This window comes from Apium graveolens, chromosome 1, assembly GCF_009905375.1.
Source record: "Apium graveolens cultivar Ventura chromosome 1, ASM990537v1, whole genome shotgun sequence".
NCBI lineage: Eukaryota > Viridiplantae > Streptophyta > Magnoliopsida > Apiales > Apiaceae > Apium > Apium graveolens.
This window is the reverse complement of record NC_133647.1, coordinates 29,491,370-29,563,458: the sequence shown is the minus strand read 5'-3', so window position 1 is coordinate 29,563,458 and position 72,089 is coordinate 29,491,370. Positions and strand designations below refer to the sequence as shown.

At 37.0% G+C, this 72,089-nt stretch overlaps 1 non-coding gene across 1 annotated transcript; it reads left to right on the top strand.

Annotated features, from left to right (window-relative positions):
• The first annotated feature begins 35,282 nt into the window (after window positions 1-35,282).
• Window positions 35,283-35,389, top strand: LOC141683244 (small nucleolar RNA R71). Its single transcript, XR_012560203.1, has one exon. It is a non-coding gene; the product is annotated as a small nucleolar RNA R71 (small nucleolar RNA).
• Window positions 35,390-72,089: the final 36,700 nt, after the last annotated feature.

The window sequence follows — 72,089 nt, the reverse complement described above, 5'->3', positions numbered from 1 at the left end:
CGCTCACTGATTTGCTTAAGTCACTCGGGTACCCGCGGCTCCACCATTTTTAATAATTTAACCTTTACAAGTTTTAAAGCGATTCTTTCGCGAATGTCTTACCAACTGCCTAACACACTTACCATAAATGTTTCATACATTAATTAACCCTTTTTGGTCTTTAACCTACATTTCAAAGTAAGGCGAGGGAAAAAGTTTCGTTCGCGAAACGCCATTACTCGAAACGGTCGTTTCTCCTAAACCGTGCATCGGAATCGAACGAACTACATATCAAAACGAAGCTCGTAACATGAGCTATCTAAACATGGCAGTGGTCATAATCTAGCAGGGGGTTCTCGGGTCCTAATGCTATGCACAAAAACAGTCCAAAGAAAATCGGACGTTACGACGGCTATGTTTACGCGATTTCCAAATTTTAAACCATACAAAACCAACCACAAACCAACCTCAAATCCAACATACAACCAACATCCATCCTTATCACATCATAACAACCCCAACCAATTCAATTTAATCATTCATACTTATGCCTAAACTTAACTTTAATCATACTTAAGTTCCTTTAAATCAAAACCACAACAATTACCATTCCATTTCACTACCATTCCAAATCCCAAACTCTAAATCATAACAACAAGCTACAATATCAACCCACTAATCAAAATCATCTTATAATATATAGGAATCTAGGGTTTGGAGATGGTATACCTTCCTTGAAGTGGTGGGTGGAGCTAGGAAGCCTTAAGAAGCTTGGAGAAGTCTTAAGAATGCTTGGATCTTCAAGAAAAACAAGAAAAAGTTCAAGTTAAAAACTTGAAAACACTATTCATTGTCTTCTTCTTTGATTAAATGAAGAAGATTGAGAAAGAATTAATGGCTTAAACTCATGATATAGTCCTAACTAAGCATGAAGATGATTAGGGAATTATCTTACCAATTTAGGAAGCTTGGATCTTGGATTTTGAAAAATCTTGCCTTTAAAAAGTAAGAAAGCCGAGAGCAATGAAGAACTAATGCCTTGGTTGCTTTTTGATTTTTTGATGAGAATGATTTTTACTTGGCTTGGTTGACTTGTTTTGTATTTGATTTAGTCAATTACCTTCTTGCCCTTGAAATTGTGTGGTTACAAAGCTACCACACCTCCTTCCTTCCTATGTCATGCTTATGTCATCCTCATGATGTCATCCTCCCTTCCTTGTCCTCTTTCTATTGGTTGGATTACATCATTCCCACTAATCCCTTTGATTAACTTCCTAATCGTTTGCCTAATGACCGCTGATCTGTTATACGGTTCGCTTAACTTTCGTTCTCGTTTATCGTTTGAAGGATCACACCCGGGATCTTATTACTTAGGTTCCCTTAACCTTTCTCAATACATTATATTCCTTTTTATGATCCTCTATTATAATCCTTTAATTTAAATCCTTTTTATCCTGTTACCTTATACTCAATTCTCTCCGTATCTTGTGGATTTCCGGGAAAAACCAAAGTGTTCGGAATTGGATTCTGACGATCTTTACATACACTTATATACTTCATAGAGTACTAATAATATCCCAGAATATCCATAACAGAACCCCTACATAGTGTGGCGTGAAAAGTTTTCTCATTCAGCTAAAACACTATTCACAAGGGTTACAAAAAGTTGAAAATTTTGGGGTTATTACACTTTCAGTTTGATCCCTTGATATGATCAATCGCCATCTGTGACGTCCTATCTTAAGAATGCACGAACAATAACTTTATTTAAAAAGAGTAGTCATCCACCATCACTAAGGTATATCTTTACTTTGATGTGATGTTATCTTTGACTTCTTTTTCTGACATGCCTCACATTTATCGTCTTCTAAATTCCAGATGAGGCGGTCCTCTCACTAACCCTTTTTACAAAAGAGTTCCTTGAGTTGATGTTCAAGGGTGAGAGCTTTTAATGCCATAGATAAACTTTTGTCAGATGAAGCTTTACAGTAGAAACCATTGACTTCACCTTTCTTGAGATTCCAGTCTAGCCAAGAGCTTTTTTTCCTTACTCTTAATAAGAGCAAGCTTCTCAACCTTCCTGCTTCTGATAAGACACTAATCCTTCTTTGAATTTACATTTTGTCTTTTGATCCAGAACCGTCTGATAAGAGGATCTGTGTCTTGATTCTCCAAAAAGAAAGATGCTTCAACTGTTATCTGTGACTTTAATGATTAGTTGTTATCACTGATAGCAATTGTTCAATCCATGATGACATTCCTTTATGCATAACTTGTCCCGTGATTAAAATCTTTGCTATCATCTCCAAAGATTATTGAAGGAATAGCTTTTGTTAATCACATTTGATTGTTAGGCTCTTTCTTTGATCATATGCCTTGAGTATGAATTACCAAGAATACATATGAATCACTTAACCTGTCATGTCCTGCACTCACAAATGGTTAACAACTCTTGGTACCCAACTTATCAGTTTGGGTCCAAATGGATTAGAGATTTTACTGTAAATAGAGATAAAAACAACTGCAACCTTATCATGCTCATTCTTATATTTGACTGACCATTTTCTCCATTTTAATGCCCTTGACAAATTTGTCTCTAGGCTAGGGGAAAAATGGTCCCAACCTTACATAAGGAGGACTAGCAGTCTTTTCCCTATTGAAATCCTAAACATGCTTTTTTATAATTAATGCAAGTACTAAGATATGCATTCATGGCATAGAAATAAACAAGCATTGCATTGAGAATATATGGCATTCATTCAGAAACATTACACATAAGAATTAAGTAAGATAGGCATGATATGGAACAAACAGAATTAACAAATAAATCACTAATTCTATCTAGTCCAATCCTGTTGATGTATCTCATCTAGCTATCTCAAATCCAATTATAAAATGATACATCTTAACAAAAAATTTAGATTATATGAATAAATTATATTATAATAGGATACAGAAGATAAATATAAACAAAGGTCTTAAGTGCTGGAAAACATATATCTCACTAAAGCAATTAATCATGTTTAACAAATATTCAAACACATATTTAAGATCATCTAAAGTAACACGCACACGTTAAACATCAATCCTAGTTACCAGAAAGATATTCTAGTGAACTATTTCAGCATTATCTATGTGTGATGCTATCATGCTTGTGTGAGTTTTAAATATTTAAACACTAAGATCTTATCATGCATTGAATATTGAGAGCAAAATATTACAGTGGTTCAAGAAATTGAAACCTGAGATATGTGAGTCAGACCATCTTCAGAGATTGCTATGAAAGCAAGATATTCATGATCTTCCTTCTCGTCATCTGATCCACCCCAACTCTTTCCCATGCACTATAAGTTTTGACTAGCTGCTTCCCTAAGAAAACATTCCACCTTTGTCACAGCTCTTCAATTGAATCCCTACCCATCCTTGTTTGTCAAGCTTCTTGTTCTATTGTAGCAAAATCCCTGATAGTTACTTGACATCTATTACTTGTCATAACTATAATTAATAAATCTTGTTCATGTCCCAATCTCAGACTTGTAATCAACTCTTGAATTGAATCTGTAAAAGTCTCTCTTTTAGAATAGATAGGCTTGATCCTTGGATTTAGCATAAGTACTCCTTGTGAATCTGATGTGACTAAACTTCCCTGACATGTGAAATACTGCCCTGACGTTTAGTCCCTCAAGTACTTCTACCTGAGCTTCCTCTGATTCAGCTATCAGTAACTCTTATATTCTGTCCCGAGGTTCCAACTTTAATACATGTAACTGAGATGTTTGTATGTCCCCGCTATTTTCTATGACCTCCACAATTCCTGCCTTTCTAATCTCTGTGATTCCCGGATAAATGTAGCATTGGTACAAACCACTGTGTGACTGTACAATCTGGAATCATTAGAGTTGTCTTAAAATCTCCAAGAAAAATTGCACCCGTAAAAATTTCATTCCTTTCCTGTATTTGAAAACCCAGCGGTTTCCTATGGAGTAAATCTTTGAGGAAATTCCACAATTTTCTTCTATAGGTCTTGAAATCAGTTTCATTGGAATAAGAAAACCATTATCTCCAAAATCTGTGTTTGAGAATTTTCCGTCTGAATAACACATGGTCTTCGTTTTTTTCGAAAGATTAAAATTATATTTAAAAGCCTGGAGGAATCTCGGGTCTACCAATACCTACAGTACCCTTAATTTAATATTTAAGAGAAATTTAAATTCCAATTTTTTAAATTTCTTAGAAAATAAATTAATCAAAAATAAATATTTACGAAAAATCTAATTATTAAGAATTTCAAATTTTCTTAAAAATTAAATAAAACGTAAATTATTATCTAAGAAAAAATTAAATTTAAGAATTTTAAATTTTATGAAAAAATAAATAAATCAAAAATAAAAATTTTGAGGCTGCAGAAATTATACAAGTGCTAACTGGCGACCATTAACCTCAACTTGCGACTTGAATAAAATGAGGAACACAAGGACATCATTTTCTGTTTAATTAATTCAACTTGCGACCTTACTTGTGACTATCTGAGTTAGACCCTGTGATTTTGTAGTCGCAAGTTGTACTGATGTATCAAATAACTGCACGCGCGTGACTGTCACCAACTTGCGACCAATATTGCTTTAATTTGTGCGCTTGAGCTTTCCTGCATCAACAGTTTGGCGCGTGAGATGCATTAACCAGAAATGGAGGCTGTTAAACTCGCGCGTGCCACTTCTTTTTTTTGCGCGTGCTCAATTGCTTGGCAGCCAAAGTAGTTAATCAGGCGATTGTACCAGGCTACAACATTTGAATTGGCAGCAAAATGGCAGCTTAAAAATATAGTGACCAAAATCAAGCCAATTTCCAGTTCATTTACCATACAAACCAATCTGGAAGCCAAAACACCTGAATACTAAAAATAAATTTCAATTAAAAACCTTTATTTACTAAAATTTAAGTAGTAAATTAATTTAGTTAAATTTATAAAATAAATTTATTTAAATTAAATTCATAATAAACTTATTTAAAATAAATTTATAAAATAAAATTTCTAAATCGAATTTACCAAATAAATTTATGTAAATGAAAAATTAATAAAATAAATTATTTTTAAGGATCCTGATTTGTGTATCAATCAGTAAGCTCTGATACCAATTGTTAGCTCCCGAAGTATCGTAGAAGGGGGGGGGGTTGAATACGATACTCACTAAATTAAAAAATTCTTTCGAATCTCTTGCGGATATAAAATTTAGTGTCCGGTTAGTAGTTCCGTGTTCTTGAGGTGAATAGTGTTTGGAAATATAAAACGAGGAACATAAGATATTCGGGGAAGTATATATTCATTTATAAATCCGCGAGGGGTATTTCTACACTCCTGTAAATAAATTAACCGGCTACAATCTAAGAACAACAAAGTTTCTAGCTTCTACAAAGATAAAAAAATTAAATCATATACAATATTTTAGCTTTTATATGTCTAAGGATTTATTTACCGGGTAACGATTATAATGCCCCTAAGAATATACAAGAGTTAAACCGGACATTATAACATTACTCCGGTAAGAAGTTAAACAGATATTCAAGGTACCGGAGCTTCTCTATAAATCTTTGCTTCTTATTTTATCAGCTATCTTTTTGTTGGAGAAGAAGATAATCAGATCAACTAAATTGCTGAATGCTCCTGCTGCTGAGGTGTAGACTTTATATCAATTAAAATGTGTGGCTGAAATTGAATCACACAAATTAATTGATTGTATCAATAAAGACGTGGCTGAGGGTGAATAATTGCTAACCTGCGACCAAGAAACTCAACCTGCAACCAAGTAACTAAACCCAGCGACCACGTAACTCAACTTGCGACCAAGTAACTCAACCTGAGACCAAGAAACTCAACCTGCGACCAAGTAACTCAACTTGCGACCAAGAAACTCAACCTGCGACCAAGAAATTAAACCCGCGACCAAGTACTTGGTTTGCCTTGATTTTATTTTTCTTTTTTATTTAAGTTAAAATTTTAACTAAATTAATTTCTAAAATAAACTTGCCTAATTTGGTTCATATCTGTGATGCTGATGGAAATGTGATTGGTTAAGTTTGTCTGATTCTGCTGTTTGATGGGGTCTGATCTGTGTTGTTGTGATGGTACTTGTTGTTATGTACCTCTTTTGCTATTGTCTGATGTATTTGTAACTTAATAGACTTTGTATTGTTTGTTGGTTTGTAATCTTGAATTGTTGTTTAACTTATATTGGATTTGATGGAGTGTATGCACTCCTTATGCTTTGTAATCTTTTAACACAGGTGTAGAACTTTATTCTATTTAATCAGTGAACCACACTGATTGATATGAATACTTTTGTTTCATGTAATATAATCTGCATTCTGTTACTTTTGGTGTTGCACACACTATCATACTCGCAATGCAAGTTTACTCTTAAATTTACTAACCAATCTATGAGGAACAAGCTGAAACTTGTGTTTAGCTACTTATTATATGATATGGAACTCATTGTAATTAATTGTTATTACCTCTTTAAGTATGTTCATTTCTGTATTATGTAGAATTAAGATAAAAAAGCAATTCCTGGAAATCTGACTTGTTGATGTACACTACTGAGTCTAATAACTAAATACAGCTATCCAACTACTTAATGTCTATCTTAGTTCCCAAGAGTTCCTACTATAAATTTTAGAACTGTGGAATACTAGTATTTCTGTATTATCTAACCTTCTGCAGGCATGAAGCAAAACAACAATCCACTTCTACGACATGACATGGAAGTCAAACAGCACTCAAGGAATTCTAAATGACAGACAGGACAATCAACTCTCAAGCCTTCCAGCCCAAGACAATCAGCAAAGCCTTGCATACATGAGATCTCAAGTAAGAAAGGTATGAAATTTCATTTTTTTTCCTTTTCATCACACCAACCCCAAGGAGTCCATTTTTGGTTGCTCTGCACTAAGGTAAAAAGGTAAAATTTCTCAAAACTGTTTGGTTAGTTACTTACATCAGGCTTGCTTAAAAGTCTGTATACTTTAGATAGTGTCACTGCAGTTTAGGAAATCTCGTATAGAATGTATTAGAATTTCTAATATGTAAACATACTTTTATAAAGTCTGTGATTTATAGTTGAACTAGTACAGGGACTTTAAATGGTTAAGTTGCCATTAGAATGTATTAGTGCAAACTCTTGTAACTTGTTATATATTGTTGATAACTGATTAAAAGCACTAGCTTAGAATGTCTAGGTCCTTTGACATGTACTTATGCTAAATGCTTTACTTTGTATTAGGATTGAATTGTGAGAACTACAGTCGATATAACTTGTCAGATATATGAATTTTTCTTACAATTAATCGATCCGTGATATATTCTACAAGATACATTTCACAGCTCATGTATGAATAAGAATAGAGTCCCTCTTTAAAAACATGCATGCAACAAGGCAATATAAAACATGTTTAAGTTAATACTACTTAAACATATTTTTCAAAAAGAAATTCTGTCTTTACATATAAACTATCATAGTTTGCTTAAAACGAGATCAACAGTTACAAACTCAACTATGATAGTATTTCTTTTTAGAAAAGTATAAACACACTATATTTTTGATATATCTGCCAATTACATCTCTTTTGATCTGTGCAAAAGTAAATTGCCATGCCTAATCTAAATCTGCATGAATTATATACATACTATTTCCCATCAACCTCATGCTACTATCAATCCATTTTAATATGTACACTTCTAGCTATCACATATAGTAAAACAAAAGGGGAAACGACAAATTGAAATTAAATGTTTATCTACATTGCTTGACCATTATATAATATTTTCCCATGATAAACTATATATTCTTTTTGGCATGCAATACCATACTCTTTTTGGCATATAACAAACAAAAGGGGAAGAGAATTAGACCACCCCTCATTTTCAAAATTTAGAAATATTGCTATATTTTTTATATAAGGATCTATCTTATGCTTCAATATATTATTTTATGATACATCTAAGAAGATATTTTGCAGGACCTCAAGAAAGAGATTAAATCTCTAAGTAATTTAATGTCTTATGTTCAAAATATTTTTCAAAAATTCATGCATACACCAAGGGGAAGCACACACTGTTAATTTTATGTTTGTTTGACAAATACCAAAAAGGGGAAGATTGAAAAGATATCTTCGATATATTATTTATTTTGGTATTTGTATGATTAAATATAAAATTTAGAACACGTAGATCCTCTCCATTAGGTCATGAATTTAATTCTTTAGAGGTCTCTTGCTATATAAAATATTTAACTCTTCGCTCAAACATATATTCTCACATCAATCAAAAAGAGTTTTTATTCAAAGTTTATTAATATTCATGATTGGAATATTAGTATCCAGTTCTGCAACTCATTTCTGTATACTTACAGTAATTTTCTCCCGCTTCGTAAAATCAGCATTTATCGGAGAAAATTATTCAAAAGTACTCAAACACATTTCCTATCATCCAAATATATTTTATGTATTATGAAATATATTTTAAGTATTTATTCAAGTCAAAACTTTGGTCAAAAGATCCATCTCCTTTATTTCAAGACCAATGATATTTTTACTCGGAAGAAAAGGCTGACTGAACAGTTTTATGTTAGATAAAATACTTTCACATGCTAGAAATACTTCAAATTTGGCATGGATCATTTAAATGTTATTTTCTAAGTATGGTAAAAATTTCATAATATTTAGAGAATTTTTGTCCAGGCACAAAAATCGAGGCAGTTGGTCCCACAGTTGACCACGTTTGACCTAGTTACCATTGATCAGAATTGACCAAAACTTTCAGGACATCATTTTGTATTATTTAAATAATTATCATATTTTTATGGTATTTATTTAGGAGTTTTTTAGGTGGTCATAATTGATGATGTTTATTCCTTAATTAAGTGATTAAACAATGATTAAAAGAAAATGAAAATATATATTTATTCAAATATATCAGCTTAGTTTTTGAACCCATAAAGTTGTTTGTCTCATATGGCAAGTTTCAAAGAAACACACTTTGCTTTCCATGTCATCAGTCCAAGTGACATACATCATCCACCATCCATTTTCCTCAAATCTCCACCATTCAATCCACCCAATTTTTTCTATAAATAAACCCCCAACCCCAACCCATTTTCTTTAAGCTAAAGAGCCACAAAGTTGCTGGGATTTTTTTCAAGAAGTTCTTATCTTCATCTCTTTCAAATTCTACACACACACTTCTTCTCAAAAACCTTCTCTCTCTTCTATATACTTACATATATACAAGGTTTTTGAAATTCAAGCTTAGCTTCACCCAACCAAGCTTTATTCCACCAAGTGAGCTAATCCACTACCACTTCCCGGCCTCCCGAAGGACTTCCCAAGTTTGACCAAAGTGCCAAAATCCGGCCGAACCTCCAGCGAATTTTTCCGGCGAACTTTTTCGACCGTTCTTCAAAAGTGGTAACTTTTAGCTTCTTATTTGAGTTCTTTTTATTTGAGCTTTGTACTTAATTTTTATACTTCATCTTAAGCTCTGATACAAGATCTCTTATAAAAAAAGTTCTCAAGAGCTAAGATTTGAACTCGGAATTCGAATAAGTACTTGATCTTCACATAAATCATCTCAAGAAGAAGATCTATAAACAAAAGTACTTCATCTCCAAAAGGGAGATTATATTTGACACAAGTTCACGAGTTGGCCAATTATTTTTATTATTGGATCTTGGCTAATAATTTTTCATGCACATAAAATATTACGAAGTAAAGTTAAATCCCTTCTAACATCTTTAATGTTCGGGGGGATTATAACTTGATCTATAAACACTTCGTCATTTGTCAAATATCAAAATGGATTAAGTTCAAGAGTTAGCCAATTACTTGCACTTCATTTAATTGGATCCTGGCTAAAATATTTCGTGCACATAAATTATTACGAAGCATAGTTTTAATCCCTTCTAACATCTTTAGTGTTCCGGGGGATTATAACTCGATCTATAAATACTTCGTAATCATCCCTTAAAATTAAGGACGAATCAAATCCACGAGTTAGCCAATTAATTTTACGCTATTTAATTGGATCTTGGCTAACACATATCATGTATATAAACAATTATGAGTCATATCGTATAAGCCCCTTCTAATATCTTCAGTGTTCCGTGGGGTTATACTACGATATCTATAAAATACTCGTAATTATTCATCCAAACTTCGAAAGCACAATCTTAAGCCAATTACTTGCACTTAACTTATTTGGATCTTGGCTAAGACTCATAAATCTTATAAACCGTGCTTGAAATTAAAAGAGTATACTTTGACCTTATAATCGTCAATATACGAGTATACCTTAAAACCTTAAGTTGATATACTTAAAGGTAAATTACAACTCCGAGGTTGTAATTAAAGTATTCTTCGATTTATAAATATATAATCGAAAGAAAAAGAATACTAAAGAAGTCATAAGTCATAAGTGCTTAATATAAAAAGGCTTCTCATATTACTCCACCTATCCATTCAATCTATAAAGGAGTAATCAAAAAAATACTTGGACTACTATTTATTATCTTAAGTCAAGTATTCTTATTTAGTTTTAATATTTTTATTTGAATATTATACTATTTATGGGCTAGTACAGTAACATACTAGTTCAAACCATCTTTTCTATACTTGGTTTGTTTCGTGGATTGTCTTATTAGTTTTGTAGTGAGGTGAAGTAACGTGAGGTGATTCTCGTTCTAAGACCCAAGTCCTAGACGTACTAACGGGGAGTTAGTAGTCTTTGGCTAAGGAAGCCAAGTCCACACAAAGGTTCTACAACAACTTTGAAGAAATAGTGGGGAGTTATTGTCTAAGATAAGTTGTGTAGGTATTACATTTATTTTGAGGTGGTGACCCTTGTGTTACGCACCAAGATAAATACTTATAAGGGTGTAAAGGCTTATCCGCCTACTAAAGGAGCGGGTTTATTATATGGGAAAATCCCGAGTCCGGGAGAGGAGCTCGGGGACTGGAGTAGAGGTGAGCAAATCTATTAGAAGTTGCGCCATCGCGAACCTGGTTAAAATCGCCGTGTGGTATTTTCTTTCCTTGCACTTTATTTTTCCGCACATATAAACTGCATAACCACTCGGTAAAGTTTTAAAAAGGGATAAAATATTTTTAAAACGCCACAATAATTTTTTAAATTGGTAATTAAGCTATTCAAACCCCCTTCTAGCTTAAAATAGCCCTCTTACAGTACCTAACAATTGGTATCAGAGCGGTGCTTTTTAACGTGTTTGTTAAATGATTTGTAGATTTACAGGCACAACAAAAAGTGATCCGGAATGGTGTATATTAATCCCGTTGGATGTGGTGAAGGTCTATCTAGCTCACGACCTCCTCTATTTGACAGCACCAACTTTGTAACATGGAAAACGAGGTTTCACATTTATGCTAGATCTCAAGGAGTCAAAGTTTGGATGGCTATCGAAGACGGTGTTCGCATTCCTACCAAAACTATCGATGACATCATCATCGAAAAGAAGGTTAGTGAATACAACTTAGAGGAAGAAGCCACAATGAATATAGCCGCAAAGGCGGAAATGGTTCTCACAAGTGCACTTGCAGAAAAAGAATATAAAAGAGTAAATAATTGCAAGTCGGCACAAGAAATGTGGAACAAATTAGTGGTGACCTATGAAGGAACCACTGATATAAAAGATTCTCGGATGGATACATTAATCCAAGAATATGAGAACTTTAAACTCCAAAAAGGAGAAAATATCATCGATATGGAAACAAGATTTACTCGTATAATCAATGAGTTATCTCAACTTGGAAAGAATTATACTCAAAATGAAAAGAATAGAAGAGTGCTCAAATCTCTACCTCCTAGTTGGAAGGTTAAAGTCACTACTATAAAAGAGATGCACAACTTAAATGAGTATAAGATTGATAACCTATTCAGAAATCTTCGTGCTTATGAAGAAGATAATATTCCGGAAAAGGTTGCTCCAAAAGTGGAGGATAAAAAGAAAAATATGGCTCTAAACGCCATATTAATTGATGAAGAAGAAAACGACGAGGAGATAAACGAGGAACTCCAAAATCCGATGAGAGTGAAATAGCTCTACTCACGAGATAACTTTGTCGTGTGCTTCAAAGCAAAGCTCAAAGATACGGAAAAGGCTTCCTAAAATCAAATAATTAACAAAGAGTTTTTAACTGTAACGGAAGGCCAAATTACTCTCAAAATTATTCTTCCAACTATAAGAGTAATTATCCGTCAACGAGCTACAATAAAGGCAAAGGTAATCAAAATACAAATACCTATAGTAGTGCCAATATCTCTACAAACCATCCCGTTTACACTCATCCAAAACCCAAAGATCCATCTCCGTAGGAAACACAAGATGTGTGTTTCGAGTTTAAACAACCCGGTCATTATAAAAGAAAATGTCCTAAACTTTCAAAGGGAAGAAGTCTCGTGGCCACAAATGGTTGGGATTTAAGTGAAGATGAAGAAGCTCCGGAAGCTAGTGAAAAAGTGGTCAATCTATGCTTAATGGATCTCGGAGATGAAACTACCTCAACAGAAATCTCTACTACAAATCAAGAGGTAACATCTAACTATGTCTCAATTAAAAGTGAAGCTTAAAAGTGAAGCTCTAAGGTTAAAAGAAAAAAATCATAAACTTATAGCTCAAGTTAAGGATAAAAAAAGAATCCTTAACAACAAGATTGATGCCTTAAATAAAGAGAATGGAAATCTTGAAGAAGTCATTCAAAGATTTACAAAAGGCAATAAGGTGTTGGATCAAATGGTGCATACAAAGACCTCATATAATCATGAAGGTTTGGGATATTATAAGAATTCTCCTCCTAAAGGAAATACTCGGAGATTTGTATCACCAATAAAGACTTCACCCGAATCACCATCTTATAAATGTTCTTATTGCAATAAAATGGGACATACCATTCAATATTTCAAATTCAAGAATGGTGAAATTACGGGGAAGCATGTATGGATTTGCAAGGAATCATACAAGAAAGATGATAAATATGCGCCTTACAGAAATATGGAATATAAAATCCAAGGCAACAAATGTCTCAGCAGCCTACTATCTTTCAAAATAGATACACAAAATGTCACATAAATGGTAATACATTTAGAAGGCAACAACCTCTTAATAGAAATGCTTATGCTACTTACCATGCTAATAATAGATATAATGTTTACCATGCTCCATCAAGATTTCATGATAGCTCTAGGTATTATCAACCTCAAAGTAGGCCTTATGCATCTAGAAACATTTATGTGCCTAATGATAATTATATTATGCCTAGATTCTTTCATGAAAAATCAAATGTTATATATGATGTACTAACCCCAGGACCCTCAAGACAAAGGGGTACCTATAAATTTAACTAATCATGTTTGTAGGTTTGTCTTGCCGCGAAACAAAACTTATGGTACCTTGATAGTGGATGTTCAAGACATATGACCGGTAACAAGTCACACTTGAAAAACAGTAAAAAGGTTACCGCGGGGAGCGTAACATTTGGTTATAGTAGTAAAGGAAACATTGTCGGCATCGGAGATATTGGAAATGGGAAAGTTCAAATTTCCGACGTTCAATTGGTCACCGGGTTAAAGTACAATCTTCTCTCTATTAGTCAATTATGCGATAATGATTACAAGGTAATTTTCTACACTACCCATTGTTCTATATTAGATAAATTTGGAAAGTTGGTTCTTATTTGCCCCAGAAATAAAAATGTTTATACATGTGACGTGAGCAAGCAAGTGAACGTGTGCCTAATCACTATAAATGATGATTCATGGCTATGGCATCGAAGATTAGGACATGCGAACATGAAGTTGATAAATAATATATCAACTAAAGACCATGTCCGAGGTATTCTAAAACTAAACTATCATAAAGATCATACTTGTGAAGCTTGCGAAGTTGGTAAACAAATTCGAGCATCTCACAAAGCAAAGTTTATGGTATCTACCTCGAGACCTCTTGAGCTACTACATATGGATCTTATCGGTCCAGTTCCTATACAAAGTCTTGGAGGTTGTTCATATACGATGGTAGTTGTGGATGATTATTCACGATTTACATGGACTGAATTTCTCAAAGCCAAAAATGATGCTTTTGAATCCTTCTCATCTTTATGTAAAAGGATTCAAAATCAACAAAATAAAATCATAGTCCATATAAAGACTGATCATGGTAAATAATTTGAGAATTCTAGTTTCACCAACTTTTGTGATGAACATGGCATCACACATAATTTTTCCGCTCCATACACTCCTCAATCCAACGTAGTAGTTGAACGGAAAAACAGAAACACTCCAAGAAATGGCTAGGACAATGCTAAATGAATATCGTCGACCTAAATATTTTTGGGCTGAGGGTATGTCAACCGCTTGCCATATTCTTAATCGGATTTTGCTATGACCTATAAAATAAAAGACTCCTTACGAGCTATATTTTGGCAAAACTCCAAAACTAAGCTACTTTCGAGTATTCGGAAGCAAATGCTTCATATTAAATTGAACAGATTACCTTAAAAAGTTTGATCCTAAATCAGACGAAGGTATATTTCTTGGATACTCGAACAATAGTAAAGCTTACCGAGTGTTTAACCTCAAATCACTTGTGATGGAAGAATCTATGAATGTCGCTTTTGATGAAAGTAAACCACCGATAAAATATAAAGATCTTGTTGACCAAGAAAATGTTGAACAAGATGATATTGAAAAGGTTTTCGACAATTCGAAAATATGGATATTGGGACTCCCGTATATAAAAATCCATTAGAATTGGACGAAAAGGAAGATGAACTTCCTAAAGCAATTCCCACTATAAAGAGTCATCCACTAGATAATGTGCTTGGAGACGTAAGGAATGGAGTTCAAACGCGTTCACAAGTTCAAAACATTGTGAATCATCTTAGTTTTCTATCTTAAATAGAACCTAAGGCCACGAAAGAGGCTTTATTAGACGAGGATTGGATCTATGCTATGCAAGATGAATTACTCCAATTTACTCGTAGTAAAGTATGGAAACTTGTCCCAAAGCCTCATGATACTTCCATAATTGGTACAAAATGGGTATTTCGAAATAAATTAGATGATAATGGAACTGTAGTTCGAAATAAAGCAAGATTAGTTGCACAATGGTATACCCAAATAGAAGGTATAGACTTTGATGAAACATATGCACCGGTAGCAAGAATTATATCAATTCGAATGTTATTGGCTTATGCTTGTCATAAAAACTTCAAAGTCTATCAAATGGATGTGAAATCTGCATTCTTAAATGGGATTTTGGAAGAGGAAGTATATGTGAAACAACCTCCCAGATTTGAAAATACAACACATCCCAACTATGTCTATAAATTATATAAAGCTCTATTTGGCTTAAAACAAGCCCCAAGAGCATGGTTTAAAAGGTTGAGAAAGTTCCTACTAGATAATAAATTTAAGATGGGAACGGCCGATAAAACCTTATTTACGAGGCAAGATAAAGATGATATATTGCTCATACAAATATACGTATATGACATCATATTTGGCTCAACCAATGATGCACTATGTAAAAATTCTCTGAAAATATGAGTAAAGAATTTGAAATGAGTATGATGGGAGAATTAAATTTCTTTTTGGGATTACAAATAAGGTAATCTGATGAAGGTATCCATATCTCTCAATCCAAGTATTATAAAGAGATATTAAAAAAATTCGAAATGGATAATGCCAAGCCCATCTCTACTCCTATGTCTACATCCGATAAATTAACGGAGGATCCAAAAGGAATTCCCGTAGACATAAAGAAATATCGGGGAATGATCGGTAGCTTGCTCTATATAACTGCAAGTCGTCCCGATATTCAATATAGTGTTTGTAAGTGTGTTAGGTTTCAGGTAGCACCAAAAGAATCTCATTTATCCGCGGTAAAAAGGATATTGAGATATCTTAAAGGAACCACTGATGTTGGTCTTTCGTATCCAGAAGGAATACCATTTAACTTAGTATGTTTTTTCTGATTCGGACTATGCCGGACATTTAGTCGACAGAAAAAGTACTAGTGGTACTTGTCAGTTTCTCGGTGGATGTTTAGTTTCTTGGTTTTCAAAGATATAAAATTCCGTATCCATCTCAACAACCGAGACTGAGTATATAGTAGCTGCAAAGTGTTGTGCTCAAATACTGTGGATGAAGCAAACACTAGCTGACTATAATATAAAATTTGATGTGATCTCAATCTTATGTGATAATATGAGTGCTATTGATCTTAGCAAAAATCCCGTATTACATTCAAGATCTAAACATATAGATGTGAGACATCATTTTTTACGTGATCATGTCAATACAGGCGATATAAAAATGACTCATATTGATACTGAGATCAATCTCGCTGACATATTCACAAAACCATTAAATTTCGAAAGATTCACTAAACTCCGCTTGGATTTAGGAATGTTGGAATCTGTGAAATAATGGTTTATATAAAGAACTAAAGAAAATGATAAAGTAATCGCAATGATAAGGATATTTTCCCGATCAAGTTATTAAGTTTGTCTAAAACTCAGATTTATCAATAAAGAAATTTATTGATCGGGTTAAGATAACTTAAATAGCCCAGATTAACCGGGAAAATAAACTTAATCGAGTGAATATTTATTATTCCATGAGATTTATAAATATTTACAAGTCACTCTCATATAAATTAATATTATATGTATATATATACCTATTTTGATCTTTCTCATATATTTACTTACAGATAAAATAAATATATGTTATTTTGGAAAAACAGTTTTACAAACATATAAATATATATACTTTCTGAAATATTTTATATATATATATATAGTATTATTATATTTGGATAATTTGAAAAATAGTTTTTACAAAAATATTATATTTTCTAGATTATTTTTGTAACCAACCCAATCACAATTTATCAGGCCCATTATCTGAATTCCATATATATTATATATATATATATTATATATATATATATATATATATATTTCCAGCCCAAACTCTATTCAATCAACCCAGCCCAAAAATGATTTTAGACCAAATTAAATCCTATCATCTCAGCCGTTGGTTTGTAAAATGGGTTGATCTCAGCCATTAAATCAGTGAATATTTATACAGCCTCTACAGCGTTTAACACAAACCCTATTCACCTCATTCCTTTTCGCCTCCTTGACGTCTCTCTCTCAACTAAAAACCCTAGATCATTTCCGATCAAATTCATCATTTTTACTATAATTCTTTTGATAAAAACCACGATACTATGCTCAGATATATATATACTCATCATATCTCTAAAAGATTTGATAAAAATAGTCGATTGGGTTGGTGAAAATAAATCGATTTAGATGATGAAAATTGACGATTTTGATATAAATCGAACGAGAATCATCAAATTGGACAATATATATATAAATGTATTTTTAAAGTTTTTATTGATTGATTTTATGAAACTCTAACATTTTTTTGAGTTTAATGACAGGAAAAGACTGAAATCGGTGTAAAATCAACTCAGAGAAGAAGATACCAAACTGCATGCGGCGTGAATCCGAGAATTGGATGTTGACTCAGTCCGCGATTGAGTCAACCAGGTAAGACCTAATAGCCAGGCCAGGCTTTAGGCTCAGGTAGGAGTTCGACTCACAAATCAGTCCTTTAAGTGTTATTAAAATGTGTTGTTTGGATCCCTGTGAATCTGTGTTCGAATTGATTTATTGATTCATTTCTTTTCGAATTAAGAACATGAACTTTGAATGTAGATTATGACTGATGCTTATAATTTATGTTGATGTTACTTGGTTAAATTGGATTTGATTATTATATATTACTTGTGACATAGTAGAGTTGAATTCGAATATAATTTCTTGCTGTGGTTGAAATGGTAAACTGTAATGTGATTTATGGGTATTATATGGTTGACAGTCAAAATATTGATATTTGATTTTTGAATCAAACTAAGTCTGATATATCTTTATATGGTACTTATGTTCTGACTGGTGATTGATATATATATATATATATATATATATATATATATATATATATATATAACTAAATGTTTCTAATAAGCTATGTGTTTGCAACTCTTGAATTGATCTGCTTGTATTAACAATTTGAGAATTGATAAATTGGTTGTCTGTTTTATATACACTGAAAAGAGAACAAAGTGTGCTACAATTGATTGTTAATCAATCAGAGCTTGATTTAATTGACATGTATCTGTGTAATCTATAAATCTGGAAATCTGATTAAATTTTTTGTTTGAAAATTGAAAACAATAAATCATAATCTGTTGAGTTAATTAGATGAATTATTGATTAAACTGATTAATTCTGTTAAAGAATCTTATACAAAGATTAAGGTGAATTTGAGTTTGTAAGTATGATTCAAAATAAAATTTTATTTGAATTTACAAACCTTTCCAGATTACATATCTTTTGTGTTTTAAATTATGTATGTAAACAACTGTCTTGATGCTTTGTTTAACCTGATCTAAACATATGTTTGAGAAAGTATAACTTGGCACATTCTCTTAGATGGTTAACTTGTGAATACCCAGCTAAATACAATCCATATATAAAGTGATACTGTTTGATAAAGTATATGTAAGAATTCCTATGTCAACTTTATTATCTGTCTAAAATGAGTTCTTGATTAAAATCAGTATCATTTAAGCTTATCTGTATGATTATTTGATAATTGTATTATGAACACTCTAAGCATGCAAATTAAAGACATAAACTGAATGAGTAGAAACTGTATATTACTTGTTTAAGTTAATCAGTCTCTTGAAAATTCTTAATATTTCTTAGAACTTCATTTACTGAATCTATGTGGAAATTTGTATGAAAATCTTATGATACAGTATAAATTAACAAATAGCTATGCATGATAAAATGTCACTATGCTAGGTGCAAGCTGTCTGATAAATGTCAACTATTAGGAATTATGAATCTGGACTTGAACTATCTTAAATCAGTAGAAAGTTGTCATGTGTTTGTAATCTGTTGAGAATTGTACTTAAATCATTTTACTTCTTTTATCTTGATTACTTGGATATATACATATATGCTCTGTGAACATGATTAGAAGTCCATTTCTTGTATTATATTCTTTGTATATGAGTATGACTTGGTGAAACTTAAGAGATGCATGATATGAAATTGACAGAATGCATGACTTGATTTAATCTTTAGAGTAAGATCACATGCATACATAAACCTCACAGAAAGACCTGGCAGAGGAGCCTTGAGCATCCCTGTATCTGGATCACTGCTGTGATCAATGGCCACCTAGATTTCTAGGAACTAAATGCTAAATATGTGTTCTCACTTATCAAGTTCATTAACTTCTATTTGATATAAATGTGATATGAATTTATTAGTGCTTATCATTGGGTAGTATATGTTGAGTATTTAATGCATCTTACATTCTCATTGTTGCATTCTGCACCCTATTCCATTAAACTGCATTTGCCTTAAGAAATAAATGTAACAAAGTTTTATGTACTTTAAAATAAATCTTTTCTGTCAAAATTCACTTCAAACACAGCAACATCACTATGCCATAAGTGCACATAGGCAACCCCCACTATGCAGTTGCATATGACCTAAATGGTGTTGCATAAGGTAATAGGCAATACCAGGAAGGGGTTGCCAATGTGGGTGTGGCCGTAGAGCCCTAAGGCAACGTATTATGCAACACCAGAAAGCGTTGTATATGCTTCTTTTGCAACAGTAAATGCATGCAATGGCAATAACATTTAGTGTTGCATAAAATTGAATCCATATCACCATAGTGTCCTACATGGAAAATGACACGTCATTTTGGGGGTCCCACATTTGCCACATCAGCAGTGGGTGCCACTTTTTCCACGTCAGAAGAGGGTCCCATAATATGTAATGCAACACTGATTTTAGTCATTTGCAACACCATTTTTATTCATATGTAACATCATGTTTAGTCTTATGCAACACCATATAGAGTCAGATGCAACACTTCAAAAAAATAAATTGACATAATTGTTCTGCTTTTACATTATTCATGCCAAACAAGGCATCCAACAGTCAATACAACAAGCATCCAACTAAATTTAAAACTTACTATACCGGTTCTAAAGTCTTATCAACAAGCACAGATTAAATCGGATACATACTTTGGTTCTAACTATCAAAGTACCAAATTCTAACTTCAAAAGAATAAATGAGCAATTTCTTTTCTTTTCTTTTCTAAAATAATGTCACCTACTCATTTCAACTCTAACCTCTGCAGAAAACTCATCTTTATTTATCCACAATGCTGTTGTTCACTTCCCATGCTCAATCTTTCCATTTTTTGAGGTAGCTCCACAGATTCCAAGGTACTGGCATGATATAAGATGTTGTCACATACTTGTAAATATGCAGCAATCATTCAGGGATCTTCCGCAAACTATCATTTTATATTCAATGGCTCGAAGAATTTCTCTCTAAGATATTTGTCCAAAAAATAAGCAAGTCACCCACAGACAATCATAAAAATAGGAAGTTGTGATGCAAATAACAAAATTTTCAAGATTTGTATGAAGACATAATCAAACTGCTTTTTGTCACTACCAAGTAAAGCATTTGAAATTGCATGTGCTACGACTTCCTTCACTTCAACCTCATCATCTTTAATAAATCGAACAAAATATAATATAAACCGGAAGTTAATCACCTTTTGATAAATCCAGTTACAGGTATTGTTGCAGTTAATAAAGCATAGGAAATGCATTATGTATGTAGTGTGTGCTGTTATGTACTATTAAAAATGACGACAGTATCAGCAGCTTGAAGCTTAACCCCAACACCTATAGCACGATTAGGAAAATATTTGTAAAAAGAGAAAAATTATGCAAAGTCTCGAAACGAAGCACAAGTGAACGACAAATGTGCATATATTAATGAGAATTAATTACATCCTAAAAGAACAAATAGATCAAAAAAATAAGTATAATTCAGATTTTTTACCTCAACTTTTATTATCTTTTTTTATTTGTCCAACAAAAATATTATGAATTGAACAGTTCTAAAACAATTCACATAATGTGAATTTCTACAATAATTTGTTTATAAATCTCAAAGCACTTCCCAGAGGCAGACTGATAAACAGAGTCCGCTACAGTTCCTCATAGTAGCGACTAACAATAGCTGAAATTAAGCACTTTGTCTAATACAGGCAATACAAGAAGCCTATTGCTCGTGAATTTTGTTTAGGTAAATAAAATGCATCTGGAACAATTAACTCTACATATTAATCAGCAACGTAATGATAATCATGACCAGACAAGAAGCTTTTTGTGAGATGATAAAGAATTTTTAGTATTATTGTAAGTACTTCTTGTGTATAAATACTTTTGGTGCGGGAATTCATAACCAAAATTATTTTAAAAATGTAAAACAAAAGTTTCAAGAACCTCTGCCACTAGTGTTTTTTTGAGGGACTGGGAAAACTTGAGTACTGTTGATGATTATTATGTTTTCGATCAGGGTAAACACCAAAACAAACTACACATACAGTAGTACATAATATATACTTCCTAAAACTATGATATGTAAGCAAACCTTACATCTATTCTAGTTGATCATTCCCTGACCAATTACATATTATTATTTATCAAGGTGTAAGAGGCACCTACAGGTTATATTATAGCATCATACCTTCATACATACTTGAATATGTAATAGTATATGTCACTTGATGCACAATTCAATAAGTCACCTGTCATGTCAAATGTAATATTTTAGAGAATCAATATATACTTAGAATTTAACAGTAAATACCTTCTAAATATATAACATCATAGCAATGTTTTACAACTGTACTCCATATATGGAACTTGGAGCTTGCTTATAGCTGTATTTAACTGTGAGGACATTGACAACCACTTAATAAATCAGAAAAGGAAGATTTAGACAACCAACACTTTTTGATTATAAAGATCAAATGAACATGACAGATCACTTAACAAAAAAACATGACAGATTCATTTGATCAGGTAAAAAGACAGATTAAGTGACCTATAACTATGCAAACCATTATGAATGCTTTTGACCTTGCACGGAAAAACCAAACTATGCATAACACACACTTTATCCGATATGTATGTAGATCTTACCTCTAATGACTCTCACATCTCCTTTTAATCGACTAAAATTACTTATATAATAGGCTATAGTGCCATATTATATATAAGATCACAAAAAATTATAGATATTTCAGTCTGAAAGCAACTTTTGTTCCAATTGCAATTTAAATACATTTAAAACCAATGCCATTTAGTATATTGATATCGTGAAGAAATCACTGAATGAAAATCAACAAGCCACACCATCTGCTCTTGAAATGGTTCCATACTCTTTATAGGTTTCTCTATACAGTAAACCAAGTACTTAATTTTTCCTTCATTTGACGTGGAATTCTGTCATATTCTTTTTATTAAAAAATAGGTAAAGAAAAGCAAGCAGGAAAAACTTGATACATTACATATAAAGATTATATATGGTATAATTGACATTTTTATCTACCTCATAACCTGGTCTCATGACAACAACGGACCTCTCATGCTTGTCAAAGTAGTCAGCTCTGTAAATTTTTCTTGTCTCAACTTTTTGAGCAATGTGTTCCTGCATAGTAGTAAAAGATATTAAAAAACATACTAAACTATCTACCAAGCATACAACTAACAAAAAAAACTTTCAATTTGATCTTGAGTTCACAAACAACTATACTGGGATTGTAAAACTATCAAACTGATAAAAATAAATTTAGTTCCCTAAACACAAAATTAAGAATTTAATATATCCAGAGAATAATCCTAATAGTAAAGTGAAGACTCCCAAAGTAATCAGAAGAAGGTAAGTGTCAACAAATATTGAAAATAAAAATATTTAGGTCACATAATTGTCTGTTCAGCTTAAAAACATAAAAATTGTATACATAACCATCGATTTTTTTCGGGCTTGAAATCCAATTGTCACTTAAAGGCATCCTTCAGTATTTTAGTTGCTTTTCTAGTATTCCAGCTTCTTGCTCTTAGAAACCTCAGTACTGATGCATCTGAAAATAGAGTAGGATACTTATCGGCGGCAGGACCTATCTGCTTTTTAATCTCACTGATCTGAACTGAAAGAGATCTTAATTAATTGGCTGCATTAGGATACTTCTGCTAAGGAACAATTACTGAATGATCTTTCTTCTTGGTTTTAGAAAATTTCTAGTTACATGAATTTAAATACTGTACGCACACAAAACTAACCTCCATAGAGGCTTGAACCCTTGACCTCGAGTAAATCAGTAAACTAGTACCTAAAGGTTCGAGTGTAACTAAGAGTCTTATACATTTTGAGCGAATCGAGCCTTTTTTAACCACATCCTCCATCTTCAGTGAAGTAATTTCATCATCTCCCATCAATCTCAAATACAAAACTAACCTCCAATTAGGGCACCGACGAAACTGTCTTCTCCGACGGAGAAGTAGAGGCGAGATAAGCACTAATGTGAAGATGCTTTGGTTAGGGCTTGTGATGTGAAGATGGAATATGGTTTGAGCTTCATTGTGAATCTGAGAAAGAAATAATTGGAGACTGCTTATCTAGAGAGATAGCAGGCGAGGAAGTGAGGTTTGGGGGAAATTTAAGTTGGTGAAATTTCAATTGGGGAAAATAGTTCGCCCAATTTTTGGCCTCGAGAATTATGCAAAGATCCGTGTCTAATATCTAATTCTTTTAATTCATTTTTTCAACTTTTCTTATTTTAGTTAATATATTAAATTTAAGAAAATTATATAATTAGCGTAATACAAATATGTATAATTGTATTTTATAATATATTTTATATATTATATATATAAAACTTAGAGGTTTAGTGATATAAAATCTATTTTTTTTTAAATTTACACAATTTTAAAATTAGTACGTAACATCATCCGTACGGTTCGATCGTCGACCAAGAATTTCTAAAAAAATTAAATCACCATTCGGGACAAGACTAATTAATGAGAACCCACATTAATCATGGTTGGACTATTATAAAAATCACAAGGTTTAAAATCTGTTTTTTCTAAAAACAATATTACACATCTCTAAAATCATAGGTAACATCATCCGTATCGTTGGATGGTCAAACAGGAATTTTAAAAAACTACAATCACAATTCGGGACAAGACTAATTAAAGGGAACCTGCATTGACCGTGGTTTGACTATTATAACAACACACGATAAAAATCTATTTTTTAAAAAAATTATGCATCTCTAAAATTAGTAGGTAACATCATCCGTACGGTTTGATCGTCCAACAAGAATTTCAGAAAAATAGAATCACGACTCGGGCAAGAGTAGATAATGGGAAGCCGTGTTGACAGTGGTTTGACTATTTTTAAAGCACACAATATAAAATCTAATTTTTCTTAAAAATATTTACACATCTCTAAAATTAGTAGGTAACATCATCCTTATGGTTGGATCGTCGAATAAGAATTTTAAAAAAATAGAATCACCACTTGGGACAAGACTAAGTAACAGGAACCCGTGTTGACCGTAATTTTACTATTATAAAAGCACACGATATAAAATCTAAATTTGTTTTAAAAAATTTACACATCTCTAAAATTAGTAGGTAACATCATCCGTATGGTTGGATCGTCGAACAAGAATTTTAAAAAATAGAATCACCACTCGAGACAAGACTAGGTAACAGGAACCCGTGTTGACCGTAATTTGACTATTATAAGAACACACAATATAAAATCTATTTTTTTTAAAAAATTTATACATCTCTAAAAGTAGTAGGTAATATCATCCGTACGGTTGGATCGTCGAACAAGAATTTTTAAAAAATAGAATCATCACCCAGGACAAGAATAATTAATAGGAACCCGTGTTCACCATGTTTTGACTATTATAAAAGCAAATTATATGAAACCCAATTTTTTTAAAAAAATTTACACATCTCTTAAATTAGTAGGTAACATCATCCGTATGGTTGGATCATTTAAAAATAATTTTAAAAAAATTAGAACCTCAATATAACTAATATTTTTAAAAATAGTACAACAGTTAAGGCAACACTAAATAACCTATTGAAATACTGTAAAGCAAATGCAATGCTTTAAAGTGACATGTCATCTTCCACGTCAACATGTGGGCCCCGCAGGTGGGTCCAACTTTGCCACGTCAGCATTCCACGTCATCAGTGGGCGTCACATGTGGGCCCTACATATGGCATGTCAGCAAAAATTGACCCCATTTTGTGAGACCCACATGCCACGTCAACAACAGTGGGTCCAAAATGCCACCTCAGATTTTTTGTCTATGTCAGCATTTATTAAATTAAAAAAATGTCTAATGCAACGCTATGACCTCTACTGTTGCATGCTGCGCAATACTGACATTTATTAGCAACGGTAGCTTCAATGTAATGCAACGCTTTCTCCACTGTGTTGCAATAAACTGAAAATTTATAGATAATACAACGCTTTTCATGTAACGCTAGCTAAAAAGCGTTGCCTATGTGTACTTATGGGGTAGTGCATCCTTAAATGCACCTGCACTGAAAGTACAGTCTCTTTGTGATAGAGTAAGCTATGATATCAATTTTATGTCTCACAGTTTTCAAAAATATGTACTTGTGTACTATATTATTTTCTAAAGAAGAAACAAAGATAAAGAATTAATACATTCTTTATTATCTGCTTGTACTGGTCCATGCATCTGTGTATATGTATTGCATAACATCACTCTTTGATACACATCATCCTAGGATCCATTTACATTATAGGCTTGAATTTGTGTATAACATAGCCATGCATGCATTAAATGATTTTCACTGTTCATGATCAGTAAATACTTTTAAAAATTTTATTTTTTTAAAAAAGTTCCCTTTTCATCTGTGTTAAAATATTATATATATGCATATCTTATATGCTGCATTCACACACACACACACACACGGCATTTGCATGATTCCACTTCACTTGCAACATGAACCCAAATGCCAATCCCTTTTACCCCAAGCCCAGACCACTGATTGAAAACCCATATCTTCTTAAAGATATGGAGAAAAATCAGTTTCACCATCACAAAACCTCTGCCTTCAAAATTGTTCAAACCTCACATCCTAAACACTATCACAACAGACATTTCCCTTTAAGACAATTCAGAAAGGGATATAAGTACCAGACCATCCCTTTCTATCGAAGCAGAAAGTATCAAAACCCTAAATCCCCTAACCCTAGACCTCCTAAACCTCTGCAAGACAAAGTTTACACCAGAAAGGCCAACCTAAGACAAAATCCAGATAGCACACCCACCATGAACACACCAAAGCCCCCTCCTCCAAAACTATCAAACCCTTTAAACTCCAAAAAGTTCCTTGAACTTATCAAAAATGTCCAACCTGGCACTTGTGTTGATGTGAAGGGTGAAGTAGAGTTCATAATTAGAATGGCTAGGTGGGATGGTCTCATGTATAATTTAGGTAAGCACTACTGCACACATCTTATGGGAGAGTTCTTTATAACATGAATATCATAAAAGGGGTAGATGACATACTACATTTCACTACATCAGTCAACAAAAAGGTCATTTGTGTTGATAACAAAAGCATTAATAGGGCACTGCATTTACCTTTGCATCTGTGTGAGTTGCCTTGTGAGGATATCTTCTCTTTGTTTGTTTTCAACAAATCTGAATTTGAACTAATGCTAGGCACTTTTTGTAAATTTGACATTCCTGATGGTTGTTAGGGCGAAATTACGCACTAATATTCACGCAAGTATACGCGTTCTCAAGTAATATAGAATACTTTCTAGTTCGTTCCCACAGAGACTCAGACTAAATTATTGTCTAATTAAACTCACTCACCAATGTATGATTACTTCTCAATGTTAAGACACTAACACTTAAGATTGTTGATTAAATATTAACTATAATTAACTACTTAATTAATCACTTACTTAACACTTCAAATTATCAATAATAAAACACTCATGAGATCACAACTTCATTATTACTTCCTTAAATAGCCATTGTTATTACCTTTAGCATGTGACAATGATGATATTAATCGAATAACACGAAACTGATAAAAGCCAACTTTCATTGAACTAATACCATTCTACCAAGCATCCACAATTAAGATAGAAGTTGAATAGTCATCAATTATGTTGAGTTCCTATATGTCTACAGAAATTGACAACACAACGATTTAAGCACAAGTTATTCCTTTTGATTACATAGGGCAAATAAAACTGTTAGAGTTACCCACTAATCATGCACAACATACATGAACCTATGCTAGCATGGCAAGTTCTAAATCTCAAGATCCACCGTCGCTTCACAAGAGATTAACACCCTATCTTATATGTTCGCGACGCACATAAGACGAATACGCACAACCAATACTAGATATCATACAATCATCACACACTAAAGTATTAAATAATTAACTAAAGAATTCCATAATAAATCCGTTACAACCCCATGATCACGATTAGCCCATAATAGCACTTATCGTCATCATGGGTTCATATGAAATCATGATAAACAAATACAAGAAAATAATAACTAAACTAATTATATTAAAATAGAGTACGTCACAAGAGTAAATAAGTTCAAAGTAATAAAACTAGCATCCAACGTTACAACGAAACAAGAATCACAAGAAAATATGCTTCCTCTTCGTTGCGGTGTGCTAAATCGGTCTTCTTCCTTATCTCCTTCACTCCTTGCGTAAAAACACAATCTTCTTCAATCCACACTTGTGAAAACGTCTCAAATCTACTTATATAATAGTCCCATAAAACTCAGATTACATAGAAGTGGAAACCAAACAGAAGTAGAAGTCCTGAAATAATATATTTTTTTCCCCGACCCTGCGCCGCCGCTCAGCATAGCTGAGCGGAAAATCTGATTTTGCTCCGTTTCTTCGCCGTAATCTGCCCGTTTCTTTCCTCTCACAATGGCGAACACATGCCAAGGCTTATTCTTGATAATTCCTCCCCCGAAATGCAACTAATACCCTGAAATGCATAAACACTAGAAAAACGCATCAAATACACAAAATACTTGATTTCAAGACACCAATTTAAGCCATTTTAAGACGTTCTAAATGGTATAAAATGCCACTTATCACACCCCCAAACTTAAATCGATGCTTGTCCTCAAGTGTCACAGACTCAAAAACAAATAAAAACATGCATGAATGCAATCTATATGTAAATACAGCGATCCCCCTTTCTACAATTAACCAACCAAATTGCGACATCTTAACAAATGCAGTTAGACAACTAAAGATCAATAAACTCATGCAAACGGACATACAGCCAGAAATATGGTGTGTGCAAATGCTTAACAGATATGCTTCAGAACTAGACCAATTATTATGACTTGACTATCCTCAAGCCAATCACATGATTATACAGAGAATAAAAATTCTAGGCACAAAGTGATATTCAACACTACAAGAATTCCGGAGCTTATTACGGAATCGTGCTTTTTATTCACAACACAAATGCTTAATTGACCGTGCAGTGAGTGAGGTCCACAAAAGACTTATACAATGGTATCCATGTAACGAGCGTTAGGTTAGCAGATCCCAGACTCTAAAAGCCTTAGGTCACTAGGCACAAAGTCCCCTAAGAACTTAATAACTCGAATACCAAAGAGCCCACTCTTGATCAATTATGCATAAACTAAATATTTTTTTTTCTAACTTCTGAGCAAGTGCGTTTCGCTCCATCTTGCTCAACCCTAGACTACTCGCACCATATGCGAGCCGGCTACTAGCCATTTGACGCCTAGCCACAACTAGCAACGAATTCCAAATTTTTTTTTCCTCCAATTTTTTTTTTCTTTTTCATGCCTTTATCACTAAGAACCTATTATCGAATTTTAAGCATAATAAATAGATTGACCTCGAAAATAACCAAATCATAACAACAATCTAGCCCTTACGCATTCTCTAAAATTTAGTGGAATTACAAGTGTTTCTAGCATGCATATCAATCTACACGACTTAATATCACTTTAATGCTATCACTACACTCGCATCAATATCACAATTTAGTCGATAAATTATTGCAAAAGGGATCATGGTAAATGCATGAGCTACATGACATACATAACAAAAAAAAAGCTATATGGCATAAATTATGCTATGAACTAAGCTATCATGAATATGCAGCTATATGACACACACACAATATTCCTTAACTACTACCCCCAAACTTAAAATCTTCACTGTCCTCAGTGAAGGTAGTAGAAAGGAACACAGGGTATACCTACTCGGAGTCATCATCATCATCACCCTCAGTGGGTGGAGTATCAGGAGGCGGGTATGCAGAGTCCTCACCAAACACCGGCCACTGGATATCAGCTCCAAGGCCCCGAAAAGCAGTCCCTAACGCAAGGGTGAGCTCCTGAGCAAATCTGCTCTGCGTCTCGTACATAGCATCCATCCACCGTGTAAGCCTCCTATACTGGGCATCAACCATCCCAGCACCGTCCTGAGCTCTCGAAGAACCAGCCTCATCACGCCCTGGCCTAGCCATAGTAGCACCTCATGCTGGACGCCCTCCTGGAAGATGATAACCCAGCCCATGCTCCTCAGGCTCACCACCGGTCCACTCCTGCATCCCATTCAGCATCCCAGAATTAATCGGAGCTGCCGGCAACTGCAACTGCTCATGAGCCGGCCAGTTCACTCCCACTGCTTGGCATAGCTTTGTAACCGTGGATGCATAAGGGATGTTCATATGCTTCGCTCCCCTCAAAAACTTCAGAATTCCTTGGTAGATAAACTCACCAAGGTCCACATAGTACTTCTCATTCAGAATTCCCCACAACAATTGTGCTCTCTCAACTGTGACCTCGTGCATGCGAAGAAGGCAAAATATTAGCACAAATAAATGCATTCCATGCACGGGCATACCTGTTCATGGCGATCGCCGAAAAGTGACGATACTCATTAGTGCCGGTCCTGAAGGTCCAAACTGTGCCCGGTCGACAGAGAGTCGCACAAATCAAATCCAAGTCAAAATCCTCAGCAGTCTTTTCATTCCAGTTCTCCTCCTCGGGTTTCCTCTCTCGCTGGCCAATCACACGGCGAATCGCCGCAGGGTGATAATCAACTGTCAGCCCTCGGACCACAGAAAACCCATTCTTTTCGGCCTTCGCGTTTGCGTAGAACTCGCGAACAACGCTCATCAGTACCGCCTCGGGTGACTCACAAAAAGCTATCCACCCCTTCTCTGCAATCATGGGCAGCAACTCACCATCCCTCCCTGATGGTAAAAACCCTCTCTCCTTCAGAATCGGCTTCCCCAACAGCCTAGTGTACTCCTCCTCCGCGGCTCTGTCAGTTAACCGAGGCCTTGCAGCAGTTCCCTCGATGAATCAGCAGTAGGAACTGTGCTGCTGCTGTCAATAGTGCGTGCTCTCTTGGGTGCCATTTGATTCGTGAATAAAAGTGTGTAAGAACTGAGTTTTGGTACTTGGGAGAGAGTTTAAGTGTAGGAAGTTTGTGGGAGATATGTAGGATAGGTGTATGTATATATAGGGTGTGGAGTAGGTTAAATTAGATTAGGAGTGGGGTTGAGGGATAAAATCATGGGGTAATGGGAAAAGAATTCGTGGGTTTATGGACTGTGATGGGTTTTTGTTTTTTTTTTTCTCTGAACTGTAAAAAAAATTCTGGTACTCGACCCCTGAGCGGTCGCTCAGCGAAGCTGAGCGGGTGCTCAGCTTGCTGCACGGTCGCTCAGCTGAGCGGGCGCTTAGGGGGTCACTGGAAATTTTTTTTCAGCCCCTGTTTTCTGATTTTTTTTTGTGTTTTTGGATAGGTTATTAACTTCTAAGGGTTCCTATAACAACAATTTATGGGTTGCCTCCCACACAGCGCTTCTTTTTCGTCATTAGCTTGACGTTTCGTACCCTTCTCAAGTAGTCAACAAAATGGCACTAACCACTTCTCGGTTTGCCATGTCCCCATAGTAGTGCTTCAAACGTTAACCGTTAACCTTGAATGCTTGGTCCGGATCATTCTCAAAAATTTCCACCGCTCCATGTGGAAACACAGTTTTGACGATAAAAGGCCCAGACCACCTCGATTTCAACTTCCCTGGAGTTGAATAAGAGAACTTGTTGCCCCGGCACAAATAACTTAGGATGTAGCTTCCTATCGTGCCACCTCTTCACCTTTTCCTTATACATTTTGTTATTCTCGTACGCTTGAAGCTGAAATTCATCAAGTTCATTAAGTTGAAGCATTCTTTTCTTACCAGCTGCATCTAAATCCAGGTTCAACTTTTTCAATGCCCAGTAAGCCTTATGCTCAAGCTCCGCAGGTAGATGACATCCCTTACCGTACACCAACTGAAACGGGGACATACCAAGTGGAGTTTTGTATGCTGTTCTGTAAGCCCAAACAGCTTCATCGAGCTTTAAAGACCAATCCTTCCTTGACGGACAAACAACCTTCTCTAGAATGCACTTTATCTCTCTGTTAGACACTTTCGCTTGACCATTTGTTTGCGGATGATAGGCAGTAGCTACTCGATGATTCACATTATAATGCTGCATCATAGAAGTGAACTTACGGTTGCAGAAATACGATCCTTCATCACTTATGATTACCCGAGGTGTTCTAAACCTTGTGAAAATTTGCTTATGAAGAAAATTTAGCACTGCCTTTGCATCATTTGTCGGTAAAGCTTTAACTTCGACCCATTTTGAGACATAATCGAATGCCAGCAAGATGTACTGATTATTGCAAGACGAGATAAAAGGCCCCATGAAATCGATTCCCCAAACATCAAAGACCTCGACTTCAAGCATCACATTTAATGGCATCTCATCCTTCCTTGTCAAATTTCCCACTCTTTGGCAACGATCACACCTTAAAACAAACTGATGAGCATCCTTGAACAAAGTAGGCCAAAAAAAATCTGCTTGCAGAATACGAGCTGCCGTCTTCTCACCACCATAGTGTCCACCATAAACCGTGGAATGGCAGTCTCGTAATATCCCCTCCGTCTCACAGAACGGGATACATCTCCTGATGATCTGGTCAGCTCCCTGTCTAAACAAATATGGTTCATCCCACATATACCACTTCACCTCATGCAGAAACTTCTTCTTTTGAGCGGATGTCAAATTAGGAGGCATTACATTGCTGACGAGATAGTTTACAATATCTGCAAACCATGGTTCTTCCTCCTGAATTGCAAACAACTGCTCATCCGGAAAAGATTCATTGATTAATGTCCTATCTTGTGAAGTAGAATCGGGATTCTCCAACCTAGAGAGATGGTCAGCTACTTGATTCTCAGTACCTTTTCTATCCTTGATCTCTAACTCAAATTCCTGAAGTAAAAACACCCAACCAATGAGTCTCGGCTTCGAATCTTTCTTGGAAACCAGATAGCGAATAGCCGCATGATCAGTGAATACTGTTACTTTCGTACCAAGTAGATAAGATCGAAATTTCTCGAAACCAAAGACTATAGCCAAAAGCTCCTTCTCAATAGTGGTGTAGTTCAATTGGGCCCCATTTAAAGTCTTACTCGCATAGTAGACCACATGGAAGAGATTTTTCTTGTGCTGTCCCAGAACTGCACCTACCGCATAATCACTGGCATCACACATCATCTCAAATGGTTCTGTCCAATCTGGTGCTGTAATAACTGGTGCAGTGATCAAACTCTTCTTGAGAGTCTCGAATGCTGCCAAACATTCATCATCAAATTTGAAAAGCACATCTTTCTCAAGCAAAATTGAACAAAGCCACAAGGAAGGATCACTTCCCTCTTCCATTTATTGATCAGATGCTTGACAGGTTGGCGGGTCATGAGTATTTTTGTCTTCTGGATGGTTATTCAGGGTATAATTAGATTTGTATTGCACCAGAGGATCAGGAAAAGACTACCTTCACTTGTCCATTTGGCACGTTTGCTTTTCGCAGAGTTTCGTTTGGGTTATGTGGCGCCCCGGCCACTTTTCAGAGATGTATGAGCTCATTCTTTTCATTTGCAACCACAGTGATACCTCCTTTCTTAGGTACACATTGTACGGGGCTCACCCACGAGCTGTCAGAAATAGGATAAATGATGCCTGCATCCAGCCATTTCAGAATTTCTTTCTTCACCACCTCCTTCATGATGGGATTCAGTCTTCGCTGCTGTTCCACAGTTGGCTTACTACCTTCCTCTAGCAGAATTTTATGCATACAATATGAAGGACTTATCCCCTTGATGTTTGCTATGGTCCATCCAATAGCCGATTTGAATTCTCTCAAAATCCTTAAGAGCTTGTCTTCCTCACTACCTGAAAGGTCAGATGAAATAATAACAGGTAATGTAGATGAATCACCTAAAAAAGCATACCTCAAGTGTTCAGGTAATGGCTTGAGCTCCAAGGTAGGTGCTTCCTCTATTGATGGTTTGAGCTTTCCTTCAGCATTCTTAAGGTCAGAAGTACCAAGAGATTCAAACGGCATGTCCAGCTTTTGCTTCCAGGGAGAAGCGTTCAGATATTGTAATTGCTCGTTGCCATCTTCATCATCGCTGTCAAAATCCCCCACTAAGGCCTTTTCCAATGCATCAGACATTAATATGCGATCGAGTTCCGAAGTAATCGCAGAATCAATCACATCTACTTTTAAGCACTCCTCATCTTCTGTAGGGAATTTCATTGCCTTGAATACGTTGAAGGTCACATCCTGCTCTTGTACCCGCATAGTAAGTTCACCTTTTTGCACATCTATCAAGGTACGACTAGTAGCCAAGAAAGGTCTTCCCAAGATTATGGGAATCTTCTTATCTTCCTCAAAATCCAGAATAACAAAATCTGCAGGAAAGAAGAGCTTATCCACCTTGACGAGCACATCCTCCACTATGCCCCTTGGGTAAGTAATGGAACGATCAGCCAATTGTAGAGACATGTATGTGGGTTTTGGATCAGGCAGATCCAACTTTTTAAAGATCGACAACGGCATCAGATTAATGCTTGCTCCCAAATCACAAAGGCACTTGTCAAAAGTCAGATTGCCAATGATGCAAGGAACGGTGAAGCTTCCTAAATCTTTCAGTTTTGGTGGTAACTTTTGCTGCAGAACAGCGCTGCATTCTTCCGTGAGAGCAACGGTTTCAAGGTCATCCAGTTTCACCTTCCTTGAAAGAATAGTCTTCATAAACTTCGCATAACTAGGCATTTGCTCCAAAGCCTCAGCGAAAGGTATATTGATGTGAAGTTTCTTGAACACCTCCAGAAACTTCCCGAACTGTCTATCCAGCTTTTGTTGCTGCAATCTTTTAGGAAAAGGTGGTGGAGGATAGAGCTGTTTCTCCCCTGTATTAGCCTCAGGCAGAGTGTGTTCAACAGTAGTCTTCCTTGGTTCCGCCGCTTTCTCCTTTTGCTTAGATTCTTCATCACTAATTTCAGCTTCTCCTTATTTTGCCTTATCAGCATCAGCAACTTTTCCAGACCTTAAGGTAATAGCCTTGACTTGCTCTTTAGCTTCCTTCCTGCCTGGTACTTCCGTGTCACTGGGAAGAGTGCCAGGTTGACGATTGAGCACTGTATTGGCTAATTGACCGATTTGATTTTCCAAGGTCTTGATAGAAACCGCCTGACTCTTGCATAATAGCTTAAGTTCCTCAAAATCAGCACTAGTAGGTGCAGCCGTACTTCCCTGTTGAGGATATGATTGCCTTGTAGCATACTGCTGTGGTTGCTGAAATCCAGGTGGGTTAAACTGTTTACTCACTCCTTGCTGATATGGTGGCTGAATAGCATTCTGATTATTCCCCCAGCTGAAATTTGGATGATTTCTGTTGTTAGGATGATAGGCCGCTGGCACAGGCTGCTGTTGTCGCTGATAATTATTCACATACTGAACAGATTTGTTGACCAGAGAACACTGATCCGTAGCATGAGAACCTGCACAAAGCTCACAAACCATAGCTATTTGATTAACTCCATATGTAGCCAAAGAATCAACCTTCATTGATAGCGCTTGGAGCTGGGCTGCAATAGCGGTGGCTGCATCAACTTCCAGAATACCTGCTACCTTGCCTGACGTCATCCTCTGAGTTGGATTTGATGCTCATTTGCAGCCATCATCTCTATAAGATTATACGCCTCAGTATAGCTTTTAGCCCATAAGGCGCCTCCAGCTGCTACATCGAGCATGGGCCGAGATTGGGCCCCCAAACCATTATAGAAATTAGTGATCACCATCCAATCCGGCATTCCATGATGTGGACATTTTCTCATTATTTCCTTGTAGCGTTCCCAAGCCTCGCACATAGATTCAGTAGGTTGCTGCGCAAACTGAGTAAGAGCACTCCTCATAGCAGCAGTCTTTGCCATCGGATAAAACTTCACCAGAAACTTTTGCGCAAGATCTTGCCACATAGTGATGGACCCAGCTGGTTCAGAATGTAACCAGTCTTTAGCCTTGTCCCTCAGTGAGAATGGGAAAAGCCTCAACTTGATAGCCTCATCAGTCACGCCATTATACTTAAAAGTGCTGCAGATCTCGACAAAATTCCTTATGTGCATGTTGGGGTCTTCAGTTGCCGCTCCTCCAAAAGAAACAGAATTCTGCACCATCTGAATAGTGCCCGGCTTGATTTCAAAGGTGTTAGCTTGAATAGCCGGATGAAGGATGCTTGACTGAATGTCATCAATTTTAGGCCGAGAAAAATCCATAAGAGCTGGATTAGCTTGAACAATACGATCTCCCATGTTTACTGGTTCTTTCCGCTCAGTTCCTGAATCCGAATCCTCAAAATCTAACTTCTCCATAATATCAAGAACTTCGTCTGTCTCCTCAGCTGTATCTAAAGTCCTCTTGCGAGCACGAGAACGAGTTTGCATAAACGCTTGCTAAAGTACCTGAAACACAACCGGAAACAATAAGTAACTACTACGTCCTAATCACTGAGTCCTAATGACCAATGATGGTAAGTACATAAACTAAACAAATACGCCGAGTCCCCGGCAGCGGCGCCAAAAACTTGTTAGGGCGAAATCACGCACTAATATTCACGCAAGTATACGCGTTCGCAAGTAATATAGAATACTTTCTAGTTCGTTCCCACAGAGACTCAGACTAAATTATTGTCTAATTAAACTCACTCACCAATGTATGATTACTTCTCAATGTTAAGACACTAACACTTAAGATTGTTGATTAAATATTAACTATAATTAACTACTTAATTAATCACTTACTTAACACTTCAAATTATCAATAATAAAACACTCATGAGATCACAACTTCATTATTACTTCCTTCAATAGCCATTGTTATTACCTTTAGCATGTGACAGTGATGATATTAATCGAATAACACGAAACTGATAAAAGCCAACTTTCATTGTACTAATACCATTCTACCAAGCATCCACAATTAAGATAGAAGTTGAATAGTCATCAATTATGTTGAGTTCCTATATGTCTACAGAAATTGACAACACAACGATTTAAGCACAAGTTATTCCTTTTGATTACATAGGGCAAATAAAACTGTTAGAGTTACCCACTAATCATGCACAACATACATGAACCTATGCTAGCATGGCAAGTTCTAAATCTCAAGATCCACCGTCGCTTCATAAGAGATTAACACCCTATCTTATATATTCGCGACGCACATAAGACGAATACGCACAACCAATACTAGATATCATACAATCATCACACACTAAAGTATTAAATAATTAACTAAAGAATTCTATAATAAATCCGTTGCAACCCCATGAACACGATTAGCCCATAATAGCACTTATCGTAATCATGGGTTCATATGAAATCATGATAAACAAACACAAGAAAATAATAACTAAACTAATTATATTAAAATAGAGTACGTCACAAGAGTAAATAAGTTCAAAGTAAGAAAACTAGCATCCAACGTTACAACGAAACAAGAATCACAAGAAAATATGCTTCCTCTTCGTTGCGGTGTGCTAAATCGGTCTTCTTCCTTATCTCCTTCGCTCCTTGCGTAAAAACACAATCTTCTTCAATCCACACTTGTGAAAACGTCTCAAATCTACTTATATAATAGTCCCATAAAACTCAGATTACATAGAAGTGGAAACCAAACAAAAGTAGAAGTCCTGAAATAATATATTTTTTTCCCCGACCCTGCGCGGCCGCTCAGCATAGCTGAGCGGGAAATCTGATTTTGCTCCATTTCTTCGCCGTAATCTGCCCGTTTCTTTCCTCTCACAATGGTGAACACATGCCAAGGCTTATTCTTGATGATTCCTCCCCCGAAATGCAACTAATACCCTGAAATGCATAAACACTAGAAAAACACATCAAATACACAAAATACTTGATTTCAAGACACCAATTTAAGCCATTTTAAGACGTTCTAAGTAGTATAAAATGCCACTTATCAATGGTCTTTGTGATGCTAACTGTGGCATTCATTTCAAACACTTTACTGGCACCTTTCAGCATCTTGCTCTAATTATAAGGGAAAATGTTATGCCAAAACCAAATCAAAGTAAGTACTTTGATTTCTTTGATATGAAAATCATGTATCTTCTCTGCACTAACAAAATCAATTTCAGTATCTCTTATGTTATTCTTCTAAACATGATCAATGCACATCTTGTAGATTATATGCCTTATGGTATGCTAATCTCATCATTCTTTGCACTTTGCAATATTAACATGCCTGAAGCATTTTCTAATCTTGCTGATTCTCAAATCACTAATGAACACATTAGGCCACAAGTGCCCCTAATGCACTGTGAGCCTCAAGAGGCAACTCCCGCGGTTATTCCTCAATTTATAAGAGAGGAATACATTTTTCTGTCTAAATTTGAGTCCATCAAAACCATGTTTCATGAGTTAAAACTTGAACTTAAGAGGGTTAAGGAAGTAAACAATGAGATTAAAGAAAAAGTAGGAGAATTAGAGAGTCTCACTGCCTCTTGCAAATATAGGATTGCATATTTAGAGCATTTGGCTGCATCTACTTTAGGAACTCCTTGCATGACTGATCAAGATGTTGTTAATTCCTTTTAAGTCCCTATGCATGATAACACTGCTATGATTCATGAGTTAGAAGAGTTTAATATGGGTGCTAGAGATCAAATGATTGATAACTTGCCTGATTTAGTTCATATCTATGATGCTGATGGAAATGTGATTGGTTAAGTTTGCCTGATTCTGCTGTTTGATGGGGTCTGATCTGTGTTGTTGTGATGGTACTTGCTGTTATGTACCTCTTTTACTATTTTCTGATGTATTTGTAAATTAAAAGACTTTGTATTGTTTGTTGGTTTGTAATCTTGAATTATTGTTTAACTTTGATTAGATTTGATGGAGTGTATGCACTCCTTATGCTTTGTAATCTTTTAACACAGGTGTAGAACTTTGTTCTTTTTAATCAGTGAACCACACTGATTGATATGACCACTTTTGTTCCATGTAATATAATCTGCATTCTGTTACTTTTGGGGTTGCATACACTATCATAATTGTAATGCAAGTTTACTCTTAAATTCACTAACCAATCTATGCAGGAACAAGCTGAAACTTGTCTTTAGCTACTTATTATATGATATGGAACTCATTGCAATTAACTGTTATTACCTCTTTAAGTATGTTCATTTCTGTATTATGTAGAATTAAGATAAAAAGGCAACTCCTGGAAATCTGACTTGTTGATGTAAACTACTGAGTCTAATAACTAAATGCAGCTATCCAACTACTTAATGTCTATCTTAGTTCCTAAGAGTTCCTACAATAAATTTTAGAACTGTGGAAAACTAGTATTTCTGTATTATCTAACCTTCTACATGCATGAAGCAAAACAATAATCCACTTCTACGGCATGACATGGAAGTCAAACAACACTCAAGGAATTCTAAATAACAGTCTGAATAATCAACTCTCAAGCCTTCCAGCCCAAGACAATCAGCAAAGCCTTGCAGATATGAGATCTCAGGTAAGAAAGGTATGAAATTTCATTTTTTTTCCTTTTCATCACACCAACCCCAAGGAATCCATTTTTGGTTGCTCTGCACTAAGGTAAAACAGGTAAAATTTCTCAAATCTATTTGGTTACCTACTTACGTCAAGCGTGCTTAAAAGTTTGTATACTTTAGATAATGTCACTGCAGTTTAGGAAATCTCGTATAGAATGTATTAGAATTTCTGATATGTAAACATATTTTTATAAAGTCTGTGATTTGTAGTTGAACTAGTACAGGGACTTCAAATGGTTAAGTTGCCATTAATATGTATTAGTGCAAACTCTTGTAACTCGTTATCTTTTGTTGATATCTGATAAAAAGCACCGGCTTAGAATGTATTAGGTCCTTTGACATGTACTTATTGCTAAATGCTTTGCTTTGTATTAGGATTGAATTGTGAGAACTACAGTCGATATAACTTGTCAGATATATGAATTTTTCTTACAATTAATCGATCCGGGATATATTCTACAAGATACATTTCACAGCTCATGTATGAATAAGAACAGAGTCCCTCTTTAAAAACGTGCATGCAACAAGGCAATATAAAACACGTTTAAGTTAATACTACTTAAACATATATTTCAAAAAGAAATTCCGTCTTTACATATAAACTATCATAGTTTTCTTAAAACGAGATCAACAGTTACAAACTCAACTATGATAGTATTTCTTTTTAGAAAAGTATAAACACACTGTATTTTTGATATATCTTCCAATTACATCTCTTTTGATCTGTGCAGAAGTAAATTGCCATGCCTAATCTAAATCTGTATGAATTATATACAAACTATTTCTCATCAACCTCATGCTATTATCAATCCATTTCAATATGTAAACTTCTAGGCATAGTAAAACAAAAGGGGAAACAAAAAATTAAAATTAAATGTTTATCTACATTGCTTGACCATTATATAATATTTTCCCATGATAAACTACATATTCTTTTTGGCATGCAATAACATACTCTTTTTGGCATATACCAAACAAAAGGGGAAGATAATTAGACCACCCCTCATTTTCAAAATTTAGAAATATTGCTATATTTTTTATATAAGGATCTATCTTATGCTTCAATATATTATTTTATGATACATCTAACAAGATATCTCAAGAAAGAGATTAAATCTCTAAGTAATTAAATGTCTTATATGCAAAATATTTTTCAAAAATTCATGCATACACCAAGGGGAAGCACACACTGTTAATTTTATGCTTGTTTGACAAATACCAAAAAGGGGAAGATTGAAAGGATATCTTCAATATATTATTTATTTTGGTATTTGTACTATTAAACATTAAATTAAAAACACGTAGATCCTCTGCATTAGGACATGAATTTAATTGATCCAAATCAAAGTCAAAAAGTCAAACTAGCAAAATCATTTCTCTTAAACATATAAAAGAGATATTCCAGTTTTGCAAAATATCAAAATTATATCTATTATGGAATAAATCTCTAAGGCCATATGATCAAAGAAGAAACATCAAGATATGACAATTCTTAGATCAGTATTGCAACAGGAATATGGCAACAAGCTCGAATAAGGAATATATCAGAAATATTCTTTAGAGGTCTCTTGCTATATAAAATATATAAATCTTCGCTCAAAATTATATTCTCACATCAATCAAAAAGAGTTTTTATTCAAATTTTATTAATATTCATGATTGGAATATTAATATCCAGTTCTACAACTCATTTCTGTCTTACAGTAATTTTCTCCCGTTTCGTAAAATCAGCCTTTATCAGAGAAAATTATTCAAAAGTACTCAAACACATTTCCTATCATCCAAATATATTTTACATATTAGGAAATATATTTTAAGTATTTATAAAATACTTCCTGTCAAAAGATTCATCTCCTTTATTTCAAGACCAATAATATTTTTACTCGAAAGAAAAGGGTGACAGAACAATTTTATTTTAAATAAAATACTTCCAAATGCTAGAATGACTTGAAATTTGGTATGGATCATTTAAATGGTATTTTATAAGTATGGTAAAAATTTCGTAATATTTAGAGAACTTTTGTCCGGGCACAAAAATCGAGGCAGTTGGTCCCACAGTTGACCACGTTTGACCTAGTTACCATTGACCAAAATTGACCAAAACTTGAAGAACATCATTTTATATTATTTAAATAATTATCATATTTTTATGGTATTTATTTAGGAGTTTTTAAGGTGGTCATAATTAATGGTGTTTAATCTTTAATTAAGTGAGTAAACAATGATTAAAAGAAAATGAAAATATATAATTATTCAAATATATTATCTGAGTTTTTGAACCCATAAAGTTGTTTTTCTCATATGGAAAGTTTCAAAGAAACACACTTTGTTTTCCATGTCATCAATCCAAGTGACATACATCATCCACCATCCATTTTCCTCAAATATCCACCATTCAATCCACCCAACTTCTTCTATAAATAAACCCCCAACCCCAACCCATTTTCTTTAAGCTAAAGAGCCATAAAGTTGTTGGGAATTTTTTTAAGAAGTGCTTATCTTCATCTCTTTCAAATTCTATACACACACTTATTCTCAAAAACCTTCTCTCTCTCTCTCTCTCTCTCTCTCTCTCTCTCTCTCTCTCTCTCTCTCTCTCTCTCTTCTATATACTTACATATATACAAGGTTTTTGAAACCCAAGTTTATCTTCACCCAACCAAGCTTTATCCCACCAAGTAAGCTCATCCACTACCACTTCCCGGCCTCCCAAAGGGCTACCCAAGTTCGACCAAAGTGCCAAAATCCAGTCGAACCTCCGGCAAATTTTTCCGGTGAACTTTTCCGACCGTTCTTCAAAAGTGGTAACTTTTAGCTTCTTATTTGAGTTCTTTTCACTTGAGCTTTGTACTTAATTTCTCTACTTCATCTTAAAATCTAATAAAAGATCTCTTATAAACAAAATTCTGAAGAGAACTAAGATTCGAACTCGGAATTCGAATAAGTACTTAATCTTCACATAAATCATCTCAAGAAGAAGATCTATAAACAAAAGTACTTCATCTCCAATAGGGAGATTATATTTGACCCAAGTTCACGAGTTAGACAATTATTTTTATTATTGGATCTTGGCTAACAATTATTCATGCACATAAAATATTACGAAGTAAAGTTAAATCCCTTCTAACATCTTTAGTGTTCCGGGAGATTATAACTCGATCTATAAACACTTCATAATTTGTCAAATATCAAAACGGATTAAGTTCACGAGTTAGCCAATTACTTGCACTTCATTTAATTGGATCTTGACTAACACATTTTGTGCACATAAATTATTACAAAACATAGTTTTAATCCCTTCTAACATCTTTAGTGTTTCGGGGGGATTATAACTCGATCTATAAACACTTCGTAATCATCCGTTAAAATTAAGAACGAATCAAATCCACGAGTTATCCAATTAATTTTACACTATTTAATTGGATCTTGGCTAACACATATCGTGTATATAAATAATTACGAGTCATATCGTATAAGCCCCTTCTAACATCTTCAGTGTTCCGTGGGGTTATACTACGATATCTATAAAATACTCGTAATTATTCGTTCAAACTTCGAAAGCACAATCTTAAGCCAATTACTTGCACTTAACTTATTTGGATCTTGGCTAAAACTCATAAATCTTATAAACCGTGCTTGAAGTTAAAAGAGTATACTTTGACCTTATAATCGTCAATGTACAAGTATACATTAAAACCTTAAGTTGCTATACTTAAAGGTAAATTACAACTCCGACGTTGTAATTAAAGTATTCTTCGATCTATAAATATATAATCAAAAGAAAAAGAATACTAAAGAAGTCATAAGCCATAAGTACTTAATATAAAAAGACTTCTCATATTACTCCACCTATCCATTCAATCTATAAAGGAGAAATCATAAAAATACTTAGACTACTATTTATTATCTTAAGTCAAGTATTCTTATTTAGTTTTAATATTCTTATTTGAATATTATACTATTTATGGGCTAGTACAGTAACATACTAGTTCAAACCATCTTTTCTATACTTGGTTTGTTTCGTGGATTGTCTTATTAGTTTTGTAGTGAAGTGAAGTGACATGAGGTGATTCTCGTTCTAAGACCCAAGTCCTAGACGTACTAATGGGGACTTAGTAGTCTTTGCACCGTGAAGAAGAGGAAAGACCCAGGACCGGATCACTAAGATCCAAGACCGACAAAAGCTAAGGAAGCCAAGTCCACACAAAGGTTCTGCAACAACTTTGAAGAAATAGCGCGGAGTTATTGTCTAAGATAAGTTGTGTAGGTATTACATTTATTTTGAGGTGGTCACCCTTGTGTTACGCACCAAGATAAATACTTGTAAGGGTGTAAAGGCTTCTCCGCCAACTAAAGGAGCGAGTTTATTATAAGGGAAAATCCCGAGCCCGGGAGAGGAGCTCGGGGAGTGGAGTAGGGGTGAGCGAATCTATTAGAGGTTGCGCCATCACGAACCAGGATAAAATCGCCGTGTGGTATTTTCTTTCCTTGCACTTTATTTTTCCGCACATATAAACTGCATAACCGCTCAGTAAAGTTTTAAAAAGGGATAAATTATTTTAAAACACCACAACATTTTTTTAAATTGGTAATTAAGCTATTCAACCCCCCATTCTAGCTTAAAATATCCCTCTTACGGGATCTTACACTTTTTCTTTTTATTTAAGTTTAAATTGTAACTAAATTAGTTTCTAAAATAAACTTAAATATAACTTATATAAATAAACTAATTTAGATTTATAAAATAAACTTATTTAACGTTTATAAAAGAAATCATTTTAAGTTTATTAAATAAATTATATTAAAGTCCATTAAATAAATTTATTTAATTTAACAATTACACTTTGAGCTTCCCCAATCCCTCGAGCACTTTAGTTGTATACCTCACGCACCTCTTCTCGTACTTCATACAATGTCTATATTCAATCATTGCCAATACACTGAAATCTTCTAGCAGAACTTATACACTGAATCTTCATCATTTCTGAAACCCTGAGAGTCTTTAACCTTTATTCTTCACTGAGGTATGATCATATTAATAAACTTCTTTCAGTGATCTATAAACAGACTTCAAGCTTTCTTCTAATCCTTTGATTCTTTGTATTTGCATTATCTTCATTTCTTCTGATTTTTCGTGTAGACGTAGTATTATTAACCTCTCATGTTCTAGTGTTGTTCTCATGTTGAGTTATCACGTAACTGTTCATACAGCTACACAGTCCCACCAACAACAAGCATGCATTTAATAGTTAATAATAAGTCATTTATATTTTACTAAAGACCTTAATTGTGTTACTTGTAATTGTCCATAATTAGTGGATAAAATATATTATTAAATGTGCAAAACATTATATATTTACCCGTGTAGACATTTGATGATTAGCTGCTTATGTGTTAGCTTAATATTAAAGCTATAACGATCCATATTTTTGTATTATTATAAATGTAAATATTAAATAAAATATGTTATGATTCTGACAACTATTTGTTTTGTGTACTATTAATTGTGTGTGACTCGGTTGTGTTTGAGAATTATTTATCTTATTAATTGATGAGTCGTATTATTTTGTTTCTGCTTTAAAAGAGATTTTATTGAAGGTTTATTTTCATAAATACTGATATTATCTATAAAATTATTTTCGAATTTATAATTTCAATAAGTATTTATAAGAATTTATGAAATTTAGAGAATAATATTTCATCAATTATTTATTCCCAAATGATTTTCTGATTGTATTTAATTGCGGGTCCAATATTAAATTCAAAAATATCACAAAAAATTTATTTTACTAGTTAATAAATATTCCGAGAATTTTAAAATTGTTTTGGTAATTGATAGGGAATAAAATAAACCCTGATTGCATACTTAATATCTCATTAATTATATTAATATTGGGTTGGCGGTTATGCCCATCAGAAGAGCCCCAAGCCCTTGTTAGGGGCCAAAAAATAGCCCAGGAATATAATTGGTGTTAAAATTAATTAAACCACATACGATCCAATGACGAAGCCCAGTTAGAGAGGGCCCAAAATCCTGAATATTGATTAATTTCATAATTAATTAATAAGGGATAAAACAGCTGTCAAGATAAGTCCTAATGAGGATATAAATCCTTGTAGATTAGTCCCCAAGGGACCTAATAGGATAAGGAATCAGTTTCCTACTTCCTAGGACTCAAAAGTCCATTCTAATTCAGAGACTTGTCCACCAAGTCTCCTATCCCTAGTCCAATTCAAGGACTCTCAACATCTATATAAAGGGATCTACCCTCAAATCAGAACTACATTTTTTGACTTGATCCTTGGCAATCAGCAAGGTACGTAGGCATCTTGTAAGGCAGATTGAGTCACGAAAGACAAGAGCAGTCAAATCGAGCCTCGAAGCTCATGTTCCCTAGTAATAAATACAGCAATTATTATACTTTAGTTTTTGATCCATAACATTTGGCGCCGTCTGTGGGAAAGCATAACAACAACCATGGCGAGAACACGGAGAACAAGCAGCGCCCTTGAAGGAGGAACACCCGCGGGGACAACCCAAGCAATTTCGTCAATCGTGGAGGTACCTCCACATTCAACCTATGTCGCCACCCAAGGAGGAGCCCAGGTAGGCGCAACTGAACCTCAGCCCCAAGGGACGATTCCCTCGGCTACTCAAGTGACGAATCCCCAACTTCAGTAGCTACATACACCTGTGAATTCTCGACCCGTTGGGTATGATTATTCAACTATTGTGACTACTAACCCCCCTTATGGGATGCCCCTTTACCCCGAGGTTGGAGGAAGTGGACATGCTGGACGGGGTGAAGCACGAGGGCGAACACCCCCTACATACAAGATCTGGCCCCTATCCCAGAGGATCAGGAATGAGAGAGACTCCGAATCTTCAGATGATGAGGTAGCCCCAAGAAGAAGACGTGCTGGCAAAGAACCGATGGTTGATGGTAACCAATGTCCTAAGAGCACCCGAGGGGTGAATCCCCAAGAAGTGCAGGAGAGAATCAAGGCCCATGAGGCTGAGATTCAAAGGCTGAAGCGCGACTTGGAGGCGCACCAGGCTCCCAGGCCCCCATTACCACCTAGGGGGAGAAATCCTCCTCCAATCATAGACCTGGATGGTCCGTCATAAAGAAGGACTATAGTCCCAAGAGCCGATCCAAGCAATCTTCTCCCCCTTGGAGATCCTGATGATCCTACTCCGCCATTCACTGAAGAGATAATGAATGCCCATATCTCAAAGAAGTTTAAGATGCCCACTATCAAAACCTACGATGGCACAGGAGATCCCGCTAATCATGTTAGGACATTCTCTAATGCACTGTTGTTGTAGCCCGTGAATGACACTATTAAGTGTCAGGCCTTTCCTCAAACCCTGTCGGGTATGGCTCAAAGATGGTATAGTCGTTTGCCCCCGAACTCTATTGAGTCCTTCAGAGAATTAAGTCAGGCTTTTATTAAGCAGTTCATCAGCGGGAGAGTGTATAAAAAAAGCTCATCATCCCTCATGAGCATTGTGCAGGGAGCGAAGGAATTCTTGAGAGACTACCTGAATTGTTTCACAAAGGAAGCTTTAAAAGTCCCGGACCTTGATGACAAGGTAGCCATGATAGCATTACAACAGGGAACTAGGGATGAGTTCTTCAAGATGTCCTTGGCCAAGCGCCCCCATGAAAGCATGTTACAGCTCTAAGATAGGGCCGAGAAGTACATCAAAGTGGAGGAAAGCATGAGGAAGACAGTAGTAAGTAACGAGCCCACCGGAGGCAAGAAGAGGAAAACTGATCTGGAATATATCGCTAAGAACAAATATCCCAGAATTGAGCAAAACCCTGATTCAGCCCCAAAGAAGGGAGGACCTGGCTGAAAGTTCACTGAATACGCTAAGCTGAATGCTCCTAGAAGTCAGATTTTGATGGAAATCGAGAAAGATCAAGATATTCGTTGGCCTAAACCCTTGAAAGCTGATCCTGCCAAGCTAGATAAGAGCAAATATTGTAGATTTCATAAAGATATTGGTCATGACACCGATGAGTGTAGGCAGTTAAAAGATGAAATAGAATTCCTCATTCGGAAAGGAAGATTGAATAAGTATGCTGGGGAAGGAAGAGATAGGAATAATAATGGGAGAAACAACTTTGAAGATCGTAGAAGGGACCAAGACGATTAGGGGCGGAATCCCCAGCTTAGGGGACCGGTTATAAATGCAATCTTTAGGGGACCACGACCCCGAGGGCCTGTGATAAACATAATTTTTGGAGGACCAACTGATGCCGGGTTATCCAATAACTCCAGGAAAGCATATACCAGAGAAATCATGCATATTGTTGGGGAAGTCCCGAAGAGGGCCAAGACAGGAGTGACAATGGCATTTGATGATTCTGACTTGGAAGGTGTAAAATTTCCTCATGACGACCCACTAGTCATAACACCGATAATAGGGAACAACCCGGTTAAGAGGGTCCTTGTGGATAATGGTGTTTCAGTGGATATCTTGCTCCATGACTCCTTTTTAAGGATGGGTTACAATGATTCTCAACTAACCCGACCGATATGCCGATATATGGATTTGCAGGAGTGGATTGCCCAGTGGAGGGGATAATCAAGTTGCCTACAACCATAGGTCAGGAACCAAGTCAAGTAACACAAATGTTGGACTTTGTGGTGGTAAAAGCTAGTTCAACTTACAACTCTATCATGGGGAGAACGGGGATACATACCTTTAAGGCAGTCCCTTCTTCCTATCATTCAATTATGAAGTTTCCTACCCGGAATGGGATTGGAGAAGAAAAAGAAGATCAAAAAATGGCCAGAAGTTGTTATGTGGCCTCACTGAGGGCAGATGGAAGCCAGCAGAAGACTTGGTTTCGATTCCTTTAGCTCTCGAGGATCCTAAGAAGGTGACTTTCGTTGGAGCCATACTAGAGGATCCCCTTAGAGGGAGGTTGGTGAAAGTTTTGCAAGAAAATAGTGATGTATTTGCATGGTCGGCAGCTGATATGCCAGGTATAGACCCGGAACTGATCACTCATAAGCTGAATGTGGATCCAAGTCGGAAGGCGGTGAAGCAAAAGAAAAGAAGTTTTGCCCCAAAGAGGCAAGAAGCCATATAACAGGAAGTAGAGAAGCTCTTAGAGGCTGGTTTCATTGAGGAAATACAATTTCCAGAATGGTTAGCAAACCCTGTGATGATAAAGAAAGCTAATGGGAAATGGAGGATGTGTGTGGATTTTACTGATTTGAATGATGCATGCCCCAAGGACTGTTTCCCATTGCCAAGGATATATACTTTGATAGATGCTACTGCTGGACATGAGATGCTGAGCTTCATGGATGGATTTAGTGGATACAATCAAATCAAGATGCACAAGGACGACGTCTTAAAGGTATCATTCATCACTGACTTTGGTGTTTATTGTTATCTTGTTATGGCATTTGGTCTCAAGAATGTAGGAGCCACCTATCAAAGGTTGGTAAATAAAATTTTTAAGGATCTTATTGGCAAGACCATGGAAGTTTATGTTGATGACATGTTAGTCAAGAGTCCAGTAAAGACTGACCATATAACCCATTTGAGGGAAGCTTTGGAGGTCCTGAGATACCACAAGATGATGTTAAATCCTGCAAAGTGTGCTTTCGGAGTAGGATCTCGAAAGTTTTTGGGATTGATGGTCTCCAAGAGAGGAATCGAGGCCAATCCCGATAAAATACAGGCAATCCTGGACATGGAGCCCCTAAAAACTATCAAAGATGTTCAAAAGCTCACTAGAAGGGTTGCTGCATTGGGACGATTCATCTCAAAGTCTGGAGACAAGTGCTTGTCGTTCTTTAAGTGTATAAAGAAGGTTAAGGATTTTGTATGGAGTAAGGAAAACCAGAATACATTCGAGGAATTAAAGAAATATATGGCTTAGGCCTCGTTGTTGGCCAAGCCAGCTTTGAATGAAGTCTTGTAATTATACTTGGCCATTTCAGAGAGTGCCTTGAGCGCTGTATTGATTAAGGAGGAACTGAAAATCCAGAAACCCGTATACTATGTCAGCAAAATTCTGCATGGAGCTGAGTTGAATTATTCGACTATTGAGAAGTTCGCTTTAGCCTTGGTAATGACTTCAAAAAAGTTGTGTCCTTACTTTCAGGCTCATAAAATTGAAGTACTAACAAATCAGCCCTTGAAAAATATTATTCATAGTCCCAAGGCTAGTGGGAGGCTGATCAAGTGGGCAATAGAGTTGGGAGAATTTGACATTAAGTCTAAGCCACGAACGACAATAAAAGCCCAGGCATTGGCTGACTTCGTGGTGGAATGTACCATACCTAACCAAGATGTCGGGGGCAGAAAGATACCATACCTCAAGACAAGAAAGTTGATAAGGGGGACAAAGAAAAGGATGATAAAGAGAAGGAATATTGGGTTCTCTATTTTTGATGGAGCATCAAAAACAAATTCAAGTAGAGCAGGTTTGGTTTTACAAAGCCCTGATGGGTTCTTAATTGAATATGCTATGAAGTTAGACTTCCCAACCACAAATAATGAGGCAGAATATGAAGCTCTGATAGCCGACCTTGGTTTAGCAGGGACACTTAGAGTCAAGAACTTAAAGATCTGTGGAGACTCTAAGCTAGTCATATCCCAGGTAAAGGGAGAGTTTGAGGCAAGGGATGGTACGATGGCTAAGTATGTCCGCCTAGTAAGGGTTGTGATGACCCAATTTGATGAATGCCATGTTGAGCACATTCCAAGGGAGGAAAATGCTAAGGCAGATGTATTATCAAAATTTGCTTCATCTGAGATAGAGGAAAGTTCAGGAAGTGTATACTTCCACGTTCTGAAGACACAGAGCATTGATGTTAAGCTCGTAGCTCCTATAGGTCTGGGGACGTCATGGATAGATCCCATTAAGACCCATATTCAAACCGGTTGGTTTCCAAATGATGCTACTGAAGCACGGAAGTTGGCCATTTGAGCACTAAGATACTCCTTGATAGATGGGATTTTGTATAAAAGATCTTATGTAGTTCCTTACTTAAGATGTCTCAGGTCCGATGAGGCACGTTCGGCTCTTGAAGAAGTGCATGAAGGTATATATGGGCAACACTTGGGGGCAGAGCACTAGCTCATAAGATAACCCGTTTAGGCTTCTATTGGCTAGAAATGATGGCTGATGCCAAAGAGTATGTGAAGAAGTGTGACCGCTGTCAGAAGCATGCACCTGTCGTTAGACAACCCCCCGAGATGCTGACCTCCATCAACTCACCTATCCCCTTTTCTATGTGGGGAATGGATATACTTGGGCCTTTCCCCATGGCCACGACACAAAGGAAGTTCCTGATTATAGCCATTGATTATTTTACTAAGTGGATTGAAACAAAGCCTTTGGCTAAAATCACAACTAAGTAGGTTACACAATTCCTGTGGGAAAATATCATGTGCGGGTATGGAATTCCCCGCATCCTAGTCACTGACAATGAAACACAGTTCAACAATGAGGAATTCAAGAAGTATTGTGAGGAGAATGAAATTGAATTACGATTCACCTCTATGGCTCACCCACAAGCCAATGGGCAAACAGAAGTGGCGAATCGAATAATCCTGGATGGACTAAAGAAGATGATCGAGAAGTTGAGGAGTAACTGGGTGGATGAAATACTCCCAATACTATGGGCCTATAGGACTACCTGTAGAGTCACGACTGGAGCAACTCCCTTCATGTTAGCATATGGGGAAGAAACAGTTGTTCCTGTAGGGATATCACATTCCTCTCCCAGGATTCAAGCTTTCAATGCTGAGGAAAATGAGGAAGGGCAAAGATTAGCCCTGGATCTAATTGATGAAGTACGAGATGAGGCACATGCGAAGATAGTGGAATATCAGAAAAAGGCTTCGTTCTATTAAAACCTAAGGGTTAAGGAAAGGTTTTTTAAGCAAGATGACTTAGTCCTAAGGAAGGTGGAAGCTTTTGGTGTTGGGCAGAGAGGAAAACTTGCCCTGAATTGGGAAGGGCCATATAAGGTCAAAAGCAAGGGAGAGGAACCTACAAGCTGGAGACTATGGATGGTTTTGAAGTCCCAAAAACTTGGCATGCACAAAACCTGAAGGTTTACTATGTGTAAAACAGTTAAAGCTCGATTCTCATTTGTCTGAATGACGAGTAGGTTTAAAAGCACCTTGAAGCTTTGTTTGCTTAGGATCTTTATATATTTGATATAAGATATGTTTAGTTTTATCAGGGTTGAACTCATGTCGTGTAAGGTATCGAAACTACCAAGTTATAATGAAAAATGTTCAGCTTAATCTAGCCTATTAGATTATTATATTATGAAGGATAAAACCAAGTTATAAACTTGAGTTTGGAAACTCGGAAAAACTACGATAATACTTAGACAAAACAAGTCAAAACATCCAAAGTCGAATACAAAGTTTAAGAATATCTGGAAAAAAGGAGAAAAGTACATAATGCGAGAAAGTCAAGCCTTGGAAGGCTCAGATTCTTCGGAGCCGCTATCTGAAGTCTCCTCGGACGTCTCCTGAGTTGGCCCCTCGGAAGTTTCTTCAGAAGTCTCTGCAGAGGTCTCCTCGGAACTACCCTCGGGGGCCTTAGATGCCTTAGGGGACGCTGGTTTTGGAGGCTCTTCTACCCTCACCTTCTTTGTAATAGGCCCGGCCTCTTCCTCAGAAGAAGATTCCTCCTCTTCAGAGCTGGATTCGGGCTCCTTCCTTTTTTGGCCTTGGCCCTGGCTTCCTAATGGCGATCCATCCGGGGACGCTGAAGTGCCTTCCTTAATAAGATCAGCGAGCTTATCTGCAATGCCTCTAAGTGCTGGGACTTGCACATGGTAAGGGAAGGAAGATTGTTCAAGAACCTCTGGAAACTCGTCCTGGATAGCCCCTATAGCAGCGTCCTAGCCTTCGTTATAGCTGACTGGATAAAGGAGGGCATCGTGCTCTACCATTAAGTCCTTGAATTCTTGAGTATCCATCCATCCGTCAAAGGCCTTGTCCTTCGGGGCCTTAAGAATAACAATCTCAGCCCGGGCCGTTTCAAGATTAGAAGTTGAGGAGGCAAGTTGGGCGCAGCCTCTATCTGCTGGTTAGCCTCCTTCAGCTTCTTGTTTGTGTCTTCTAAGCCAACTTATTAAGCCTTGGCTTGGTGAAGGGCCCCTTGAAAATGAAGGGTTTTTAGCACATAAACGCAACGAAAACGTAAATTTAAATCTTAAAAAAACCGAAACCCTCCGCAGGATCCATGCGAAAAATAATATTTAATTCGTAGTTCAGTATATTTACCTTAAGAAGCTTTACGTTAATGGAAAGATGGAGGTCTTTAATAGCGATCCAAGAACGATGAACGGAAATCCCTAGCAGCTGCTCCTCAAGTGTGAAGCACTCCACCGGTATCCACCAAGAGTACAATGTGATGGAGGAGGAAGAGGTTGAGAGAATTAGTTGCCTCCCTCTTGTTCTACTTTAGAATTAGAATAATTATTTGGGTTGAGGTAAATAGGGTTTATAATAGGGTAAATAGGGTTTATAATAGTATATTTATGATCATTATTTATATAAATTCTCTAATTCATTAAATATGATTAATTAATAAATTAATCATATTTATTCTATATCGTGCGGGATACTTCTCAGCATATCGCGACTATCCGGATAATACGAATTCACTGCTTAGAATACCAAGAACCTATTCAGTGAGTAGTTACCGTACAATCAATTCCTTCTACCCTGCAATGTCACGATTAAATACAAGGCATGGAACTTGTGTCAAGCCTATCTTATTTAATCATTTGCTTTCCCATTCACTATACTTAGTTCTATTTAATGTAAATTAGAAACTCCTTTCTAATTTCATTCACTCTGGCCAGAGATTCCTGAACTAGCATAAGTGGATCAACATTGAACATTATCTTCCTTCATTGGAAGGGGTAGATCCTTTATTGATCATACACTATCTTCGTGTACAAATTCCTATACCCAGTAGAGCCCTTATAATTGTCCCTGGAGACTAAGAACTAAACCAAAACATAGTTCAGTGTACACAAGATGACTATGATGACCTCAAGTCTAAGGATACTTGTATAACTATCACTATGTGAACAACTGCTGACACGTGAGTGAACTCCATCAGTTGTTCAGCTGTGTTAGTCATGTTCAGTGAACTTATCCTATAATAAGCACCTACATACTAGCTATAGTGTCACCACACAAATGTCTATGAGAACAGACATCCTTCATAATGAAGCAAGCATTGTATGTACCGATCTTTGCGGATTACTAATTACCAGTTAGTAATCCTATGACCAGGAAATATTTAAGTTTAGAGTTATCATCTTTTAGGTCTCATTATTATGATCTCATCATAATCCATAAAAAGCTTTACTCTAAACTATGGTATATCTTATTTAAACACTTAAATAGATAAAGTCCGCAATAAAACCAAAATAAGTCTTTTATTAATATCAATGAAATCAAAACAGATTACATAAAAGTTATTCCTAAATCATCATACATGATTAGACTTAGGACACATCTCTTTCAATCTCCCACTTGTACTAAAGCCAATCACTCTGGTATCTAATACCCATCTTGTCTTTATGACGATCAAAGTGACTTTGAGAAAGTGGCTTTTTGAGTGGGTCTGCTACGTTGTTATGTGTGTCAACTCTCTTGACGTCTCCTCTTTCAATACAATACAAGAAATGTTGCCGTGCTCCCACTAACCTTTTTGTAGACACATGGTTCATCTATGTTTTTGATAAAACCAAACTCTTTGATTGTCTCATCAAAATGGATGTTCCATCTACGAGAAGCTTGCTTTAAACCATATATGGTTCACAGCAGCTTACACACTAGATGTTCATTTCCCTTGGAAAGAAAACCCTCTAGTTGTGTCATATACACTTCCTCTTCAAGTGTCCCATTGAGGAAGGCCGTTTTCACATCCATTTTCCAGATCTCATAGTCATAGTAAGCAGCAATCGCAAGCAAAATCCGAATTGATTTTAACAGGGCTAGAGGCAATAAAGTTACATCAAAGTCAATCCCTTGCCTTTGTCTGAATCCTTTTGCCACGAGCCTGACCTTATAGGTCTCCACCTGCCCATCTTCTCCAATCTTTCTTTTGTATACCCACTTGCACCCAATAGGCTTAACACCTTCAGGCGCCTCAACCAGAGTCCATACTTGGTTGGTATACATAGATTCCATTTCGGATTTCATGGCACTATGCCATTTCTCTGAGTTAACACTAGTAATAGCCTCATTATAGGTCACAGGGTCGTCATCATCAATGATTGACAACTCATTGTCATTCTCAATGATAAGGCCATATTACCTCTCAGGTTGGCGAGACACTCTCCCTGACCTACGAATGGACTGTTCCACAGAAGGTTGTTCAGTCTGAACAGGTGTTTCCACTTGATTCGTAGTAGTTTGTGCTTCTTGAACTTCATCAAGTTCAATTTTTCTCCCAGTGTTTCCTTCAAGGAAATACTGCTTTTCCAAGAAGGTAGCATGTTTGGAGACAAACACCCGATGATCGGTGTAAAAGTAATACCCTAAAGTCTCTTGAGGATATCCCATAAAATTACATTTTACAGATCGAGATTCCAGCTTATCTCGGTCAACTTTCTTGACATAAGCTGGACATCCCCAAATCTTAACGTGTTTAAAACTCGGTTTCCTTTCTTTCCATATCTCATATGGAGTTTGAGGAACAGATTTGGAAGGCACCTTATTCAGTAAATATGCTGAGGTTTCCAATGCATAACCCCACAGGAATACTGGAAGATTCGCAAAGCTCATCATAGACCGAACCATGTCTAACAAAGTTCGATTTCTCCTTTCAGATACCCCATTCAACTATGGAGTATATGGAGGAGTCCACTTGGAGACTATACCATTTTCTTTGAGATAAGCTAGAAATTCTCCATTCAAGTATTCACCACCTCGATCTGATCGAAGAGTTATAATACTATGTTTGGTTTGTTTCTCCACTTCATACTTATATTCTTTGAACTTTTCAAAGGCTTTAGACTTGTGTTTCATCAAATACACATATCTGAATCTAGATCGATCATCTATGAAAGCAATAAAGTATGAAAATCCACCCATGGCTTGCATAGACATTGGTCCACATACATCTGTGGGTACCAATCCTAGCAAATCTGTAGCCCTCTCTCCATGTCCACTAAATGGAGATTTGGTCATTTTACCCAATAGACAAGACTCGCATGTAGGATATGATTCAAAATCAAAGGGGTCAAGTAACCCTTCCTTATGCAATGTCCGTAGTCTATTTTCACTAATATGACCAAGTCCGCAGTGCCACAAGAAAGTGAGATTTTCATCATCCCCTTTTCTTTTATTAGTATGTTCAATTTGAAGTAAATTATGCTCTACGTCACATACATACAGAGCATTGTTTAAAATACCACTTCCATAAAGAACGTTATCTCTAAGAATTGAACATTTATTATTATGAATAACAAACAAAAATCCAGCCAAGTCTAACATGGAATAGAAATAATATTCCTCACAATCGAGGGAACAAAATAACAATTATTTAGAATAATAGTCTTGCCCGTAGGCATATGTAAATGAAATGATCCTACAGCTTCAGCAGCAACTCTTGCTCCATTTCCCATCCGTAGAATCACCCCCTCTTCTTCAAGAGTCCTACTTCTCATTAGTCCCTGCAAGAATTGCAAATATGAGAACCACAGGCGGTATCTAATACCCAAGTAGAAATTTGACTTAGTGACATATTAACTTCGATCAAGAACATACCTGAATCAGAAGCGGTAGTCTCACTACCCTTCATCTTCTTCAATTCTGCAAGGTAAACCTTGCAGTTCCTCTTCCAGTGCCCCACCTTGTTACAGTGAAAGCAAACAGCTTTGCTATTGGGGTCTTCAGCTTTTGGTGGAACCGGCTTTTTCTTACCTACTTTCTTCTTCTTGGAAGGGTTCTTCTTCCTTTTCTTAGGATTGGAACCTTCACCAATTAGAAGAACATAACTCTTCTTAGGGGGAAAATTCGATTACGCAGTCTTCAACATGTTGTGGAGTTCAGGCAAACTGACATCCAGCTTATTCATGTGAAAGTTCACAACAAACTGCGAGAACAAACTCGTAAGTGATTGCAAGACCAAGTCTTGGCTCAGCTCCCCATCCATGGCAAAACCAAGTTGTCCAAGACGTTCAATCAAATTGATCATCTTAAGTACATGGTCATTCACAGATGATCCCTCAGACATCCTACAACTGAACAGTTCCTTCGATATCTCATATCGAGCTGTCCTCCCTGTCACATCATACAACTCTTGTAGATGCATAAGTGATAGGGATAAATAAATCCTGATTTTATTAATAATGGGCTGCTGGACCCAATAATAAGATGTATGATATTCAGACCAGAAAGGTTAAGCCTGACGGACCAGATCAGGCCTGGTGGAATAAAAAAAGGCCCAAAAAGCCCTGATTATTAATTAATTTCGTAATTAATTAATAAGGGAGAAATCAGATGTTGAAAAGGGTCCCGATAAGGATATAAGTCCTTAGAGATCAGCCTCAAGGGGACCTAAAAGGATAAGGAATCAGCTTCCTACTTCCTAGGACTCCTAAGTCTATCCTAATTCAGAGGCTTATCCACCAAGTCTCCTATACCAAGTCCAATTCAAGGACTCCCACATCTATATAAGGGGTCTCACCCCCACCAATCAGAACTACGTTTTTTGACTTGATCCTTGGCAATCAGCAAGGTACGTAGGCATCTTGTTAAGGCAGATTGAGTCACGAAACACAAGAGCAGTCAAATCGAGCCTCGAAGCTCACGTTCCTTAGTATTAAATACAGCAATTATATATAGTAGTTTTAATCCATAACATTTGGCGCCGTCTGTGGGAAACGCAACAACAACCATGGCGAGAACACGGAGAACAACCAGCACTCTGGAGGAGGGAACACCATCAGGGACAACCCAGGTGATTTCATCAACCGTGGAGGTTCCTCCCCATTCAACTTATGCATCTACTCAGGGGGAAGCCCAGACAGGGGCAACTCATCCTCAGCCACAAGGGACAACTCCCCCGACTGTTCAAGGTACGAATCCTCAAGTTCAACAAATACATATACCTGTGAATTCTCGACCCGTCGGGTATGAATACTCAACTATTGTTACTACTAACCCCCCTTATGGGATGCCCCTTCACCCTGAGGTTGGAGGAAGTGGATATGCTGGGCGAAGCGAAGCACGAGGGCGGTCGCCCCCCTATATACGAGGTTTGGATCCTATCCCTGAGGATCGGGAATTTTCTGGTCCATACACTGAGAGAGACTCCGAATCTTCGGATGATGAAGTGGCCCCGAGAAGGAGGCGTCCTGGAAAAGAGCCAATGGCCGATGGAAGGCAACGCCCCCAAAGCACCCCAGGGGCGAATCCCCAAGAAGTGCAGGAAAAGATCAGGGCTCATGAGGCTGAAATCCAAAGGCTGAGGCGTGATTTGGAGGCTTACCAAGCCACCAGATCCCACATACCTCCTAGGGGGAGAAATCCTCCTCCTATCATAGACCTGGATGGTCCGGTAAGAAGAAGGGCTGCTGTCCCAAGAACTGATCCAAGCAATCTCCTTCCCCTTGGAGATCCTGATGATCCAACTCCACCCTTCACAGAAGAGATAATGAATGCCCATATCTCAAGAAAATTTAAGATGCCCACTATCAAAGCCTATGATGGCACGGGAGACCCCGCTAATCATGTTAGGACATTCTCTAATGCACTGCTGCTGCAACCCGTGAATGATGCTATAAAATGTCGGGCCTTCCCTCAAACCCTGTCGGGTATGGCTCAAAGATGGTACAGTCGCCTACCCCCAAATTCTATTGGATCATTCAGAGAATTAAGTCAGGCTTTTATTAAGCAATTCATCAGTGGAAGAGTCCATGAGAAAAGTTCAGCATCTCTTATGAGTCTTGTGCAGGGAGCTAAAGAATCCTTAAGAGATTACCTAAATCGTTTTACAAAGGAGGCTTTAAAAGTCCCAGACCTTGATGATAAGGTAGCCATGATAGCGCTGCAACAAGGAACTAGGGATGAGTTTTTCAAGATGTCTTTGGCCAAACGACCCCCTGAGAGCATGTTGCAGCTCCAAGAGAGGGCAGGGAAGTATATCAAGGTTGAAGAGAGTATGAGGAAGACCGTAGTAAGTAATGAGCCCACTGGAGGCAAGAAACGAAAAACTGATTTGGAGTACATCGCTAAGGATAAGTATCCTAGAACTGAACAAAACCCTGATTCAACCCCCAAGAAGGGAGGACCTGGGCAAAAGTTCACTGAATACGCTAAGCTGAATGCCCCCAGAAGTCAGATTTTGATGGAGATTGAGAAAGACAGAGATATTCGCTGGCCTAAGCCCTTGAAGGCTGATCCCGCCAAGCTAGATAAGGGCAAGTATTGCAGGTTTCACAAAGATGTTGGTCATGACACCGATGAGTGTAGGCAGTTGAAAGATGAAATTGAGTTTTTGATTCGAAAAGGAAGGCTGAACAAGTATACTGGAGATGGAGGAGACAGAAACAATAATGGAAGGAAGAACTTTGAAGATCGTAGGAGGGACCAAGATGATCAGGGGCGGAATCCCCAACCTAGAGGACCAGTTATAAACACCATTTATGGAGGGCCGAGACCTCGAGGGCCTGTGATAAACACGATCTTTGGAGGTCCAACTGCTGCTGGATTATCCAAAAATTCCAGAAAGGCATATACTAGAGAAGTTATGCATATTGTTGGAGAAGCCCCGAAGAGGGCCAGGACAGAAGTAACATTGGCTTTTGATGATTCCGACCTAGAGGGTGTGAAGTTTCCCCATGACGACCCGCTGGTCATAACGCCGATAATAGGAAATAGCCCGGTTAAGAGGGTCCTTGTGGATAATGGTGCTTCTGTGGATATCTTGCTCCACGACACCTTTCTAAGGATGGGGTATAACGACTCCCAGTTGACACCAACCGACATGCCGATATATGGATTTGCTGGAGTAGAATGTCCTGTGGAAGGGATAATTAAATTACCAACCACCATAGGTACGGAGCCAAGGCAAGCAACGCAGATGCTGGATTTTGTGGTGGTAAAGGCTAGTTCAACTTATAATGCTATCATGGGGAGAACAGGGATACATGCCTTCAAGGCAGTCCCCTCTTCCTACCATTCAGTCATGAAGTTTCCCACCCGAAATGGGATTGGAGAAGAGAGGGGAGATCAAAAAATGGCTAGAAGCTGTTATGTGGCCTCTTTGAGGGCAGATGGAGTCGGGGGGCAGGTTCTTCCTATTGAAGATATGGATGTTCGAGAAAATGATGAGAATAGAGGAAGGCCAGCAGAAGAATTGGTTTCGGTTCCTTTAGATCCCAAGAATCCTGAGAGGATGACTTTCATTGGAGCTACATTAGAGGAACCCCTTAGAGGGAAGTTAGTGAAATTTTTGCAAGAAAATAGTGATGTGTTTGCATGGTCAGCAGCTGATATGCCAGGCATAGACCCGGGGTTAATTACCCACAAGTTAAACGTGGATCCAAGCCGGAAGACAGTGAAACAAAAGAAAAGAAATTTTGCCCCGGAAAGACAAGAGGCTATAAAGCAGGAAGTGGAAAAGCTCTTAGAGGCTGGTTTCATTGAGGAGATTCAATTTCCGGAGTGGTTAGCAAACCCTGTAATGGTGAAGAAGGCTAATGGAAAGTGGAGGATGTGTATAGACTTCACCGATCTGAATGATGCATGCCCCAAAGACTGTTTTCCGCTGCCTAGAATTGATACTTTGATTGATGCCACCGCTGGACATGAGATGCTGAGTTTCATGGATGGGTTTAGCGGATACAACCAGATCAAAATGCATAAGGATGACATTCCAAAGGTATCATTTATCACTGACTTTGGTGTTTATTGTTATCTTGTTATGGCGTTTGGTCTCAAGAATGCAGGAGCCACCTATCAAAGGTTGGTGAATAAAATCTTTAAGGATCTTATTGGGAAGACTATGGAAGTCTATGTTGATGACATGCTAGTCAAGAGTCTAGTAAAGACTGATCATATAACCCATTTGAGGGAAGCTTTTGAGGTCCTGAGGTACCACAAGATGATGTTGAATCCCACGAAGTGTGCTTTCGGAGTAGGATCTGGAAAATTCTTGGGGTTGATGGTCTCAAAGAGGGGAATTGAGGCAAACCCCGATAAAATAAAGGCAATCCTGGACATGGAACCCCCTAAATCTGTCAAGGATGTTCAGAAACTCACAGGAAGGGTTGCTGCGCTAGGACGATTCATCTCCAAGTCAGGAGACAAGTGCTTGTCATTCTTCAAGTCATTAAAGAACATTAAAGACTTTGTATGGAGTGAGGAAAATCAGAAGGCATTTGAAGAGTTAAAGAAGTATATGGGTCAGGCCCCGTTGTTGGCCAAGCCAGTTCTGGGTGAAGTTTTATTCTTGTACTTGGCTGTTTCAGAAAGCGCCTTGAGCGCGGTGTTGGTTAAGGAGGAACTGAAAGTCCAGAAACCCGTATACTATGTCAGCAAAATTTTGCATGGTGCTGAGTTGAATTATTCAGCCATTGAGAAATTCGCTTTAGCCTTGGTGATGGCTTCAAGAAAGCTACGTCCTTATTTTCAAGCTCACCAAATTGAAGTGCTAACAAATCAGCCACTGAGAAATATCATTCACAGTCCCAAGGCAAGTGGGAGACTAATTAAGTGGGCAATAGAGTTGGGAGAGTTCGATCTCAAGTATAAGCCACGTATGGCCATAAAAGCCCAGGCACTAGCTGACTTCGTGGTGGAATGTACCATACCCAACCAAGAAGTCGGGGGGCAGGAAGATACCACACCTCAAGACAAGGGAGTCGACAATGGGGACAAGGAGAAAGAATATTCTCAAGACAAGGGAGTCGACAATGGGGACAAGGAGAAAGAATATTGGGTTCTCTATTTTGATGGAGCATCAAAAACAAATTCCAGTGGAGCAGGGTTGGTTTTGCAAAGCCCTGATGGATTCTTAATTGAGTATGCCATGAAGCTAGACTTCCCAACCACAAACAATGAGGCAGAGTATGAAGCCCTGATTGCTGGCCTTGGTCTAGCTGGGACACTTAGAGTCAAAAACTTAAAGGTCCGTGGAGACTCGAAGTTGATCATATCCCAGGTAAAGGGAGAATTTGAAGCAAGGGATGATACGATGGCAAAGTATGTTCGCCTAGTAAGGGCTGTGATGACCCAATTTAATGAATGCTATGTTGAACACATTCCAAGGGAAGAAAATGCTAAAGCAGATGCGCTATCAAAGTTTGCTTCATCTGAGATTGAAGAAAGTTCAGGAAGTGTGTACTTCCGTGTTTTGAAGACACGAAGCATAGATGTTAAGCTTGTGGCTCCCGTAGGCTTGGGGACGTCATGGATTGATCCCATCAAGGCTCACATTCAGACCGGTTGGTTGCCAAGCGATACAATTGAGGCACGGAAGTTAACTGTTCGAGCACTAAGGTACTCTTTGATAGATGGGATTCTATATAAAAGATCTTTCGTGGTTCCTTACTTGAGGTGTCTCAGGCCCGATGAGGCACGCTTGGCTCTTGAGGAAGTGCATGAAGGCATTTGTGGGCAACACTTGGGGGGCAGGGCCTTGGCTCATAAGATAACTCGTTTAGGCTTCTATTGGCCAGAAATGATGGCTGATGCCAAAGAATATGTAAAGAAGTGTGATCGTTGTCAGAAGCATGCACCAGTCGCCAGACAACCCCCCGAGATGCTGACCTCCATCAACTCACCTATTCCCTTTGCTATGTGGGGGATGGATATTCTAGGGCCTTTTCCTATGGCCACGGCACAAAGGAAGTTTCTGATTGTAGCCATTGATTATTTCACCAAGTGGATCGAAGCCAAACCTTTGGCCAAAATCACAACTAAGCAGGTTGCACAATTCCTGTGGGAAAATATTATGTGCCGATATGGAATTCCCCGTATCCTCGTCACTGACAATGGAACGCAATTCAATAATGAGGAATTCAAGAAGTACTGTGAAGAAAATGAAATTGAGTTACGGTTCACCTCTGTCGCTCACCCACAAGCTAATGGGCAAGCAGAAGTTGTAAATCGAATAATTCTGGACGGATTAAAGAAGAGGATCGAGAAGTCAAGAAATAATTGGGTGGATGAGATACTTCCCATATTATGGGCATATAGGACTATCTGTAGAGTCACGACAGGTGCGACCCCTTTCATGTTGGCATATGGGGCAGAAGCAGTAGTTCCCGTGGAGATATCACATTCTTCTCCAAGGATTCAGGCTTTTGATGAGAAAGAAAATGAGGAAGGGCAGAAGCTAGCCCTGGATTTAATCGATGAAGTGCGAGATAAAGCACATGCAAAGATAGTAGAATATCAGAAAAAAGCTTCATTCTACTACAACCTAAGGGTTAAAGAAAGGTTTTTTAAACAAGGCGATCTAGTCTTGAGGAAGATAGAAGCATCTGGTGTAGGACAAAAAGGGAAGCTTGCCCCAAATTGGGAAGGGCCGTACAGAGTCAAGAGTGTTCAAGGTAGAGGAACCTACAAGCTCGAGACTGTGGATGGTTTTGAAGTCCCGAGGACCTGGCACGCACAAAACCTGAAGGTTTACTACGTATAAGATAGGCGAAGTACGATTCTCACTTGTCATTATGGCAAGTAGGTTTAAAAGCACCTGGAAGCTTTGCTTGCGTAGGATTTTATATTCCAGTAGAATTTACATTGTCAAGTTATTATTGATTAGGGTCGAACCTATGCTATGTAAGGTTTTGAAAAACCAGACTTCAAGTTAAAGAGTTTTAAGTTATTTCTATCTAAAGGATGTTTAAACACACATTAAGACTATAATGATAAGAGGCCAAAGGAGCAACATACAAAATTTAACCCCAAAGGGTAACAACTTCTGATAAAAATAAAGTTCATAAGAAAGATGTACAAAAAAATTAGGCCTTGGAAGGTTAAGATTCTTCAGAACCACTATCCGACGACTCCTCGGAAGTTTCAGTCGTCTCTTCAGAAGTCTCAGTCGAACCCTCCGAAGTCCCTGTGGAAGTTCCCTCTGCAGGAGATGATGGCTGTTGAGGCACTACTTTTGAAGGTTCTTCCACCCTTGCCTTCTTAGTAGCAGGCTCGAGTTCCTCCTCAGAAGAATCTTCCTCTTCTCCATCCCTGATCATGCCAGCAAGCTTCTCAGTAACGCCCCCAAGCTCTGGAACCCGCACAGGGCAGGGAAAGGGCGACTGCTCAAGGATCTCAGGAAACTCATCCTGGATAGCCTCCACAGCAGCGTCCCAACCCTCCTTGTAGCTGACTGGGTGAAGAAGGGCGTCATGTTCCACCATCAGGTCTTTGAATTCTTGGGTATCCATCCAGCCGTCAAAGGCTTTGTCCTTCTGCGCCTTCAAGATTACGTTTTCAGCCCGGGCCGTCTCCAGGTCAGAAGTGGAAGAAGCCAATTGAGCTTCAAGGGCCTCAATTTTTTGGTTGGCCTCCTCCAACTTCTTGTTGGCATCTTCCAGGCCAACCTTCCAAGCCTTAGCTTGGTGAATTGCCCCTTGAAAATGGGCGTTAGCCTGCAAGAGAAATAGCAAAACTTTAGAAAAGAAGCATGAAAAGAAAAGTGTAAAAGGCATAAGTAAAGTGCGTACTGTCGCCAGGGCTTGGGCTCCAAAAAGCTCGTTCCCCTCTAAGTCCTGTTGGAGGACAAAGTCTTGATAGTCCACCGGAGAGATGGAATGTTTGGACCATTCCATGGACAGGGCTGTGCTGCCCAATATTGAGTCCTTGCCCCGGATCCCCCAGGCAGGTTGAAAATAGGCCCCTGGCCTCTGCTTGGTGCGCAAAACCTGGCTGGGACCTTCCTCATTTGGCTCCATAGCCTGAAGGAGGAACTCAGGGAAGCGATCACCAAGCCTAGGATCTTTGAAAATCTTCCCAGCCCTTTTCATCCTGGTCGTTTCCAGGTCCTTTGGCTTCGTAGCCTCCTCAATCTTCTCAGCCACTGCGGCAAGCAAAGTCAGTTGAAAAATAATTGGAATAAAAATGCAGGAAATAAAGTAGATGAAGGTAGGAACTTACTTTTCTTATGAACGGGCGAGAGGCCGCGTTCAACCAGGACAGTCTCCCGGATAAGATCCCAAGAATGAGAGGTGCCGTTGTCTTGCGTCAGGAGGTTGAAACCTCTAGCCTCCTCCTCAGACAAAGCTATGTCATTTGGGCTCCCATCCACGGCAATCCCAAAAGAAGATCGAAATAGGGAACCCCAGTCTCCACCCTCCCAAACTATAAACAAAAAATCCTTCTTCCACCCCAAATTGTTGTCAGGGATGGATTTCCCATTCACAATATGGGGGATAGTGGGGCGTTGGTTGATAGAAACCCAACCCGGACTTTTATCGGGGCTGTTCTTGAACTGGAAAATCTTCCTGAAAACAGCAACAGATGTGGGGATGCTGTGCTTGGCGCATTGCGACAGATAGCATAGGATCAACCTCCAGGAGTTGGGGGGAAGCTGGCAAGGGCTGATGCCTACATCAGCCAAAAGTAAAGGAATGAATGGATGAAAAGGGAGTCTAATACCTGCCCTTAGAGTATCCCTATAGACGCATAGCGCGTCCTTCTTCCACTGACAGGCCCTGTCGGCCGGACCTGCAAGAACCAGCTTAAAAGGTTCTTTGATTTTGAAGCAGCCGCTCAACTTTTCCAGCTCCTTGGGATCCCGTAAGGCGCTGATATGATCGTGTGCGTCCAGATGCGCATCAGACGGATACTCGTCCCCTCGAGTGTTGATCATGTCGATTAAGGAAGTATACCTCGATCGAATAGGAAAATCATTGGACTTTCTAGCCACGTTCATCTTGGCCAAACGAGTCATTCTTTTGTCAGCCATCTGAAAAAAGGTATGAGGCACGTAAATAGGCTGTCTTAAAATGGCACACAATGGAAAAATGAACACAAAAAACAAAGGGAGAAATCTTACCTGAAAAAGCACTCCTGAGAAAGGCTTTGAGCTCCGACTTGCTGTTATTGCTCTGAGAATCTTAGCAGGAGAATGAAGAAGAAAACAAAGAAATGAGGAAGTGAGGAGTAGTGACCTTTCCTCATTCCTTTATATAGGAGGAAAAAGAAGTTGAAGGGACAAAAAGCCCATTAAGAACAAAGGCCCATGAGAAAAAGCCCAGGAAAAAGCATCTTCCAGAATATTCCTAGGAATTCTAGGGCATTCTAAACAGGGTGTGATAAAGCCCAATAAAGAGGCCCAGTAATATTTGATAAAGCCCAGTAAAGAGGCCCAGTAATATTTGATAAAGCCCAATAAAGAGGCCCAATAATATTTGATAAAGCCCAATAAAGAGGCCCAGTAATATTTGATAAAGCCCAATAGAGAAATCCAGGCCCAAATCCAATTAGGATTTGGAAAATTCAGTTTTAGCCTTAAAAAATGTAAGGCCCAAATAAAAAGATGTAAGACCAGGATTCAGGTCGAAATCCAGGTCGTGAATCCTGCCCAAAAACTTTCGAGCAGACACCCGAAAATAACGGAGAAAAAAGACCAGGATTCAGGTCGAAATCCAGGTCGTGAATCCTGCCCAAAAACTTTCGAGCAGACACCCGAAAATAACGGAGAAAAAAGACCAGGATTCAGGTCGAAATCCAGGTCGTGAATCCTGCTCGAAATTTTTCGACTAGATTCACGAAAAAAAGCGGAAAAAATAGAACTGAATTGAGGTCGAAATTTCGACTAGGAATGAGGTCGAATTAGACAAGCATTCTACAGAAATAAGGATTAAAAATCCAGGTCGAACTTCGACTAGGATCCTGGTCGAAATCCAGGTCGTGAATCCTAGTCGAAATTCTTCGACCAGGAATCAAGAAAACCAAAGAATTTTCGACCAGGATCCAGGTCGAAATTTCGACTAGGATCCTGGTCGAAATCCTAGTCGAAGGGCTCAAAATCAGAAACTAAAAGTGGGGAATTGACGACCTAGATCCAGGTCGAAATTTCGACTAAGATCCTGGTCGAAATCCAGGTCGTGGATCCTAGTCGAAATCCTTCGACCAGGATGATAAGGCTGACCCCTATTTTCGACTAGGATCCAGGTCGAAATTTCGACTAGGATCCTGGTCGAAAAAAAGGCTGGAAATGAGGAAAAATCCCAGAAAAATTAGGGAAAATTCCAGAAAATAAGGAAAAATCCCAGAAAAATTAGGGAAAATTCCAGAAAATAAGGAAAAATCCCAGAAAAATTAGGGAAAATTCCAGAAAATGAGAAAAATTAGGGAAAATTCCAGAAAATAAGGAAAAATCCCAGAAAAATTAGGGAAAATTCCAGAAAATGAGAAAAAATCCCAGAAAAATTAGGGAAAAATCCCGGAAATAAGGGAAAAATTCCTGGAAATCAAAATAATTCCTGAATAAAAGGAAAAACTCGTTGTAAACGTGTAGGTCGCTCCACACTTTACGCAAGAACGAAACCCTGTAAGGGAACGAATAGACTTAACTTCTGTGAAACCTAATCAATGTTTCCCAAAAGTTGGGGGGCAAATGATAGGGATAAATAAATCCTGATTTTATTAATAATGGGCTGCTGGACCCAATAATAAGATGTATGATATTCAGACCAGAAAGGTTAAGCCTGACGGACCAGATCAGGCCTGGTGGAATAAAAAAAGGCCCAAAAAGCCATGATTATTAATTAATTTCGTAATTAATTAATAAGGGAGAAATCAGATGTTGAAAAGGGTCCCGATAAGGATATAAGTCCTTAGAGATCAGCCTCAAGGGGACCTAAAAGGATAAGGAATCAGCTTCCTACTTCCTAGGACTCCTAAGTCTATCCTAATTCAGAGGCTTATCCACCAAGTCTCCTATACCAAGTCCAATTCAAGGACTCCCACATCTATATAAGGGGTCTCACCCCCACCAATCAGAACTACGTTTTTTGACTTGATCCTTGGCAATCAGCAAGGTACGTAGGCATCTTGTTAAGGCAGATTGAGTCACGAAACACAAGAGCAGTCAAATCGAGCCTCGAAGCTCACGTTCCTTAGTATTAAATACAGCAATTATATATAGTAGTTTTAATCCATAACAATAAGGATAGTGTGAGCATCTATATGCTCATGTTGCTTCTGTAGCTCAATGTTCATGGAAGCTAGCATGATGCATTGAGCAACATTTGCATCATCTATCCACTTACGATACACAACATGTTCATCATTATGTGCATCGGTAGCAGGTTCAGTAGGCTTAGGTGAGTCAAACACATATTCCAGCTTCTCAACCCTGAGAACAATTCTCAAGTTTCGAAGCGAGTCAGCAAAATTAGGACCAGTCAACTTGTGAGCATCTAGTATACTCCGGAGTGATAGTGCAGAAGACATAACGAATATAGTAAATCTGTAAATGATGAACACATAACAACACTTAGCAAATATTCAATTTCATTTCAAGACACTATATGAATCGGGTCTTTATTCATAAGTGGCTCCCACTAGTTTATCTAATTTATACAACCCCTAAGTGAAAATTAAGCATTCATAATGCTAGTGGGAATAGGGATCCTACATTCCATCACACAACCTCGGTTGTAGCACGAAACGTCATGTGATGTTCAATAGGCAGACAACTCTTGTCAATTACATCTTATGTTATTCCCTAATAAAACTTTAGCCTCTTGAATAATTGAGTCACGGCTGTAGCACGACAAACTCAATATTCTAAGTCAAGTCTAACCCAACATTTCGTATAATTGAATCAGTCTCCAACGGCCCACGGCTGTAGCACGTAACGACCTTTAGATTCTAATTCAATGTACACATCTCTATGTAATAGACAATTATTTCTTAATTTGAAATCAAAGCCCTCGGCTGTAGCACGAAACGACAATGATTTAAAAATAAGAACTACTTTCTACCATGTTGGAAGGCTATGACCGACACAAGCCCGTTGTGTCATTGGCCAATTACTACTTAATATTATTTAATTTTAGAGGGATTATATTATGTTACAATCATAATCATATTATAAAGAGATTCTTCCTTTTAAATTAAATATTTCAAATCAATAATCGATAATCAGATGATTCCCAGATCGAGGGGAGCATTGTCAAGAGGCATCATTAAATACCCCTTTCTTACAGATAGAAATCTGCTTTTGACAGAATCATCCTTTCTCTCAATATTGAAAATTCATATTTAATTACGTGTTTCATAAACACAAGAATCTCATGATTGTATTCATAATATTATTGTTAAGGCAAGAAACGATTCCTATTCTAGATTTTCTAGAGCACGCCTTATATTGATTTAAGTTCACCTAAATTTATCATCGCATGGTAAACATAGGCATATATCTCATATATAAAATTAAATAAACAAGTAAATGTAAAGTGCAATAAAGTAAATGTGTTTGGTTATGGCCCCATCCTAAGTGATCTTTATCAAGCTCATGATAAAGATCAAGGTCAATCTAATATGGTGATGGAAATAAATACAACTACTTATTACATAAGTCTTCTTCTTTGTTTAGACTTCTTGTATGCCTCGTCTTCTTCTTTGTATCACCTCCATTGGATAGCCTTCTTGAGTCTTCAATTACATTACATAGATTGAAAGTAAAACTAATCAAATGAATTTACAAGAATAACTCGAGTTACATTCGAGATTTATGATTACAAAGATTGACGACATGCATGTCGTATTTAAAACCAAAACCAAAACCATTACACTAAGGTCGAAAGGCCATAACCATCCACCATTCTCATACAACATATAAAAGCATGTTAAAGCACATAATCTGATCTTAACATATCATATTATCCATGATCTAATCATAAAAAAATATGACAAAAATCAGAAAAATCAGAATCAGATCAGAAAAACAAGAATCACTGTTTACGGGAAGTAAACGACGTCAAACGTCTTATAGACGAGTCGTTGATAGATTTAGCTATCAGTTTTGTTCAGACGCTCGTTTACCTATGGAATAGGGTATTCGTTTGCGTAAATCGGACACTAGACCCAGATTTCAGCAAATCTGCAGCAGCCAATTCAGAATCCGTATCTAATATGATTCTCATAATTAGAACAAACAAAAATCATGTATGTATCAGTATATATACAGATTGCATAATCATCTTATGATTATACAACTCACATGAATATCATATATTCAAAACCATACATATATAAGCATATTATATCAACATCAAATCATGGTGAATCACGTACATGCTCATATATCGAAAACAGTTAAACATATAAATGAATTAAAAACTTTTTGCAAGTAGCTCTGATACCATTGAAGAGTTTTTAGCACATAAACGCAACGAAAACGTAAATTTAAATCTTAAAAAAAACGAAACCCTCCGCAGGATCCATGCGAAAAATAATATTTAATTCGTAGTTCAGTATGTTTATCTTAAGAAGCTTTACGTTAATGGAAAGATGGAGGTCTTTAATAGCGATCCAAGAACGATGAACGAAAATACCTAGCTAGGGCTGAGCAGAAAACCGCACAAACCGCAAAAACCGCTCGCACCGCACCAAACCGCAAAACGCGGTTTTTAATTTTTGTGGTGCGGTTGCGGTTTGAATTTTTAATAAACCGCGCGGTGCGGTGCGGGTTATGGTTTTAAATTTCTGAAATGCGGTTCAAACCGCATCGCAATATTTAATATTATATATATATATATACACACACACTTATATTCCTATCGGGTAACATAAAGAACCATTTTATATTCTTAGTTAAAATGAATTTCACCAGATGGCCATATCATCCTTATTGAGTTAGAATTATATGTTAAATTCATTAAAGAATTCAAATGGACCACACGATCTTCTGATAAATAAAAAAGAGACTACACAATCTCTTATTTGTATTTCTTCACTAGGAAAACCAAAATCCAAGTATTTATACTAGTGAACTAAGATGTTACATTCTGATCGACTAAAACTATTTTCGGAAATTTGATTAAATTTAAGTTTTGTATTTATTTAATTTTTTTGAACTTGTAAAGTATAAACCGCAGTGAACTGCACCACACCTCACCGCATTTTTGTGGTATGGTTTATGCGATTTTTGAGGGTACGCGGTGCGGTTGCGGTTTGGAAATTTGAGCAAACCGCATGTGCGGTTTGGTTTGCGGTTTAAGGAAAAAACCGCACCGCCCACACCGCGCTCACCCCTATCCCTAGCAGCTGCTCGTCAAGTGTGAAGCACTCCACCGGTATCCACCAAGAGTACAATGTGATGGAGGAGGAAGAAGTTGAGAGAATTAGTTGCCTCCCTCTTGTTCTACTTTAGAATTATGGTTAATTATTTGGGTTGAGGTAAATAGGGTTTATAATAGTATATTTATAAGCAAAATTTTCAGCTGAAAATTTTCCATAAAATATTATTATTATTAACCCTTTAATTGATTATTCTTATTAACCAATTAACTAATAATTAAAACACCTTTTAATCATTAATTCCTTTTCTAAACACTTTAGAAAAATAATTCTCTCACTTGATTTAATTTCCAAAATTAAATTCTTAATTAATAATATTAAGAATTAATTAAATCTCATTTAATCAAATTATTAAAACTGCTAATTAATTATTTATTTCACAAATAAATAATTACCAGCCATTATTAATAAATTCCTCCACCATTAAATCATTCTCTTTTATGGTGTGACCCTGTAGGTTCAATATTAAGCTGGTAGTAGAAATAAATAATAATAAAACTATTTTATCATTATTTATATTAATTCTCTAATTCATTACATATGATTAATTAATTAATCATATTTATTCTACATCGTGAGGGATACTTCTCAGCTTATCGCGACTATCCGGATAATACGAATTCACTGCTTAGAATACCAAGAACCTATTCGGTGAGTAGTTACCGTACAATCAATTCCTTCTACCCTGCAATATCACGATTAAATACAAGGCATGGAACTTGTGTCAAGCCAATCTTATTTAATCATTTGCTTTCCCATTCACTATGCTTAGTTCTATTTAATGTAAATTAGAAACTCCTTTCTAATTTCATTCACTCTGGCCAGAGATTCCTGAACTAGCATAAGTGGATCAGCATTGAACATTCTTTTCCTTCACTGGAAAGGGTAGATCCTTTATTGATCATACACTATCTTCGTGTATAAATTCCTATACCCAGTAGAGCCCTTATAATTGTCCCTGAAGACTAAGAACTAAACCAAAGCATAGTTCAGTGTACACAAGATGACTATGATGACCTCAAGTCTAAGGATACTTGTACAACTATCACTATCTGAACAACTGCTGAGACGTGAGTGAACTCCATCGGTTGTTCAGCTGTGTGAGTCATGTTCAGTGAACTTATTCTATAATAAGCACCTACATACTAGCTATAGTGTCACCACACAAATGTCTATGAGAATAAATATCCTTCATAATGAAGCAAGCATTGTATGTACCGATCTTTGCGGATTACTAATTACCAGTTAGTAATCCTACGACCAGGAAATATTTAAGTTTAGAGTTATCATCTTTTAGGTCTCATTATTATGATCTCATCATAATCCATAAAAAGCTTTACTCTAAACTATGGTATATCTTATTTAAACACTTAAATAGATAAAGCCCGCAATAAAACCAAAACAAGTCTTTTATTAATATCAATGAAATTAAAACAGATTACGTAAAAGTTATTCCTAAATCATCATACATGATTGGACTTAGGACACATCTCTTTCAGAAAATGGACATTCGCCTACAAGAGACAAAGAAAAAGTGAGAAATAAGAAAAAACATGACAGAAAGCTATGGATAACAAAAGAAAAAGATGTACCGTTGCCAGGGCCTGAGCACCGAAAAGCTCGATATCCTCTAAGTCCTGTTGAAAGACGAGGTCATGATAGTCTACAGGGGAAATAGAATGCATAGACCATTCCTTGGCAAGTGCTATGTTGCCAACAATCGAATCCTTTCACCGGATTCCCCAGGCAA